The following is a 60948-nucleotide window of genomic DNA, read 5'->3' as shown; positions in this document are numbered from 1 at the left end:
TCCAAATGTTACAGTTTACTGGAACCGATTTGTAAATGACATTGACTGGAAAAAGGGTTGGATGATTCCTCACAGATACTTGATAGTAAACAAGGTGAAAGAAGTGTCGTTCAGAATAATTCACAGATATTACCCTGCTAATCATTACATGGTTAAACTAAATCCTCTATCAGTCATGTATTACTGGACAAATGAAATGCAACCATAAAAATTATCAAAAATATTTTTTATTTAATGAAAACCTCAAGGATTATAACTTTAACATGTTTCAAGACAGGTAGAAACCCCACATACCAAAATACTTTTTTAAGGTGAATTAACAGTGGGCTGATCTTCCATAAGGATGCTGATAGTGGCACACCTTGAGCTTCCTCCTCTCTCTGCTGCCAGGTTGAAACACCATATTTTCTGCTTTAAGATATCATGTGGCAGCACGGGAGATATGACTCTCTCACAGCATCTGTAATCACACAAGGAGATTTTCAAACAAAATTTCATGAACTCCTATTGCAACCAACAGTTTTTACAAAATGATACACGCTGACCACCACATATTGATTTTTTTTACTAGGCCTATTTATTGCAGAGAGTCGTAACGCGGCACATCCTCTCTCTGTCTCTCTCACTCACTCCTCTCTCACATGAACACCGCTGCACAAATGAGTCCAGCACAACGTGTTCAATGACAGAGACCCACATTAAAAAAGTTATAAGCATGTAAGGAGCCTAGCTAAGGTTAAAACAGTGTAAAGAATTGAAACAGGTGGAAATGCATTAGGTGCGTTTGACTTCATGCAGCGCTGCGCAAAGCTGACTTAACGTGATACATCCTGGACATAAGACGGGGGGTAAGACGGTGGAAACCGTCTGGCTCTGTCCACATGTAATAAAACCCACTTCACTGTACTTCTAAAGATCACTAATCAGCACTTTATATGTTATTCACAGTAGTTTATTCTAAACAAAAAACAATTTATAAGAAGTGGTTATGTAATTAACTATATATTGGTCACGACCTGGAACCAGCAGAGACATCAGGAAAGCACTTCAGCTTTTGTACACATTAAACAAACAAGGTATTTTCTGGAGATTAAGACAGTGTTCAGACCGAAAACAGTGTTCAAAACACTTGGTGGAGGCATGTCCTCATGTGCCGATTAGACCATGAAATATCACCCAGGAAGGCTGGTTGGAGTGAAAGATCAATGCGTTTTAAGGCTTGTTAGATGTCAAAACACTGTATAACTGTTTATAATATTATGAGAAACTATTTAACAACTCTGGAAAGTAATGCGCCAAAAATGATTTTATTTTGCATGACAACAAAAATTATAATTTAACGGTCAAGTTTCAGAGTCTACCAGAAATGTGTATTAGTAGTAGTAATGTGTGTCTTGGCAATTCAGTGCTTTGCCAGATGCTGTGTTGTGTTGTCAATTTGTTAGCCAACAGACCCTGCAATGTTTTCTGAAACCCCCTGCGTTGACTTCTAATCCTGGTTGTGTTTATTTAAAGTAGTGCTAATGCCAGTTTGAACACTTCCTAAGAGTGCTGTGTGACTTCAGATTGTTTTAAATATATATTACAATTACTTACACAGGAGCAACATCTCCAATGCCATCTGGTATAGAGTGTTGCATAGTGATCCCTTTCCAATTTATCCCCTTCCCAACATCATCATGGAACATGTGGGCAAGGATGTACCACGTGGAACGTTTTCTATTGTGGCCCCTCTGGCTTCCAGGAAGAAAATCTGAAATTAAAATTAAAAAAGTACAAAAAATATGAATTTTTTTTAAATCATGTAACCAGGTGTCAATACTGTGTTAATTAGATTTTTTTTTTTATTCACAAGACCTTGGTAACCAATTTTTAAATCAGCCTAAACCTAGCCAAAAGAAATATGTATGTATTCATGTATGTATATAGTCTAACAACTTCAACAGAATGAGACATCCTCTACTAAAACCATCAGCTGATCCACAGTTTCAGTAGAAAATAAAATACTAACAAAATATATATAATACAGTGTTTCCCACACATAGGCCCAGGTAGATTAACAGCCGTCCAAGTAAATTTGGTGACCCATTTTAAAATCGTTTTTGATAGCAGCGCAGATTCGCTCCGCACATCCTCTCACTCGGTCGCTCTCTCTCTCTCCCCCTCGCTCTCTCAAACACGGACAACAGACCCGTCTGTGAATTGAATGGTTGGCATCACAAACAACGCTGCACAAATCTGTCCAACACAACGCTGTCAGTGTCGGAGACCCATCTTTAAAACAGTTATTAGCAAGCATGTAAGGAGCCCAGCTAATAAGGAGAGCTAATTTAACTTTGGAAAACAGCTGTCGAAGTTAGCGCGCTATAACTGGTAGTCAACAGGTGCGTTTGAGATAACTGGCTGACTTTCGCCGACTTCATAGATAGGGGAATAAAAACTGCAGCGTCATGTCAGACACAATCTACCTCTGGTAGACTGCGTGAGCAGGACTTGCTCCTACAAGGTCTAGTGATGTTTTGCAAAGCAGGTGTTGTGCTGAATTCTGCCTGCCTGCCGTGAATTGCATTCACCTCGCGGGAGTTAACGCTCATTTATACTGAGAAAAGAGGTGGATGCAAATCTCGGCAGGTAAAGTTAGCCTACAACATCAGTGTTGCCGAATTATGCATTCACTTATTAAGGTCCTTTTCAGACACTTTGCTGTTCACATTGTTTTAACGTGGTTAACGCCACGTTTTTGCTGAATTTCAAGAAATGGCAACCTACTTTTAGGAAGTGTAATAATATGTTAACGAGTCTTAAATTTCATAAAATATATGCTGATCAATTATCACTATTGATGAACCCCACAAAGAATAGTAGAGAAAGAGAAAAAATAGAGAAAGCCTCATTCTGTTGGAGTTGTTGGAGCTACATTAACACTCAGTCCACTGAGTTGGTCAACTTAAATCATTGAATAAACGTTTGTTAGCAACAACTGATCTGCCTTGATTTTTCTCATTTAAAACAGCGACATGGTCGGCTAAAAGGGGGATGGCGCTATCTGAATGTTTTGTAACGTTACACTGAGCCAGAGATGTTTAGAGCTCATAAGGACATTGACTGTGCTATCATGGCTTTCAAAACTCAAAAGTCGCTCAGTGCATGAAACAGTTTTTCACACTGTCACACTAAAGAATTATGCTCACTCACGCATGCACTTAAAATGCTTAAATTTTAGAGCTCTGTGGTTATTTCCTTTCTTACATCAAAGAAAAAAATGTTCATTTATTAAAATCAATAAAAAAGTGGACCATTGTCAGTATTTGACAAAATACCAATTTAGTCAGCTAAATCAAGTATTACTTACTTTACACCGGCGGCAGGAAAGGGTGAGAAGCAGGCAGTCCCCAAATCAGACTTGTGATGGACACCCGTTTCGAATGTATGCTGCAGCAAAGCACAGTATAAAGCAAACAAGTTAGATGCCACACGGAATTAAATTTAAGACCAATTTTACATTAACCAAAGTTGAAGAAAAGAAAAATGCCAAATGAGAAAAAAAACATTAACTGACATCAAAGCTGCTAACATTACTTTGTGTTTAGGGATTTTTGCCTAAATATTGATTTAATAATCTGAAATCTTGCAGATGCACAGTGTATCTTTCAATGTGAGTAAATATCCCGCGGATGACATTTCCGATTTAAAACACTGAAGTTAAGGTTAACTGTTAACTTAACCTGCCTGAGAAATAATCACATTTCAAGTTTTCTTCAGTAATAGTCATCAGGCAATAGTTGTCTGTACAACCACCTTTCCATTGCAAACTGTAAGGTTAAACTGCTAAGTTAATAACATTGGCTTTTTCGGCATACTTTTTAATGGCATTAATTTAACAAAATATTATCAAATATCAGCTAAAAACGGACTCAAAAGAGTAACGTTAATGGTTAAATTATACTAGAAGCTGCTATCTAAATTAGGCTATCAGATTATCTTAGCTTGTAACTAGAGGGGTGAATTATACTTAAAATGTCTTAAAATTACTGACCACTGCAGTTAACTGATGTTAAAATCACTCCTCTCACAAACAGAAACATCTCATCCAAATTGGGCTTTGTTAACTTTTAGTTAGCTAGCTAGCTTAACATTAATGCTAAGGTGCTGTAACAGAGCTAACTTAGCTTGCCATAATCGGATATTGTCTGAATTAAAACGACAATCAAAGCAACACTATCTATGACCGGTGAAGTTATTAATTTTACCGGCTAGGCAAGTGTACAAAAAAATCAGGTTTTGACAGCACAGTTTAACGTTACTTACCGTGTCCTCCGAGAGAGCTGCCGATTCCCACTGCAAGCGCTCTGCTGTTTGTGAGAATAACGGTCAGCGACCGTTAAGAATTTTTGAAACAGGCGCGTTCGATGTGCGATAGGGGAGAGCGTACGGCGAATGTGCCGGCTTGAAGGCGGATCCGCCCCACAGTCCTCTGCTATCTGGGCTGTTATATGTTTGTATATTGTTATATATATTTTGGTAAGTCACTTGTAATTTATATCCCTTTTTTGCAATAAAGTTGACTTATTTAAAAAAAAATAATAATTCCGTGCAGGCTTTGGTCGGCTTCACTGTTTCAACTGTGGCTTACTCTTGGGCCGAAGTCGTAACGTATCCCTCGAAATCTAGTATAATTGCAAGAAAGATGTATAGAGATATATCCAAGCAATTATTGTTCTAACAATCTCCCCATATTGCTGTACCGAAATGAGACCTTATTTTGTTTTCTATAGCCTTTTTTACTAACTGGTACCCCCATTATCCTTTCTGTTTCTTCATTTATTTTCATTTATTTCCTGTGTTTGTAAGACTGGTTTTTGATTTGTACCAAATGATCTAATTTTTGTTCCCCATACGAGAGTGTTGTATGTTAATGTGTCATAACAATAATAATAAAATAATAATAATAATAATAATAATAATAATACAAAAAACCGTATCCCTCGTTTAAAAATGGCGGATATGTTTATCGCGAGATCTGGCAACTGATGTATACTATACTTTTAAGTCTCGCGTTGCCAGTAGTCATGTCTAATAGGGCTACAGCTGCCATCTAGCGGTTGACAATAGTAATTGCATTTTGTTTTAAATTAAAATGAAAGTTAATTCAGGGAACGTTACAGCGAAAATAAAGAGAGTTTAAATGTTTCAAACGTTTACTTGCATTTGATGATATGATATCACGCACCTCAACAGCTGCGTGGGTGAAAACTACATGTAACCAATTTGGTCTGAAACAGGACTATAGCCAAGCCGTTGATTTTAGACCACTGATTGCCTCTATTTCGCCGGATGGGCTAAAAGCAGACTACACGTTGCCTGTCCAAATAAGAGCTAAATCATGGCTACAGATAGACCATGTCAATTTAATGACACTTAATATCTTGTAGAAATTATTGACATAGCAAAAATAATGGGATATCAACCATCTCTCGTGCTACCAGGGCAAAACCCCACTTTTAATCATTTTTGACCATTTTGACTAAAAGTGGGCTAGAAATAGCCGATCTGTTTACGAGCTAAATCGTGTTTACGCACAGGCTGCGCGTAAAACGTGAAAGAAATGAAACAAAAAAAAACTTGTAATCACTGTAGACCTTGCTTACATGATGGAATATCATACACCTTGCAAGTTATTTTGACAAAAACGCCATGTAACCACATGTAAAGTTATTGTGGCCAGAAGTGGGTTACTCATAGCCGGACTAAATCAGATTTATACCCACATAGCAGTGACATTTGGCCCAGATTTGGCTTAAAGCTGGCACTGCTGGCACTGAGTCGGCACTGGCATAAGGCATATGAACCGAACATGGCCCAGGTGTGGCAGACAATGGCACCGCCTTTAAGGCGGCAAACAAGATATGGGCCAGTTGTTGAGCGTTGTATTTGGCCCAGATGTCAAATTAGAAATGTGGGCCACAGATGTATGACCGGTCTTGTCCCACAGTTTAATTTCAGATATTTTTGAGTAAGGTGCTAATAATTATTTAAAAGCATACTTCCATGACTTGTATTTGTAAACAAACAAATTTTAAAAAATTAGGCCCATGATGAGTGTTTTTTTTCTTTTTTAAAATACAAAATCTAGACACCTCCTCCACTATTTTTGTACCTTGCCAGTAAAAAAACCGTTTTAAGATTTATTTATTTTTTGTTAGGAATTAATTCAAATAATGTCATGATCCTGTAGGGATTTAGCTCCATTCAAGCCGTCTTGAAATGGTGATCTTCTGAAAAGGAAAAACTAATGGGAATTTTAATTCTGAAACAAGGCCCTGGAAATAGTAGGCGTTAACGTTCTGATGTCAATCAATTGAATTTATCAACGTATCCACTCAGTGTAGGCTGCACCAGGGCCGTGGACAGGGACGTCACTGGAACGAGCCAACGGTCGAGACTACCAAGAAAAAAGAGAGAGTGCTGACTCACTGCACTCACGGTCACGGACTAGTTTGGGGAATAGCAAGTTGCCCAGAGCACTGTGGCTACAAGCCAGCAAAGAAGTGGTGAGTGAGAAACAATAATTTCATGTTTATGAAAACGTTACTGTTTTAGTTATTACATTTGCTGTTAGCTCACAAAGCTAACATTCGGGAGAGGTCGGGAGTCTAGCTTGAATGTTACTGTAAGGATGGGGCTAGGCTAGGTATAAGCTAACGTTAGCTAGCTAGCTAATCGTCATAGGCTATTAAAAAGATGTTATTTCCGAGTAAGCTTGTGAAAAGTGCTATTTTTGGTTAACCTATTTTGCAATTAAATTTAGATAACATTAGAGAATGGTATTCTTTCAAGCTAAGTGATATGCCTTGATATAGATTAGCTAACGTTAACTTAATGTAGTTTTGAAAAGTAACGGCAGGATTTTTGAATTTAGCGGCATTTGGAGATGCGCGTGCAACCATCACGCCATGGCCGTGCAGCTCTCCTTTAAATTTCAAACACGCAGAAAAAATATTTTACGTATTACAAGATTATCTATATCAATGCAGTGTCACTAATCTTGAAATAATTTTGAAATAATTAGTTCAGCTCGAGTAGTTCATATGTCACCTGCTCTGCTGCGTGTGTAAGGTTGACTGACGTTAATACACACAGACATGAAGCCCCATCAATGGCCCATCCTCAACCTGGGGAAACACTGCTTGCTGTCTTTTAATACTAACGTTATTGGATTACTATTTCTTATTTGGGCTATTTGGGATTTTGGCTTAATGCATTATTATTTAAAAAAGAAAAAAGAATTCAATTTTAAAAGTTCAATAAATGCAGGATGTTCCCGAAGGCAGTAATTGTTTTAAATAATTGTGATCTCAATATTTACCAGATTAATTGTGATTATGACTTTTGCAATAATCGAACACCCTAATGTAATCTATATTTAATTGCAGAATAGCTTAGCTCTTGTCATTGATATTTCATTCTCATTTTAAGCTAAATAAATATATAACATAAAAAAAATTGTAATTTGGTATATTCTTCTTTGTCTGTTTCAGGTTGAAGGACAAAAGTTTGAGGAAAGTCACGGTATGGAAAAGGCGTGGATGTACAATGATAGGGGCAATGCACGAAGAAGGGCATTAAAGACAGTCAGTAAACTGATTGAAAATGAGCTGGATAGGGGAGGGATGGTGGATGCCAATTTAGAGTTAGGTGATTGTGTTGATGATTCAGAAGAATCTGAGATGCTATTTAGTGATGAAGAAAGTGATCAGTGTCTTCATGTTGAGGAAAAGGAAGTATATGAAGAGACTGTAGCTTCTGTTGAGGATCTGCCTGATCTTGGAGAACAGTGCAGTCATAGTGATGGTGATTTGCGGAGCTCTCTGGCAGATTGGGCAGTTGAATTTGGTATTTCTCTAATAGCTCTGTCAGCGCTTCTCAGCATTCTCAAAATCTACCATCCCTCTCTGCCAAAGGATGGACGAACACTGCTGAAAACAAAAACATGCTACAACATTAACAGTGTAGCTGGTGGTGTGTTCCACTATTGTGGAATTCTGAATTCTATCAGGAAAATTCTAGATAAAGTGTGGTCTACAGTGCCAGACGGACATGCTTTTAAACTGCAGTTGAATTTTGATGGTCTGCCGCTTTGCAAGAGTACTAGTACACAGTTTTGGCCAATTCTTGGTATGTTGCAAAGATACACCAAGAAACCAATGTTGATCGGACCGCTTGTGGAGTATCTTCATAATCTGGTTCAAGAGTTGAAAATGTTGAAAAGTGGGTTTCTGTTCAAGCAGAAAACCTTCTTTGTGAATGTTGTTTCTGTTGTGTGCGATACCCCAGCCCGAGCCTTCATAAGAGGTGTGAAGTCACACACTGGATACCATGGGTGTGACAAGTGTCACCAAACGGGTGTCCGCAAATCTAATCGAATGACATTTCCTGAGGTCAATGCAAGGCGCAGAACGGATGACAGTTTTAGGCAAGCAGTAGATGAGGAACATCACATCCATCACTCACCTCTTGCAGATGTTGGCATTGACATGGTGGCTTGTTTCCCATACGATTATATGCACCTGGTTTGTCTGGGTGTAATGAGGCGTCTCTTAGATTTGTGGATCAGCACCACTGGTCCTTTGCGCTGTCGCATTTCATCTAGTCTAGCTTCCATGGTTACGGATAGACTTCTTGCTCTGAAAAATTACATTCCCAGTGAGTTTGCTCGAAGGCCACGGGCACTGGCTGAACGATGTAGGTGGAAAGCCACAGAATTCCGCCAATTCTTGTTATACACTGCTCCGGTTGTGCTGAGGGGTGTTTTAAAACCTCAGATCTATGACAACTTCATGCTTTTGTCAGTAGGTGTGTATATTTTGGCAAGTCCAAAATATTGTATGGAGATGAACGACCTTGCTCACACTCTGCTGGTTTCATTTTTTGAACACTTTGGACAGCTTTATGGTGAAGAGTTTTGGGTTTACAATATTCATGGTCTGTTGCATCTCAGTGAAGATGTCAAAATACATGGCAATTTAGATCTTATATCAGCATTTCCCTATGAAAATTTCTTAGGAAAACTTAAAAAATTGGTTCGGGGGCCATGCAATCCTTTGACTCAGGTGTTACGCAGATTATCAGAAATGGAAAATGGCAGCTACAGTCCAGATGTTAAAGAGGCAACTCAAAAACTGGATAAAGAGCATATGGGCGGGCCAGTGCCAGAGTGCTTCTCACAACATGTTCGTCAATTTAAAGTATTGGCTATTGATGATATAGTTGTGAAGCCCAATGAGAGAGATTCTTGTATCAAAGTCGATAACAAGTTTGTTTTAGTCCGAAACATTGTTGAGGATAAAGGAATTGTGTACCTTGTGGGTAATGAATATAAACAGGTGGAACATTTCTTTAAATATCCAATTGACTCAAAAGAGTTGGAAATTTATGTGGTTTCCAACCTCTCCACCAATATCAAGTGTTTTATGATTGAAAAGAAGCTACAGAAGTATGTAAGATTACCATTTCGAAACAGATTTGTTGTTGTTCCACTCTTGCATTGAAACTAGTAACCCTGAAGTTGCTCTTGTATTTTAGTTGGCTATGGAATTTATGTAGTCATGGTTGCTTATTTTCAGATGTTTCATATTGTTGTCTTTGACAACACAAATGAGGTTGAAGTTGTGCCTTCAGTCTGGATAGAAAATGGAGAGTGTATGTGGCCTCCAAATAAAATTGATGTGGCAAAAGCTGTAAAATCTCAAGAATGTCCTGGAGATGGATGGATGCCCCATAAGGCCAGAATTATCTTCACATCACGTAAGTTAAGTGTTATCACCTCTACCTTTTAAATTGATCTAATGATAGATCATAATATCACTTAAATTTACTTTTTTTCCCTGTATTTTGTTTTTCTAGATGACTACAATGAAGCAAGGCTTAAACTACCTCAGGCTGTCGATCACACTGACCTTGGAAGTGACGGAGGGGACTTGCCAATTAAATTTAAAAGAAAAAGAATGTATGTTTTTTGTTTTTTTATAAATCTGCAGCAGTGTTTCCCGTACGTTCATTTATTTGTGGCGGCCAGCCACAATATCAACGCTGACTGCCACACATTGATTTTAGATTATTTTTTACTAAGCCTATTTAAAATCGTATTTGATTGCAGAGCGCCGTAGCGCATTAATGCAGCACTTTCTCTCACTCGTCCCTCTCTCTCTCTCACTCACCTGTATCTCTCTCTCTCCCTCTCTCCCTCATGGAACACAGCTGCACAAATTATTATTATTATTAGCAAGCATGTAAGGAGCCTAGCTAATAAGGAGAGCTAAGTTAATGTTATAAGCAGCTGGATTTTCGAGACTAGCACGCTGTATATAGCTGGTAGTCAATATGCATGCACTCGCGCACACATACTGTTTCTTAAAATTATTAAATGTGTTTTTAGACGCAAGAATATTCTTTTCCCTGGGGAAGACGATGACGAGATGGAAAGCACCCTGAAAGTCACATTGCCCAATGCTCCAAAGATCCCTAGGCAGTACAAAACTCCTACATTAAAGCCAGGGAAGCAAGGCCAGAACCTCCAGCCAAGTGGCAACAGCAGTCCTGACTTCCCGCCAAGTGGCAACAGCAGTCCTGACTTCCCGCCAAGTGGCAACAGCAGTCCTGACTTCCCACCAAGTGGCAACAGCAGTCCTGACTTCCCACCAAGTGGCAACAGCAGTCCTGAGCCAAGCCCAAGTCAGCACTCCTGTACTTCCAAGTTTCCTTCAAGCTGTCACACCAACACTGAGAACCGGACGCCGAGGCACGCCAGCACCGAGAGCCGCCGGACGCCGAGGCACGCCAGCACCGAGAGCCGCCGGACGCCGAGGCACGCCAGCACCGAGAGCCGCCGGACGCCGAGGCACGCCAGCACCGAGAGCCGCCGGACGCCGAGGCACGCCAGCACCGAGAGCCGCCGGTCGCCGAGGCACACCGAACGATCTATACTCCCATCAAGGCACCCCGAGGCACACCAGACCAGGGAGCAGACATCCAGTCTGCAAACTTGTGAGTATTCAATGATGTTTGTTACATTGTATGAATTCTTTATTTGGCTAAATGGTTTCTTCAGATAATGAGGAAAATAAGACTTCCAACATTAAGTATACACAGATGACTAACAGAGGTCAGATAAGACTATCAGTTCGGTGGCTTAACTAGTTTTATACTGTTTCTAATCTATCTTTCTTGCTTGTTTTCTTCTTAGCCCTTCTGCGTAGTATATTAACAAAACAGGAAATGATGATGGACCAACTGCGCATCATCTTTAAGACCCTACAGGGTATGAAAGCGACTGATGAGGCAGAGATAGGCCTGGATCGAAATTTGTTGCCCGTCAAAGACGTCAGTTCTCTTCAGAACCTGGAGGAACAACTGCAGAGTATTCCTGACCTCCAGAAACAGTTGGTATGTTGGCATATCAAATACAGTGACATATTTCCTACTTAGCTGGCTAGCTTTTATTTTCCTTAAATTCTCTCATGAAAACCTGACCAGGTACCCGCAGGGATTTAAAAGTAATAAAAAGCATTTAATTTTTTATGATCAAAACACTATATACAAAAACAAAAAAGGAAATACTATTTAAATATCAGGGATGTGATTTTTCTGGATTAATCCGGAATTCCTGATTTTCCGACCTGAAAATATGACCCGCATGAATCATGCAGATCTGTAATAAAAACAATTTAAACAGGAGCTCACTGAGTGAAATGGAAAGGATTTGAGGACATCTACAGGCTGACATGTGTAAAGTTTTCTTCCTGTACAGTGTGTACCACAGTCGCTCTCGCGCATCAGTAGTACGTAACGTGTTGGGCAGTAATACTGCAATATTACTTTTCCGGGTAAAGAGTAATGTAAGGGATTACTACTTCCAAAACAGTTATATTATTACAGTTACTAATCCAAATAACACTGCGCTACTGAACGCACCATCCCTGTCGTGAATGTGCGACCGCGCTGCAGCTCAGTGGCACCGGCCCTTCTGCATTTCAAGTCAGCTGTTAGCCAAGAAGCTAAAGGAAAAGTGGAGAACAGGCAGAGAGAGGTATTTTCGACCGCTGTAAATAACTTTATTGCAATTATTGTGTGACAGTCTAAGATGCAAAGAACATTGCCGTCCGTTGTAAACCTTGTGCGACCAGCAAAAAGTTTTTGACCGCGAACAATTCTGCATTTATACTTAAGCTAATTGAAGCATCAGCTAAAGCAACACAGCAACGTGAAACTCAGAAAGAAACTCCGGCCGCTGCCAGTGATGCTTGGACTCATGCGGTGAGAGTGGCGTTAATCACCCAGTAAAAGAGAGTAGCTAATATTACTTTTTTAAGGAGTATATGCTAAGTAACTAGTAAGTAGCTGTATTATTTCTGAACAACACTAAGTTGACAGTAAGATCGGATAAATTGGGTATGTTTTGATTATTGCTTGTTATAGGCTATCTAATGTTTACTTTGACTTTGTTGTCGATTGATCAATCACCTAGACTATATAGCCTACACTTTGCTGTATGAATGGTAGCTTTTTAAGTCCTTATGTTTTGGCAAGTTTTAAATAAATTTTTTGTGAATGGTTGCGACAAGGTTTGTAAGGCCTTTTCAGACGGCTTTGATCCGCGTGGTCGCTCTGCACTCAGGCAAACAAGCACTCCACGAGGTAACCATGGCAACGGCTTCTGTGTAGCTGGCACGAATCCCGTGAAACTGTCGCGGCTCGTCTCGCGCCCGCCAGAGTTGAAATGTCAAACTTTTCCCTAAAGTTTATCAACAGAGACTGATCAGCTGTTTGATCTGAGTTTCCTGAATAATATTACTGTTTCTTTAACAATTAGGCCACCAGGTCTTAAACAGGCAACAACCTTTGCTGCTGTCTCTTATTCATTAAAAATAATCTATCAACTACTGAACTAATCTTAAAGTTTAGTGTGATCGTGGAGTGTGCACAAATGTATATTAAAATTTAAGTACCTGGTAAAATCCATACTGATTTTCCATTATATCCTTCATACTTTTGCCAGTATGGCTGTTAAATTGGCATTAAATTTCATTCTAAGTGGTATTACAAAGGTCTTTAAAAGTCTTAAATTTAATTCGGACAATCTTGGGGGTACCCTGCTTAAGCACAGTGTAACATGTTTTTCATGTGGGTTTATATATTTTAAAACTAACTTTAAAGGACAAAACCAGCCTTAAATTTTTTTTTTCCGGCAACTGCCATAATCATAAATGTATGCTACAAGTGTTTGTTGCAAAACTGTACTTTTTTTATGTTGAAACAACATTCTTCCTTGTTGCCTGAAACTTAAAGGTTGCCATGATAAGTAAATCCATCAAAACTAAGCAGCTAGCTACAGGAACACCACTTACTTATGCTATACATTCTATCCATTCCTTAAAATACGTAAATATGAAACCATTGCTGGGGGGAAAAAACTAATTAAGAAATATGATTTCAGGTGAACACGCTGGCTCTCAAAGGGGGGACTGACATTCGTGAGTGTGTTTGGAGGATTATGCACGCAATGATTACAAACTCCTTGGCGAAGAATATCAACATGAGAGGAATAAATGGAAAGATTGGCTTTCAGCGCCTACAGATAAGAGATGTTGTGATTGGTAAGTTGGCCTTCATACCAACATTGGCATGTATATGTTTAAGAACCATTAACAGTTATATAACTTGATAGTTCAGGGTCTTAAGAAGGAAGGAAGGAAAGCAGGGATGGACAAGATGAGGAAATGTGAAGGAAAGTAGAGGAAAGGAAGCAGGTGAGAAAAGTGAAGGAGCTGAAAGGAGAAGACAGGAAGAGAGATGAGGGTAGGGGTGGACAGGAGAAGGGTCATTAGAGGACAGTAGAGGAAGAGAAGACGGGTGAGGTGATGAGCAGAGGAGAGGAAATACCGTGATTTATCTTTTATTGGAATAGATACAATAGGACTTATTTAGAGATAATTGATTCGGGCAGGGGAAATTGAGAATGGCTGGTTGCTTTAAAAGAAAAATTCCCTTAAACTGAACCAACGCCCTTTTGACAGACATTCTGGTGTGATATCTACATGCAGAGACCATAATTTTGCAGATCAGTTTAAGTAGAAAGCCATAGGCAGCCATTACTGGTTCATATTGTACTCTGTCCTTTAAAATCCTGTAGTCACAAGTTAATTGTGTGTGTTTTTTTTTTTTTTTAGCTGCTGTGAGGCGTAACCGTCTGACATCTGGGGCCACGGACCAAGAAATAGATTCCACCATCAAAAGATGGCTTCATCTGGCTCCGGATAGGGATGGTGGCAGGAGGGAGAGGATGAGGAGAAAAGAGCGTGAAGAGAGCAGGACAGCAGTAAACAATTTAATGAACTGAAACATGGCATAGACATGTGTGCAGAGTACAACGGGTTCATGTACTGAAACATAGCATGGATGTTCAGAAGTTGTTTTTTGTCAAGTGTTTCACAAGTTTACAAGTGCAAAACCGAACTGAATTTCAGCTGGAACAGCGGGAGGCCAGGACTGTGTTTGTTATCCTGGACGAAAGTTGTGTGCAGAGTACAACGGGTTCATGGACTGAAACATAGCATGGATGTTAAAAGTTGTGTGTGTTTTACAAGTGCAAAATCTAACTGAATTTCAGCTGGAACAGCAGGAGGCTGGATCCGTGTTTGCTAACCTGGACTGGGCTAAAACACTTAACCTGGTCTGGATGTTGTGGGAAATAAATACCATAATTTCTGTGCCGGAGAGATCCTCACGCCAAACTATGTTCAAAAATCTTTTATGTACAAGTGTTTTGTACAAGAATTTCCTATTTGTCTGTACATTTTTACAAATGCACTGCTGACGTGGGGGGGTTGAGGTGAGAGGAGATAAGTGGAGGAGGGGACTGGAAAAAAGAGAGGAAGAGATTGTCTGGCAAATAAAATTTACAGTTTTGAAAATGGCTTGATGTGGAAAAATCAATAAATATTTTTCATAAAACGTCTGTATTGAGGCTTTTTTTTTTTTTTGTAATCTGGGCCAAATACGGCAACTGTATAAAATTAAAGTGGCATGGTGAAGGTTTAGTTGAGGCTGACATGTGGAAACAGTGCAAAAATCAGGTATGGTCCAAAATAGGGCCAGCTATAGTCATACAGTGGGCTGAGATATGGCTATATCATGGGCCATATGTGGCCCGTGTTCTAGCTACCAGATATGGACCACTTGTGGACCGTAATTCATTGATGTATCTGGGCCGAGTCTAAGTGTGTTGTGTGGCCCGTCACTGGGCCAGACCAGTTTTGCTATGTGGGATAGTAAACCTAGACGGTGAAATGACGGCTGTTGCTTGCTGGGGAGGGAGAGGGTTGATCATATGGCGAGAGACAGAGGAGGGGTAGAGTTAACTGATGCAGAAAATATGCAGTTTACTTTTCTGCTACATTATAGTTGAGGCACACAGTTTTTCCCCACTACAAACAATGTGTTGGAAGAAGTATTCGATAGGGTAGGTAAAAGTAGCACTAACCGTGTAAAAATACTATGTTAAAAGGCCCTGCATTCAAACTCTTAAGAAAGTATTAGCATCCAAATGGTCCTCAGAATATCATATGCTTATTACATTACTGGAGTATAAGGCATTCGCCTATAAGCATCACTTTAATTTTGCATCTGGTAAAGGTGAGGACACTTTTAACAACACTGGGCTACTGGTTGGTTAAATTATAGCCTACTAATTATGATTTATTAGTTGTTTAATATTTTATTATCTAAATCTGTTAAGTAGCTAGGAACTAGGCTAGGGTATAGCCTAATATATAGAATATTAACTAAGGATTATTAGTTTTTGCACATTAACTTCCATAGAGGATGTCAACATTTTAACTGTCAATGAATACATAAGTAAAAATATGAATAAATCCTACAATAATTTAATGCACAAATGTATAGGCTACATGTTTGTAATTTATCAGCACATAGAAAATAATTGTGTTCAATTAATGTATATTAATTTCATTTTTATACATTTCTAGGCTAACTTGCAAAGGTTTTTTTTGTTGCATTTACAGTAGGGAACCGTAGTTGTTGTGAACTTGAGTAATCTTGGGATCTTGGTGTTGTGAGAATGACATAAATGTGAAGAAAAGGACCCTTCAAGCCACTGGTTCTGGTTCTTGGGGGTTTTAATAGAAACAGTTTGACTGCCCGACACATATACAAGCCATATAGTAAATGATTTGCCTTTGCCTTAAGAGTGATAATCGTCAACTGCTTAGCTCAAAAGTACAAAAGTACAAATATTTTAATTAAGAAGGGTGTTTTATTAGAGATTGTATAGGAATTCCATGAGTACCATCTCCAAACACAGTCAAGTCATTAATGTTACTCACTGAGGGCCTCTGGTTTTATCGGGTACTGGGTAAATGTATGTGATGTGTCCAGGGGATAGTGTCTTTCATTGTGTCACAACATGTACCTGGCTGTACTAGGACATGTTTGTCTTTATGATATATAGATTTAGATTGAGTGTCCTCCAGACGACCTCTTAAAGACAACATGTTCCAGTGGTAAGATAGTGCAGACCCAGAGATAGTAGCCTACCCCACAATGTGGCTGGTCGTCATAGCGACGCCACACACAACTGCCGCGACGTAATGTTCAATGCGACACACACACCAGCTGTCTCTTGATTTAAGTTAAAACATTTCAGCATTACTCAGAATGTAAAGACAGATAAGATGGAGGTGATACGAAAAAAGTACCAGATAGCAGGTACAAGTACAACTTTTACACAATGAAAAACCAAAAAAAGGCGAGTAGAGTCGAGGCGAGTCAAGCTGGTACTGTGCAGTGGAAAAGGGGCTTTACTGTCTATCTCTCCCTGTATCTAATAAAGTGTATGTGTGGGAAACACTGAATGAACCAGCCACGTCTTTCACAGTGTCAACCAGCATTGTATCTCCTTCCATGTTGTTAGAGAGTTTGTGAGTAGACGGCTGCGTGCGGACGCAGAGGGAGGGTCGGGGCTGCTCGGTGAGGGAGAGAGAGGAGCAAACACTGGCAAGACTTTGCACAAAGTGGCTTTTCTCTATAGCCTGCATGCTTTAAAATTGTGAATTTGACTTTTAAACAAAATTGGAGGAGTGATGACCCTGACCCCTGCAAGGAATAAAACCTAATCTCACTCCAAACTAAATTGACTATTAAAGTTTTTGTTTTACAGCCACAAGACATGTGAAGTGGACGCCAGCTAGTTAGCTGTCCATATGGGCTGTGTCTGTGTCTTGGCTTGATCCAGATAATCTTTGTTGGAGGATTAAAGCAATGTCCCAGAGGAAGAGGACATCCTACATGGACTGTATTCGTGTTATAAGGCTCCTACAACCTTTCAGGTAACGTGTGTTTTACTCTCCCCTAGGTGGTTTTACCACAGAGATGAATATTCCTTATATCTACAGTTCCACATCGGTCGACTGGGCTAGCTGCGAATGCTAGTAAGTGTACATTAGCCCCACTAATGTTAGTGTAAAGTTACAGTTTTGTAAACAAAGTGTTGCCAGGGGCTCTTCTCTAAACGTTTAATTGCCAAAGAAATAAATGCTGTAGCTTGTAGTCATTGACTCTTTTGTTACTGGAGTAAATAGAAAATGTATACGTTTGAACTTTGTGTGGTTTGCTTCCACAGTCAGCCAGCCCATAAGCATTACTGTATCTTGTAACTGCATTGTGATAAACATGTTAAGTGGTTGGTAATAAACTCTCTCAGGAGTGATTGTGCTTTACACAGGCTGATTAATTGAAGAGTGACAACCCTGTTATAGATGTAATCAGTGTTCTGAATTTCATAAAAGCATAGTTAATAAACCTGTCTCTGTTTTAACATCATTTATGGAACTGTACAGTGGGGAAATACATAAGTTGATTAGTTTAGTTAGTTTATTTGTCTCAGTCCAGTCATACAGTGAGGTATATTGCAAATTATATAGGAAACACAGTATAATAGTGATTAGGAACCAAAAGCAGAACACTCAGACAGAGCAAATTCAGTTTATGGTGAACAGAATTCCAAATTACAACAGAAGGCCAAGGATAGACAGAGGAAAACAAAACACAGGGAAACTCAGGAGAAAGGCAGGTAGCTTGACCAACCTGATGAGTTACAAAGACAATCAAACACTAATTAAGCAATAATAAGCGAGCGGAAACCACTACTTAAGTATACAAGAGAGGTGGAGATAATGAGGGACAGGTAAAACTAATCAGGGCAGGGTAAACTTTTACACAGGAGCAGGAAGTAAAATAGGAAACAAAGCATAAATGACACAATGACAAAACAACACAGACAACCAGAAAACAGGAAATCATCACACTCAAAACCAAAAGCATGACAATAATAGGATTTATCATTGTATTTTTTCAACAGGACACATTTCACCTGCTGAATATAATGCATTCCACGCAGAACTCTAATCACTGGACTTTATCAGAGTTACTTGGGCAGCGGAAGCTGTTAGGGCTCGGAGCTCTGCTTGCATGGCTTGTCCTCTTCCATCTCCTTGTGAACGTTTGGCTCCTCTGCGTCTTCACCAGTCTCTTGGTCGTTCTAGGTGGGTGGCTTGGGTCTCGTGCTGTACTGGATGCAAACAGCCTTCTCCACCTGGAACACTTTTTGCCTCTTGGCAAAGTTAGTCCACCTCTGTATTCACCTGAGCATGAGTGGAGGCTGAACCACGAGATCCACAGTGCTGTCCACAAAGCGGTGCGTGACTTTGTGTCCTCATGGTATCGGACTCTGCTGCCAGAGGTGGAGGGGGAGTTTGAACGTGCGGTGCGTAACTCAATGCTGGAGTCAGTGATGGAGCTGAAGGAGCGTGCACAGCGAGTGGACAGAAAAGCACTGGTTCAACGGCTGCTAGAGTTGTATGGCTGTCACCTGCAGAGCTACATGACGGCACGACAGATACAGTCAACGCAAAAGGAAGACATTAGTCTCTGGCAGCTCTACAGTGAAGTAGATGCCCCTCACCCAGCTGTGAGCAGTGCAGCCGCTGAGCTCAGCTACTCAAGAGTTCTAGTTAACCTGGTCTTACATGTGCTTGTTCCTTATCCCCAGTTGGAAACCAGGACTGGAGGTTACATGGTTACAGAACTCATCACCTGCAATGTGCTGCTGCCGCTTATAAGCAGGGTATCTGATCCTGACTGGCTCAACCAGACAGTGGTAGACGTAATCAACAGGTCCAGAGAACCACAGGAAATCAATGTGGATGAGCTCCCGGCAGCTGCACTGTACAGATGTCAGATCCAGCAGGAGTCCTGGACAACTTGCATGTCACTGTCTTCTTCTGATCCAGCCAGCCTCACCAGCAAAAGCACCTCTGACCTTGACGATCTACTGAGCAAGAGTGAGAGGGATTCCTCACAGAGCAGCATGGTTAGCCTGACGTCTGCCGGGAAACTAGAAAGTAGCCACTCAGGTTTGCTCACATCATGCAAAGTGAACTGCTGTTCCCTCACATCTGGCCGTTCCTCCCACTCATCAGAGTCCAAAATGATTTCTTTGGACTCCCTAATTCAATCAGACTCCGAAGATGACCTGACAGGAGGCTTTTGTGACTGTGCTTCTCCAAAACATTTGTGCAACGCGATCACTTTAAAGGACGATGAGGCCTTCGGCTGCTTCGGTCCTCTGAAAAATCTTGGGCCGAAGGTGGTGGTCCCCGAGGATGACCAGTGGCCAGCAGGTATAGCCCAAGACAAATCCCCAGCTTGTTCGCCAAGAAGACTTCGTCTAACCTCCTGCAATTTTGGTACCCCCAACATCCAGGCTGCGCCTGCAAACATCCAGAATGTGCAAATTTCTGGTACAGTCACTGCGAAGGAGCAGCGTGGCACAGGCACACATCCCTACACTCTCTACACTGTAAAGGTACTGCCACCTCTTACTTCCTTTTATGTTTGACTGATTTAAATATGCAATGTTAGTGATTATGACACATTACCCTCTACTTTCTGTTTTACAGTTTGAGACAGTGACTGAAGCAGAAAATGCCGGTACTCCGCAGCCTGCGTCCTGTCACACTGTCCACCGGAGATACAGCGAGTTCCTCAACTTGCAAACACGTTTAGAGGAGAAGCCTGAAGTAAAGAAAGTGATCAAGAGTAAGAAATAATCCTCTGCTTTAACTGAACATTAATCTTTTGGGTACACATCACTGTAAGTCAATGTTATGGATTTCAGATGTCAAAGGCCCCAAAAAATTGTTCCCTGACCTCCCATTCGGCAATGCGGACAGCGACAAGGTTGAAGCCCGTAAAAGCCAACTGGATACGTTCCTTAAAGTAGGTATTGGGATCAAAACTTCAGTAATGAAATGATTTCTGTAGTTCTATAATATGTTTGTTTTCTTCCAGCAATTAAGCAGCTTTCCTGAGACATCCAACAGCGAGGACATGCAGGAGTTCCTGGCTCTCAACTCAGATGTTTGCACATACTTTGGAAGAAAGCCTTTTGTCAAGTCAAGAATTGATAAGGTGAGGCAGAACATACTGTAGATCTTGTGAACACCTAGTGTGATTGTAACAAACGTAGTTTTTATGTGATCTGTAAAAATTTCGTTGATAAAATAAGAGGAGAATTAACGCAATCAAGATAAATCCCAACAAATCTTAAAGGAATACTTTGACATTTTGGGAAATACAGTTTTTCTTTTTTCTTGCTGAGAATTAGATGAGACGATTGATACCACTCTGTATGAAATATATAGTTGAAGCCACAAGTTAGCTTATCTTAATATATAGACCAGAAGCAACAAGATCAGTTCGGCCACCTCTGTCCAAACTGTCTGCAACAGAATCTGCCTACGACCACCTCTAAGGCCTGCTAATCAACACTATAGATTCAGTGGAAAGTGTGATCTATGTATTTTCTTTGGTACTTTTTCAATGAGGGGAACTGAATTATGTATTGTCTTCTATAACTTGATTGTCATTAAAGATGATGGAAAATGCTTTAGACACCTTGAAGACAGCCTTCCCTCACCCTGAGCCCCTTAGCCCAGTGGAGGACCTTGAGGGAGATGCAGATGGAAGAACAATGGACAACAAAAAGTACAGGTGAGAGCTCCATATCAGTCCAATGCTGGTGTAATTTTCTGGTCAAACCACTGGTCACGCTTCTGTCTCACAACTAATACACCCCAGGACTCATAGATTTATTTTGTTTATCTAGAATTCTTATGAATTTGTGTTTTTTTTACTTTGATGGGGCATTTCTTGTTTTTGTGTTTCTTGCATCAGGAGGCTTATGTTCCCAAGCAAAATTTCCCCATCTCTTCCCCACATTCCTGACCTACATCCTAAAGTGACATACTGCTTTAGTGAAGGCAGCGCTGTAAGTTACCATACTGCATTTACTGTACTGTATTTACCATCTCTGGTTGACAAATGTGGTTTTAATACTGGACACTAATGTTTGCTTTGCTCATTATGGCTGTTTAGGTCCTCAATGGGATGTCTCTGTCAGGCCTGGAGAGCTTTGTCACAGAGCAGGAAAGACTTTTATGTGGGCCGAACAGGAAAGAGACAAGCAGGCAGAGCTGTGAGCAACCTGGCAAAGACAGGAAGACTTCAGGGAAAACTCACGGGACAGGTTGAGATTTACACTGTCTTGTAGTTTAATCTGTAACGTCAGCATGAAACAATTGCATTCCTCGCGGCCTTGCATTAATGTGCAGTAACATAGCATCGCCACTTGGGCGCAGCACAACTCTACTGTTAGTTGGACGTTTGCTGAGGATTCCTCGTAGTAATGTTTCCACAGTTTAATTTATTGTGTGTCGGTTTTTGTTGCTGTGTACTGCAGATACAGCTGTTGCAGATGTTGCTTTGAACATCTTGTGTCTGCTGATGAAGGACCAGTGGAGTTGGCTGTGCACTGAGAACATACAGAAGACCATCAGACTGCTCTTTGGCACCTTCATTGAGAGGTAGGAGCTTCTTTGAGCTTCTGTGCTGATGTTTGTGTATTTTATTACAATGTGTAATACCATATTCATTATTATGACCATTAAGGCTTTCTATACTTAACAAGCCGCTTTCAATAAGAGCCTGGGATTTATGTTGTATGACAACTGATCAATCCATTACAATAAAGACAAAGCAGTGACACAGCGATTACATGTTTACTGTAGGTGATACTAATGTACCTATTTTGCTAGCAGGTGATATTGTGGTACTCACTTGTTTTTCCTTCATACAGCTAAACGTCCACGCTGGGTCCTCTTCCTCTTTAAGGGACGGCTTTATGAGGCACTAAGTGGTTTGTGGCACATTAAAGCTGCATGACATTCTCTCAGATTGCCTTTCAAAATATTATTTTTTCTTTGAGTGCAATGATTATGACTTACTGGGAATCTAGAATTGCTGGGTCTGTTTTTACCACATCGTCTCACAACAACTGTGCTTGTCTATTCTCTAGTGTTCTGCTGTCATTAACTGATTACACTGGCCTCCATCTTTGGAACTGACATATGCCTCTGGGAGTTTTAAGGTTCACTAAGCATTTGAGTAAATTATCTTAATGCTCTTGCAATGGCTTATAGAGATTTATAAATGCTTGTTGGTGTTGCCTTCCCTTGTGTGCATGTCTTTCATTCTCTCCTAAACAGTAAAAGCATGTTTGCATGTGGCTGATATCTAGAAGAAAAATAAGACACACATGCACAGAGGAACATTATTACAATAAACCAGTGATTCTGTCTTAGATGGTTGGATGTAGGAGTTGCTCACCTTATCAGTGCCCCCTGCTGGGTGATTTACCTACAAGTGCTGCAGGAAGCTGTATGGCCAGGTGGCACACTGCCTGCCCAACCAGGGCCAGATCGTAGTGCTGCAGAAAGACAAGAAACCAAAGAGGAATGTCTGGACTGTCTAGTGCAGCTGCTCCCAGGTACGTAGCAGCTGTTAGATTCAGGGTGTAGGTGTTTGAATGCTCGTTAAATTCTATTTTGATTTGCAAAGATCCTGAAGCCATGTTCCTTTTTTGGGTTGTTTCATTGTTTGAGCAGAGTTCATCACTGACATGCTGGGAAGTGAGAAGTACAGACTGAGCTTGGAGACTATGCTGGAATCTTTACAGGACCATCAGATAAACAAGTGAGTCAACAACCAAACTGTTGAGTAAACACACGTCTTATTGTGCTACTTTGAGACAGCTGCACTCAGGAGTCTAGAAACTGTGTCAATAATACAGAATACGAATTTCTCTGGTTATCATATCTATAATACACTAAATAAGTGGTTTTCATATTATGAGTGTGAATTGGTTATAGATAGTTCAGAGATACATTAGTTTTAGCAAATGTTATCATTTTTTCTCCCTTTCCTAGATTCAGAAACTAATAAATGTATTAGGACAAACGTTTTTTCATGTATTTGGTGTAGTCAAAATATTATGCTATCTTGGCTCAATTGTTGACTGTCTTTGGTATCAAATAACATAATCATGATCCCATAGGCATCCATGAACTGAGCAAAACTAAGCAAGTAAACTAAGATGGGGTGAGGGGTCAGGGTCTTTGTCCAAGCTTTTTACTGAGGGGAGGCCCACAGTCTCAGAATGCACTAAACCCCTGCACTAACTACAATGGGTGTAATCCAAATCTGTTTTTGAAATATACAGAGATTGGGTAATGTGCTTCATTTTGTGCATTCACTTGTTTTCTATACTGATATTTATACTGCTCATACACATATACTGAATGTATTTTTAGCTGCCAACAAAATAAAATATAATAATAATAATAATAATAATAATAATAATAATAAAAAAAATATATTTTTAGAAATTTAAAAAGTAGAGCTGTTTAACTGCAATGGTCCTGGTAAAGTTGGTCTGAAGTGTCTATGAAGAAAGCTATTGACAGAAAAGGGCCACAACAGCTCAAAGGAGATTGTGCATGCAATGAGACGAGATACAGATTAAATAAATTTAGTTAAAAAGTTATTGACAAAAATTTAAAAAGGCCTTTTAGCATGCATTTTTGAGACGGTCCCTAAATTCTCAGTTCCTGTTCGCTCTGTACAGATTACAATCATCTGGATTACTGTGACACCAGGGAAAAAAAGCATTTTATGGACATCAGAAACCACTGTGATGAGTGAATTGTGTTCATTGTACCAATATGTTAATGTTTAAGAAATGAATACATCTGCTGTATTTAATCATTTTCCATATTATCCATATAAGCACCTGTATTGATGCCAGTCTATTGTTAACCCTGTTTGTGTTGCTTATGTGTAGGCACCTGATCTACTGCATCTGCGACCTGCTGCTGGAGTTTCTGATTCCCGAGTCATGTGAGGAGGCCTTCCAGAGCTCTCTGCTGCAGAGCCTGGCCAAAGACAGTGACAGGGACACTCCTCACACATGATCAGCACATGATAACACTCACAGTAATGTTTTAGTATGAGTGTATGAGGTTTGTGACATATTCATAATAGGCCTGTACTGGAGTCACTGGTGTCCACGGGGTGATGACACAGCATGGCAGCAGTCAATATCTGAGTGGTCAGTGGTAAAAGGGAGATTGTTGTTCGCCTTTGTGCGGTCACATCAGAATCGTGTGGCTTCACCTGGCTTCAGAAATTTATAATGAACTCCCCTTCTTTGTGACTTACTGTGACATGAAGAGGAGAAATGTATTTATATTTTTGAAACATTTTAAACAAGATGTTACTGTTTAGATTAAAGCTTTATCTGGTTCAGTTTAAAGCTTCTCTCAGAAGCACCTTGAGTGTTGTTACTTTTGATTTAATGTTTGAATCGAAGGAAACTTTATATGATGACAGCTCTAAAAGCTAAGCAATTTCCTTGCTCAGAATATCTGACTGTGAATAGACATGTAAGGTCATCCCTGAACTGCACAGTTACAGTATGTTAACTTGTGTCGTGCAGTGAAACTCTAAAATTGGATTGTAATAATAAGAGTTTGTATTGGCATAAGTAGTTTTACCTGACCATCTCTGTGAACTGTTTATGAATGAAGAAATTAGTCTGACCTTAATAGTAATGGAAAGGAAGAATAGATTTGTGTGAAAAGAGTTTTAAGATTTGCCTCATATACTTTCAGTGTTAGTCTTCCCATGATCTTTTGATCCTGACCAGCCTTCTCAGAGAATCTTTTTGATGAGCCTATAGTAGTGTTAAACACCCTACTGCACGACTAATGAAACAAGTTTCCTTTTAAATTTGACATAAATGATAAATTAACAAATTCAGTAGCATCTATTAAGAGTTTACATATGGCAACAATGCTTTTAAGATTTTCTCTCGCAAAGTATGAAGCCAGTTTTTCTTGTGACAGCAGTTGCTCAAACTTTGAGGGTAGTCAGAGTAATCAGTAGCCTGAGATTATAGTCTGAAATGGCTAATACTGCTGGCATTGTCAGATGCTGTCAATTTCAAAACAATGGTTGTTAAGCATTGTGCCACAACAATGTCCAACTTGAGTGAACATCACCTGGATCAGAAAAAAGTAGAAATTACCATATAAACTCTGCTACATTACATTTCAGAAAGAAATCCAATGTAATTGCACTAAACCCTTAAGTGTCTTTATGTGTGTCCTGCACTGAGAGCTGATGATGCAAGTGCGATGCGAGTACAAACACTGATCTTTGTTGGCCAGAGAGAGACAGGGATTCTCCAATATTGAGATGTGACCTTTTATAAAAGAGAGTGTTAGACTAAAGTGTGGTAATATTTCTACTCTACTACCCCTTTATAACAAACAAGCTCAAAGAGATGTGATATAGTTAGAATCATTTCAAAGCGTTCATATTCTTATCACTTAACTCTAGTTAAAGAGACATCTGTAATTACATGTTTGAATGCAAAACACTTTCAGTTTATTGATTTTCTGGTTGTGTTTCAATTCCTGGATGTAGGATTTAATAGGCGCAATGGAGGACACATACAATAAAATACAATCTGTGTACAATTCAAGACAATGGTCCTGCAACAAATACTATCTTTGTGAATCTTTAAGATGGTACTTTGTATAGGGGGTGGACACAACAGGAATACCTGACAACAGTCCAAACAACATCTAACAATGTTGTTTTGTGATGCTAACAATGTTCACATAAGATGTCAGTGTTCAGAAGGACTTCATAGATTAGATTTTAGGTACATTAAGCACCACTTACTTCTTTTCTCATGATATCAAAGACTGATACTGGCGAACTCCCCCCTCCTGTGTCATGCTTTGTGAAACCAGAGGAGACAAAACGCTGAGGCTGCATTAATGGTTGCCTCATACCTCTCAAAGTCAAAGCAGCTGTATTTTCACCACAAATCTCTCAACAGGACTAACATCTGTGAAACGTCACAGCTAATATCTGACTACAATCTCAGTTTCATTAACTACTGACTATGGATTAATTAACTTATTTCAGTTGTATCTAGGAAATGTTTATATATTTATTCAATTAAAAATGTCTGTGTAATATGTAAAATATCTTTAATTTGTTTGTTTGTTTGTTTTTACATTTTTAAAAAATGTTCCTATCAGTCACAGCTTGTTTATGCTAATTAGCACATGTTAGCATGCTAACATCCCAAACTACGATATTTAAAGTGAAAAACATCACACCAGTTTATCATCAACTTGAGTAGGCCTATGTTAGCATGCTGATGTTAGCATTTAGCTCAAAGCACTAAGCAAATAGACTGTTTAAAGCCCCTCCAGCCAGTTTTAACTGCTGTTTTTGGTGAACGTTCTTTCTCACACAGAGAATGGGGGTGTGGTTAATATACAACACCACATGCACAAATGTGATAATGAAAATGAAAAGCACACTAAACCAAGAGGAGGAAACTAAAAAATAAAATGAAGACCCTCTGTTAGCTAACTTTCTGTAATAACTATGCTAGCTAGGCAAACTACAACTTAGTTAACTTAGCTAACTAAACTAGAAAGACAAACTGACAATCAGACACAGAGAGACATACCTACTGTAAGTTCTAAGTAAATTATGTGATAAATTGGTTAGCTAGCTCACAACGATGTTTATCGGTTTGATGCTCTGACTTAACGAGGCGTTGAATTACTATAGTCATACGTCAAACCCCGTTTTAACAACTAAGCAATTTTAGCAACTTTGAGCACAGAATTAAGATATTTGGCAAAAAATATTTGGCAAACTATGAGGGTAATCAACATTGTAAGGAAATGAGAAAAATATGAAATATCATAGAAATCAAAGAAGTCAAAATACACTGGAGGGGGGCTTTATGCACAGCCTCACAGAGCTACTAGCACAGCTGTAGCCTCTTACCAGACCACTGCAGCCCGCAGCAGATGACTCCAGCAACAACGTCAAAGGAAAACACAGCTGTAAGATTTTCATACCTCTATTTTGTCTTTACATTCAGAGTAATGTTGAAACTCTTTAATCTTAAATCAAGAGACAGCTTGTGTGTGTACTGTATATACACTGTATATATTCACTTTCCAAGCTTTAAAAAATCGTGCAGAAACTACCTGCCTTGAAATACCAATGGATGTCCTGTAATTTTTAGCTGAAGTCGTGACTGTTGTCTGTCCTCTGAATGAAGTTCACAGTGTCCCACATCACTGAATTGGAGATTAATAAACTGCTCTTGATGATGACCCGAGACATTGTACCACTGACATGATGATGATGATGATGTAGAGGACATCTGATGACTCATGCTGGCAAACAACAGATGTCCTGTAGGCCTCCGTGTGCACTATTTGCCAGCCAGAGGTGACATTTTCCTCACTGACTATAGTCACACCTTTAAATCACAGCGCTGACAGTCAAACGAAAGCAGACCAGCAGCTGCAGTATCATCCCCAAGTGAATACTGGTATGTTTTATGGGGGAGTTCCATCTTGTAAAGATGAATGTACTCATGCACATTTGTGCACACACTCCCAGATGTAGCGATTACTCAGAGCATGGGAGTATCACCAGTTGAGGTTAACAATTGTACGTATATGCTACATCTGAATTTTGAGGTATTTTTTCCATCTTGCACTTGCTATCACTGAGCGTAATTAAAAACAGGATTATACTTGAGTCTTTGCAGATCAATAGCGTTGTCATTTACAATAACGTCCAACAACAATGTTAGAATATGACTGAGTATGACACAAAAATGCACAAACATCCTGCCATGCCTAACTGCTGATTCCACTATCTGACCTTTAGATGAAGTGAAGTGATCTGGTTCCTGTTAGCGGTGTATCCTCCACTGCACAGTGCAGATGTGCAGTGAGGCCTTCAAGGAACTCTGACACCCCCGCCTCAGTGCCCTACTTCCATCTACTTAGACTGGAAAAAAACTCAGATGACCAAGTTTTCTGGAAACAACAACATATTTCAATTGCAATATGACTTTATCCAATTGCAATACTCCCTCCTGTACTCCACCCCTGTCCTATTTTATTTGACTGTTTGGCCAGTAGTTAAGGTCAAAGGGAAGAGGTATCGTGAGAGCAGATAGAGAGGTAGGCAGCTGTGAGTGGACTCATGTGTTCTGTAGTGTTATGAGATTTAAAAACTAACTCGCGATAAGCAGAGGGAGAAACATGATAGCTTCGGGTTGGGAATTGCGAAAAGGGTGATGTTGACCTCTTCCTGACCCCACCTTGAGACAACTGTCTGAGTCAAACCATCAGTCACTCTCAGTACTCGTCTACCTCTAATGCCTCTTGACCTCTTCACAAATTCCTTGAAGGTTCATCAACAGTTTATGCGAGGTCAGCATGATGTTTTAAAGCCTATTGCATTGATTATTGTTATGTCTCCACAGATTGTTGATACATTTTTAACTAAAAAAAAGTTTCTCTTTACAAACAGTACTTACGTAGTATCATTCCTCAAACTGCAGGAAACTAAAGCACCACACTATGTTAAATAGAATCAAGATTTGCCAATAGGGAACATGAGTCAACACATTAAAAATGTGTCAATTCAAATGACTTAACTACTTTTAATCTGCAAAATCACAAATATTTTTTGGACACTTGGGGACATCCAGAAATTATAGAGCAACATTATCACTCATTCAGAGTCATGTTTCTGGCCACCTGATAAATTTAAGCCTTCACCAACTCCTGAAGGAAAACCCTGTCTCTTTAGCTGCTAATGCTCCACTTTTATTCACCAGCTAGTTGCTAACTGTGTCTGTCTGTTGTTTGGTGCTGATCGGGTAAATCTTTTGCAATAATACAGCTGCCTGTTGTGGCCAAAAACAATGCTATGACAGCTAAACGATAAGCTGAAATTCATAAAGCTCCATAAAGCCTGGGGGACTGCATTTTTAGTTGAGTAGGTCTGTCATTAAAAGCGACTACTTTCACATTGTCCTTTGATAAATTGTTATTGTTGAAATATTGATTTTGCAAAACATACAAGTTTGGTGAGAGATGCTTTTGGAGCTTTTTTTATGTGATGGTGCTTTGAAAACTTGCAATTCAAAATGCTAACCTCATGCTAATTGTCAGAAGGTGATCTTTACAATCATTCATTCGTAATTCTGATGTAGTGACTTCAACATCTGTTGTCATGTGGTGTTTCCATTATTTTGTCCAATGTAACTGTGTCACCAATTTTAGAGACCTGTGAGGTGAAGACTGACCAAAAACCAAGTTGTTGTTTTTCTTCATCCCATGAAGGAAAAAATTCTCTTCTTTGTCCCTCCTTTCCATGGCAACTCAGGTCAGCAAGTACAGTGTCACCCTGGAGCTGCTAAGGAGCCAGCGTCTTGCTCAGAGGCACTCCAGCAGGTGAATGCTTGCTGCCTCAGGGAGTCCAGTTGCGACAAAACATACACATTGCAGCTCCCTACAGTTGCACCATCAGTCAAAACAGACTGAGACATTTCTTACTGAGGACAAGGGGCTCTGTTTGGTATGTGTTTCAAGGGTGGGCTATATTTGAATGTGTTTCTCTACCACAAATTACCATGTCAGGGAAATGGTGCAAGCTACTGCAAGTTTGGTAAAAATATTTGGAGATTGCCATCTGTATCTTCACTGCATTCCCTGTACTGTATAATTAGTGGCTGTCATGGGCAGATCGGTGAGCTCTGTCACCAACACGATGCACACTCCCACTGTCCAACTTATACAGCTACTTTTTTTATAACAGAACCAACTTCCAACACTGACTATGCCACAGGTTCCCAACATTTTTAGGCAAGGCTTTATAGCCAAGCAATGCCCAATTTTGACCCTTCATCATAGGTTGCACATGTCTTTTGTTTCATTGTAGTAGCATTTAGAATCCTGACAAGATACAACTCCAGTATTTAATCAGAAAAGAGCAAATATTTAGGAAAAGTCAGAAAGAATAAACATAAGTAATGTCTTTCCCCCTACTATATCTTTTTAAAAATCTTGTGACCCCTCAGATTTATATAGAAATGCTTTGAAGGATCTTGACCACTGGACTATGTAGCAGCACTTATAGTAAAAATAGTTATGTAAACATATAATTCAACTTACATGTTTAAAAAATGCACTTAAAACATGTATTGGCTTGAGATAGTCAACATGTATCCATCTCTGTTAATCATTAGTATATTTGCCGAAATGCTGAAAAACATATGTTCTTTTCGTAACGAGTAAATAATGAGCCAAATTACGTGTCAATATCAAAGCCGTTACACAAGATATCAAATGGCAATTTTGAGTGTCTCAACCAAAGTCTCAAGTTGCAAAGAGGTTTTATAGCTCCTCTTAAGAGATATTTAGTTTTTTGGATTTGTGAGGGGAAGGATTACATTTGTCAAGCTCAGAAACCAAAGATCTTAACTCTTGAGTCCAATTCTCTGAATATGGATGGAAAAATATGCTGTTTTTGTTATCGTAGTAATTCAGTGCAGAACTTCACTGAACCATATAAGGTAAAATCTGCTATTTTTGTGCACTAAAACATCTGAACAGTGTGTTCATGCCCGTCTCATATTGTTGTTTCTCATCTACCAACCTGCATCATGTGTGCCTTTATAGCTGTTGACAATACTATGCCGGCATCACAGAGAAATATCTTGCATGCAGAGATTGTGTTGCAGCTTCTAGACAGCTGCTGTGTCAGGGTGATGAAACAAAGCACGTTTGAATTCTCCTTTTCACCTGTGAATGGATAATAGGGGAGAGGGGTGCCCCTCGAAATTTACCATTATGCAACATTCTTGTAAAGTTCTTTTCCTTCCCCTCAGTAAACGTTCTCTACATGATAGTAGTTACAGGCTGTACCTCAAAGGACGTGTAAAAGATTACACCACCTGTCACCACCTGTCATTTTAATAACTAGCCTTTGTAAGCCTGGGGCAAAGGCCAGTCTTATGCTCGGAGTCTTTTCTGTTTAAACAGGTGTGACATGGTAATAAGGCTGCCACGGGGATCCTGGTTTGATTTCTATTACAACCTCTACAGGGCTCACTGCACCATCCACAGCACTGAAAAGAATAATTGTAAACAACTGTATTTAGCATAAGAGCGCTGATATAATTGTTTAAATACAAAAATCACTGTAGCCACTGTACACAATAGACTGTACTTGATTACACTTTACATATAGCTATTGTGGAGTGGAGAAGATTTTAGCACACTGGGTCATTTCTCCTGCACTATGAGGATGTGTGAGGTCATTGCACAAGGAGTGTGCAAAAGGCAGATCCTTTATCAGACCCAGGGAAGGCAGTCATATTTGACTTGCACCCAGGAATTACATCAAGCTCTCATAAGTTATCCTGTCCTCTGCACAGGCAGAGAGCAGACAGAGGTATGTGAGCAGTGTTACAGTATGTATGTGTGTAAATCAATCCATCAGGGAAAAAAGGAGTTCTCCATTGAGCCAGTTTAGTGCAACATGTAGTGCAGGATAAGATGTAATGGGTGTAAGATATGTTTGTATGTTTGATTTGATGATGAAATACCAATGTGGTTCACATACTTTTAAAAGACACTGTCTGATTGCAGAATAATACCTGCAGGACTTGTGCACTTTTGCCCCAGATTTGTTTCAAAAGGCATCTGTGCACGTCGCACTGTCATGACCCACAACTAATTCAATACATACTGTAGCTAGTCATCATTCTGGTATCGTCCAGCGTTCTGTCATTGACGGTGATCTTTCACTGTACTTACTGAGCAGACATGAAGGAACAAAGAACTTTTGTATTACAGTTCTTGTACCAAAGTAAAAATGTGGATTGCTGCAATATTAAATTGCAGCCCCAGTAGCAGAGCTGAGAGTTTCATGTAATGTCATCAGTCAACAAACAACACATTTTTCAAAACAGAAACTCTCTTTGGTTTAGTCTAAGTCTGAAAAAAATAGTAATTTGTGTCTGTATTGCTCCCCAGGTATGTCCTCAAGACTTTGTGTCCATGTTGTTAGTGAGCATTCCCCAGATGGCATTTCAGCAAGGCTTATCACCGTCAAAACTGCACCGCAGAAATGAGCTCATCGTGACAGATAGTGACAAATCAGGGACATAAACCCACAAAATGCTGCCTGTCAGTTTCATATCACTCATGTCATACAGTATCACTTTGATACAAAAGCCTTAAAAATCCTGAAAGTGACATAATTTGCTAATCAAACACTCCCCGTGTAAATTTGAGAGGTGGTTGTAAAATGTTTTCTTGTTGATTTGAATCTGAGATGACCAGATTTGTGTGGTTTACAGTGGATTTCATTAATACCATTATGCATACCAACCATTTTTAGATTGGTTCGAATTATATCTAATGATTAACTGGACCATACTAGGTATTGTGGTGCCTTTTAGGCTCATTTAAAAAGGACACTACAGATAGTCGTGTGATAGGTGATGATGCACACCTGTGAACTGTGACTCTACATTTTCATTTTACTACAGCAGCAAAAATGTCCAGTGTTTTACATTTCTTTTGATTAATCATTTATTTTACTTATATTATTTTAATGTTTTATACAGGTCTGATTGTAGTAAGAGGCATGCACAGTGGTAGTCTATCCTGGTCAGTGGAGTAACTCACTGTCGCTTACTCGTACACTGGATGACAGGTTGACACAGTAGATCTTCACCGTCTCACCCATCGGCAACATTTAGCAAAAAGGACTGGGAACCTTTTTAATCAACCTCTGTGTGGAACTCTAGCAGCCAGGTCCTGACACTTGTGTTTGTGAAGTGAACTGGGTGAAATGGGTTTGATGGCTTTATGGGGGCTTTGGGACTTCGGGGGAAATCGCTGTAATTGGATTTAGACTGTGACTGCTCTCCTAAGGTGTGAGCCGAAAGATATGGCATCCCAGCAACCAGGCTGCAAACAGTTATTAGCAGTCGTACCACCGGCTGACACAGTCTGTTTTGTTGAGACACAACATGCGATTTACAACACTATTAACACTCTATGAATGACTTCACACCAGGATAAAGATGTGCATGTTGTTTGGATTCTTTGGGAATGTGAAATGTGTTATGTGTTGCTGTGAATCTCTCAGATATCTAAATCTATCAAAACTTTCTTTTTTGTTCTTTAAACTGACATGGTTAACATCTGATGTTTTATATTCAGTGAGAAAACTAAAGTCAAACTACATTGATATTCTTTATAAAGAATAGGTACGTTAAAGAAAAACATTTCAACAGTTCAAATATCCTCCACTGATTTTGTGTTTTGTTCTTATGAGACCTTTGAGTACAGAAGAAAACATCCTTGCAACGTCAGCCACTGAGATTGCTGTAAGTGGTAAAATGATTTACGTTTTTTGTACTGATTTTGAATTCAAAACAAAAGTAAAATACTAATAGTCTGTACACTTATGGGTCTGTCTGCTCTCAGAGGCCGTAAGGGGGCTCTGGAGTGAACCAGATCAGTCTCCCTGCAGTGATGAATGGTGTGGAGAGTGTGTGACAGTGACAAAACTTTCATACTAACATTACACAATTGCAGATTGTCACACATGAAACCTGACCTCAGAGGATGCATGTTCTCTTTATGGTATCAAATGTAGGGGTAGAGTGTGAAGGGGAGAAGAGGGGGCTAGGGGGAACTGCTGCTGTAACATGCAATATATGAAAAAAAACAAAACACATGACAGCTGATGTAACACAGAATAACCAGTCTGAAGCCAATGCTGATGTAGGGCTGCAGTCACCTCATTGTCTGTCAGGGCTAAATTCTGCCATTATTCATATGATCGATACTGACGTAACATGAACTAGGTCAGCTCTGTGGGCTGCGTGCCAGCAGCAAGAAGATTTGGCTGAAAGACCCTGTGTGAAGAAAGAACAGTGAAGTCCCCCAAACTGTCCAGAAAAACTTACTTTTGTAAGTCTTATATTACAATACAAGTCTCACTTCCTGTCTGGATTCCAAGTGATTGCTTATTCATTCAGTTCACTCGCCTCCATGTTGTGACCTTGACAGTGGAAAAGTGGAAATTTGTACTTGAATATATTTGAATATGTTGTAATATCTTGTGTGATATGTAAATATGTAAACATGGTGTTATATGCTGGTCTTTTCCCCTGTGACTTCACAGTTGGTAAACAATATTCTATCACTGATTTTAACGAAACAGTTTTTCAGAAATAGGAAAATTTATGTTACCTGCACTGCTTTTCCAACACACAGTGATAAGATGTCTGCCCGCTGCCTCCTCTCCCCCCTGCCCTCCTCCCCGCTTGCCCCCTGCTTTGTACACTCTTGCATGAAGCATGTCAACAACTACATAAAACTAGTTAAACTGAAGAAGTGTTGAAGTGAAGTTGATTTTAGGACAACTGTGATTTACAAAATAACAAAGCTGGACCTCCAGAGAGAAAATTATTCAGTTATAATTTTGCTGTACATTGTAATCACATGCATCTCATGCAGGGATGATGAATGATGAAGAGAGAAATGACATCACTGTGCAGCTCTTGAGCCAGAGCTGGTTTCCCCTGCACCGCTCTCCCTCCTGTTGAGTCAAAGGGTTTGCATTAATGCTTGGCTCCACAGCAAGGGACTTTCTGCAACTTGTCTTGCTCTAGGAAGTTTGCTCCATGCCACGGATAAGAACAGTCTCAGCAGAAAGCGAAGGAATCTGTGCAAACAAGGCACAAAGTGTCAGGTTTGTGAAGCTGCTCTTCAGTCTTTTAAGTGTCTCTGACGCTTTGGCATCTTACTGTGATTGGACTATGATTGCTGAGAATGGATTTCACAAGCTCATAGCACCACAGTACACCCCCACGTTGAGACGTATTTATTTAAGTTTGTGTTCATATCATTTTTTCCCCTCTGCACGTCAAATATTTGTTTTGTTCATATGGAAACTGCAGCTGGTTTACATCCCAGCTGTGGAACTGCTTTCACATGCAATCACAGTTTAAAAGATTTTCATACAGTATCTGCTTTTGAAAATCCAACATATGAAATTTATATTCCAACACCAAACAGTTTATATTAATGGCATCTTGTTTGTGTTTTGGCCACCTGGGGACAAGTTGTGAACATAGCATTCACTTATCATCACCATTTAAGCTGATAAGGTGAAATTATATAGCAGTTGCTTATTTACACATCCAGCAGATACAGAGTAACATTATCATTCGTTTAGAGTTGTGTTTCTGGGCACTCGACTAATGTAAAATGCACTCTCCTATAGCTCTGTTTTGGTCTCCACCAACACCTGAGGAACTATGGCTTTAGCTTTAGACTTACATCTTCACCAGCTAGCTCGGTTCTTAGAGCTTTTTCACTGAAGACCACTGGAAAATGTTGATGAATTAACAGGATGTGTGGGTTGTTAAACCAAAACAATGAGCAAAGAGAAGCTAAAAATCTCTGTCGAGCTGATGTTGAACTGCAGCACTGGGTGTTAATTCTATTAATGCAATCACCTTTTAGATTATGGGATCTGGTGTTGATTGTTGTCATTTTAGTTTAGTCATAACTATACAGTACAAAGCTTATCATTGAGGAAGCTAAAGCCAAACCCCACATAACTAAACTGAAAATTTTGAATACTGTGATTAACATTCAGGCTTGTACTTTAAACTTTGCGATAACTGACGATTGCACAAAGTCTTTATTATCCTTCTATAGCTTGCCTTTCTTGTCTAGCATGTCATATTTTTATATATATATATAAATATACTACAGTATATACAGTATATATTCACTTTCTTTCAAGTCCTGGTTTGCCCTTCACTACAGAGGGAATATCTGCTTAAATTTAGCCACTAAATGCCCCAATGTGTTCATAAGCTAGTTGCTAATTTTGATTTGTGTATCTTTGCTGTTTTGTCAGTTTTTAGTATTCATTGAAAACAGCTGCCTGCAATGAACTCAAGATGCTGAAATTTTAATCTCTTCTGTACTACTTTTGTGGTCCCAAACAACACGTTTTATCAATGTTTTCCTCCGCTGTGAAGCACTACCTGTGTGCCACAGCGCCACCTATCCTCATCGAAGATGAGTCGAGTACTGCCATCCCCATGTCAGGCCTCCATTGCCGGCAGTGCTGTGTTTAATGTCAGTAAACCGGCGCTGGGTTATGTAATATCTACAGGAGTAGGCTGGTGATTTATTGTACAAGTGTTGGGAAGCTCAGAACCGGTGGAGCTCCAGTCATAAAACAGCATGCTAGGGGTTGTTCACAGATGAGCACGATCTAGATGCACATGTGGACAGGTGGAAACACATGTTAGCCTTCGTTGTCATGTAGATGGAGGCTTTCACACTCTTTCATGCATGCACACACATTTATTAGACATTACATCAAGGACATGAGTTCTCTGCATTTCATTTTCCATAATTTGTCTGGTCTGCAGAGGACAGGCAAAATGTGAGGAAAGATGTCTGTTGATGTTCAGTCACCATACGTTCACCGCACATTCAATTGAAAAGTTGAACAAATTATTGTTTAATGTTCTGGGTGATTTGGCGACACCTGTGGTTACTGGTGGAAATAAAGACACAAGTCCTAGAGCTCTATTCTTCGTGGCAGGAAACACACTTATAGATTGGCTACTTTATCAGAAAAACAACAGATAAAGACAAGCAAATTGTGCAACTTGGTTTCATTAAATACATATTATTGTCATAGCTGAATAAATGTCAAGCATAAGCAAAATCAAAAAGTGGGTTTGATATGCTGAAACTCTTCAGGATTTTAGAACATCACTTATATTATATCTACCGCTAACTGAATTTTGGCATGTCCATAAGTTAAATTATCCTTGGCTCCAGATATCACCATGCATTCAGGTCATGTGATCAACAGTGAAATAATATAATGAAGAAAATAATATCAATACCATGGACAATGACAGTGCTGTGACACAAACATGAATATGCTGACATGAACGTATAATAAAGCAAAGACTGTTGCCACTTTAACTTCTTCTACTACATAATGATGGCAGAACTGGTCCCTGATCACAAATGTCCTGTCATCTCATCTCTTTTCTAGAGTCCTGTAAAATAATCTGTGGATATATGTATTAAATTATTTCACCTTCAGCTAAAATGTAGTGGTCATGGAGACATTTGATCTCTTTTCTTTAGTCAAAAAGCCAGAGCTGGGAGACAAAAGCCTGCAGTTTAGTCAGGAAAAGTTGAAATGGTGGGAACTAAATAGAGTAAGTGCTTTCTAAGGGTGAGAAAGCGCCCTGATCTCTTCATGAAGGATGTAAAGGCCTTTGATCAGACTAGGAGAGCAGACATGCTAACTCAAGGAGGATCATGTCTTCTTGAGAAGATGAGTCTCTGTGATATTCCTGACCTTCAACTATTAACTTGATGTTTTTTGCACTTTTGTTTTGAAGCTGCGAGTTTTTTGAGAACATCCAGAGCCTATTTTATTCAGACCGTCAGATCATCCTTTATTAGAAATATAAATATTCTGGTGCAGGACTACATGCACACGTCAGGGATAACTAGACATATTTCGCTTTACTCGGTATCACTACTCCCAGTAATATTAAACATATCCAGAAATGGAAGCAAAGTGGAGACTATTGCTGGAATTTACAACTTGTATTATAGGTCCTCGAATCCTTCATAGGGATGTAAATAATCAGTTTTGCAGTAGACTCTATTTATTTTCACAGATAATTTAAGGCACAAGTTGTGTAACATCATATTTTCTCAAGTTGCACACAGGACCTTGGTGCAAAATGTTGTGCAATTGTACAAAGATGTTCTATCCCTGGATATGTCTTCATCCTGGTATCCTAAATGTTGGCATGAGAATTGTAGTTTAAAACTAAAAGGGATTTGATAGAGGCAATTTCAGGGATAAGAAGAGCGGTTTAAGATGGATATTAACAGTGGGGAAAAGCAGAGCCCTCTGGCTGGTGTAGACAGACACAAACTAAGTGAGAGCGTTCGGGTGTTAATGCTTATGTTGTCATCTCTCCTTTAGCTCTTGACAGTTGAAAGCTCTTGTATCCCTCCACTAAACCCTGTCATCTAGACCTAGACAACCTTTGTTTTATGTAATTTCTTCACTTAATACCAGTTCTTTGGGTTGACTTCTTATTTTCCAGTTGGCAGTAGTGGTTCAAAAGACGCTAATCCCTTCTGCTTTAGAAAAGAGAATATATTTCCCTCTAGTGCAAGTCCCTTTATGAATTTCTTTAGAATAAAATTACATAACCAAGAACATATCTGCTGTCTGGTTTGCTCAAAAGCATCTTAAATACCTTTTCGAATTTGAAATTGATTCATGTAATAGGTGAGCAACTATGTATTTACAAAACATCACGAAAGAGATCAAATGTCATCTAATAGCAGCAATATTGCTCGCTACCTTTACACAGTACATAAAGTCTGATACTGAACTCTGATAACTGCTCTAAATGGCTGCGGGTGCCATGTAGAATTATGTCTCTACTTAGGAAAATGCCTCAAGCAAAGTGTCTGTTTGTGATTATAGTGTAAAGGTTACCAAGACCATGTGAAACTTCAAACTGAATAATGCCAATGAACAGTTGTTAGTCGTTAGTGCCACTAAATTTAAACTGATTTTGCTTTCAAACATATTACTGGGGTCCACTCATTGCTTTCTTATCCAAGTGAACTTGGTATTTTTTGCCACCAAGAGTCTGGAAAACATACTTTGTGTATGTGGGAATGTTTTCTCAGAAGTAAGAATGACTTATTGGCAGTAACCTGAAAATAAGTAATTTTTATTATTCAAAGAAGTGTGAGTTTCTAAGTAGGAAGGGTTGCAGTCGCTGCACACGAAATACTCACAGACTCACTCAAAACACAGAATTAAACCAGATCTGAGTTACAGTCGCACTGTGTCAGTATTTCATTAGTTAAAAATATTCACATACCAAAATAAGCCACAAAGTTGGAGTCACTTGGAAAAAGTTGAATGATAATTAAGAAGAAATTAACTTACTGTGACCAAGACAAGTGCTAGCAACTTTCAAAATGATAGCTTAACGATATGTATTAAATTTTTTACAAGAATTCAAAAGTTTATTTAGAGGCTAAACATGTGCTGGACCAAGGTCTGAATGAGATAAAACTTAATATCCATTTTGTCAACTACATCCTGGTAAGAAAGCAAGCAAGCACATTTACCAGAATGTTACAGTATTAAAAGAGTGAGCCACTGTTGAAGTTAATGTCAACCTACTTGCATGGGATGCAAATTCTGAATGATGATGTTGACGGCAAATGTTTCCAAGCCCATCGTCAGGCTGACCCCCTATCATCACAAAGTGTGGACACCAACATTATTCTACTTCCTCATTCTTCTTACATTCATTTCACATTAGATTAAGTTGGCTTTAAGGAAGTACTGGGCAATACTTAATTAATAAATAATAAAAAATAAAATAAATAATTTATTCATTACATATTACTTATAAAGGTCATTACTGTACTAATTACTCAACAGCAATAATTGTTATAGTGCTTTTGTTACTTTGCAAAGGTGTCTTTAAACAATATCCACACATCATATCTTCTGTGTTTAACGTGTAGGAATCGAAATTTGAAACAAGCAGTCAGCCTACATTTCAAAGTAATGACTGACCATCAACAGATAGCATAACTGTTGCCCCAGTGCCTGCACACAGCTCTCATGAAGTCCCGTCCTCACAGTTGAAGTGGCAGGGTTCAAAGATCCTCCAACTCCAAAACCAAGTGATTCATGTATGGACTTTCTTAGTGACTAACATTAGCAAGCCAGCTAAAAAGACACAACATGCAAACAAGACAACTTTGGAGCTGGGAGAGGCTAACCGCTCACCCACACATCCAACCCCTGCACCAAGCTAACATGTACAGGACCTATTTCTCCACTGAACACAGACAGACCAAACTAATACCAACCCTCCATCAAACTAGCAGAAATACACACATACAAATGTCAAAGTAAAACCCTTGAATGTAAAATTGTAATCCTTTACATTACTTGCTTCTGAAATGAAGTAACTGCATTACTTTAACAGACTGGAAGTAAGGCATACTTGTCATTTTTCTGGGGTGCAGTTATTCAAATTGCTGCTGCCAGAACAAGGCAACTTAAAGACCAAACAACTGGCCCGGCAATTATGTTTCACCTCCGGTATTTTCTGGACAGTCTTCCTTTGCTTTCCAGGGGTGTAGTTTGGAAGGGAACCTCCAGTTGGCGGTCACCACTCAAGAGAGCAAGTGTGGTTTTCCTGCTTTGATGGCTGTTTTTCTGCCAAGCCATGGAAATGTGCTGCAGCGTTGGGGTTACTGTGATGTGATGCTGACTCCATTACATCGTGGCTATGAGTCAACCTTCAGTAACCCCGGGGTCTCAAGCACTGGGCCCCATCAAACTGTAACAACAATATGCCGATGGCTGAGTAACACAACGTATGATTGAAGAGATTAGCGCGCCACTGCAGTTATTTCCCCCTGAGAGATGGCAGTGGAAACGTTGAAGAGGTCACAGTCCGCGGATACTGGAACAAGTGAACAGCAATATGGAACATGGATGCCGTCATTGGTGTTCTTTGACTCTACACATGTCAGTATACTTTTTTTTTCAATTTTATAGTCTTTAGTGGGTAAATCATTGTATTAAGCATATCTGAATTTACAATTTTAACATCATGGGGAAAATGTTAGTGTGCCCCTGTAAAGATTAGTTGTTATACTAATTATCCCATAACATGGAGATCATTATCACTAGATTCTTCACATAAATGAATAAAAGGTAATGCTTATAATCCCACCAGTAGGTCGTAGAGCTCAAGAACACACTGTGTACAACCTGAACTAGGAGGGGGTCTCAGCGCTACATTTTATGTGGCCTAATGAGCAGCTGTCCCCTTCAAAGAGGTTGATAATAGTTATATAAACATTTTGGTCAATTGTGCCACATGCATTATGTGAGATATTCATTCATATAGTATACTATACCTTAAAGGAGTGGTGTGTGCCATAAAAGTCTCATTAATTTGACCCGTGAGTGTTTACGTCCTACTTAGTGCAGATTTCACAGGGAATATATAATATTTGCATGCAGGATTACAGTTGATGGCTGTACAGAAATTGTTTGAAACAAGGCAGACTTTGTGACATACTCCCAGAGTTGTTCTGGCACATTAATAAGCCTGTGCAGCCAGACAGGACTGCTTTATGATGAAAACCAGCAGAGTGGCTTGAGTAACACACTACAGGGTGCTGTGGTTTGATGAGTCCTCCCATCATTCATGGACAAAACGCTGACTCCTGAGACACCCAGTGCTTTGAAGTGCAGCAGTGAACTCATCCTGTCTGTGCTGTTTTTATAGCTACAGCTGCAGTTTTACAACATGGAGGGACAACGTAGGATCGGGTATATCTCTTTTTGGGCCATGTTATTGGTGTGCCTCTAGAGATGACAATGTCAGTCAACTGGTCGGTCCACCATTGTGGTCATAACATAGACTCTACATGGAACATGGAAGAAATCTCCATGAAGATACCCATAGGTTTCTGAAGAGTGATTGTGAAGCTAAGTGTGGCGGCTCCAGCCGTCGCCATCTTGGCAGTGCCTGAATCTGGCTAATCCAAAAATGGGCAAAGACATGGAGCATGAACAGAGCTAGCAGACAGTTAGCGGCTAGCCACCTGCAACAATAGAATATCTATGTTCCCAGCGTGGCATGTTCTCCAGTTCCCCCAAATGAGCAAATATTGGTACTAAACTAAGTTGCTGAGCATGGTCATTATTACCTGCTAAACATCAGCATGTTTACATGACATAACAGCATTAGCAAATAAAACATAAATTTGATTTTTTTTCTGTTAAACTTGAACTTAGGAATGTAGCATTAATAGCAGAAAAGCATGTCTTACCTACATTTACAGAGGCCTCAGTCTTGAGAGCTTATTGGATGGTTCACTGTACAGTATATCAACCTTTCTCTTCTCTTAATTACATCCCTGCTGAGTTAATACACACGCAGGCATGAGTGAAGTAGCCTAAAGTCTTCAAATGTGCTTGTAGCACCTTTTCACCTCAGTGATAAATTAATTAATTTAAATTCAGTTAGAAACTCCTGCACTGTAATAGCTTCTGTGTTTCAGCAGGTTTTCTGCTCATTCTCAAGACTTTCTGTACATTCAGAATCTGTCCCACATATCTATTCTCTGACATTTGCAGAATAATATTTTGAGACAAAAGTCGTAATACTACGAGAAATAAAATCGTTATCTGATGGGAATTAAATCATAATATTTTACCAAAATCTACTTTCCCCTCTGCTGTGCATTAGCTTTCGTTACTGCTCTGCTGATATGATAGTAGGTTTACCCCTTTAGACCATTTGACAGTAACAGAGCCTGTCTGGGACTGTACTTGATGAGACAACCTCTTCATCAGAGGTAGAAAACCAGAAACTGAAAACACTTGTGATCAGACAGAAATATCACCACAAATCCACACAAATGTTAATTTCAGCACCTCTGATAAAGTTATAGAATAGAGAGAATTAAGCATCCTGGAGCAGAGAGACAGTCAGACACAGTAAAATGTCTCAGAGCAAGAGAGACAGCAGGTGTCTGTGTTGCGGTCAGGTGTGTCATGTTATTCTCTCACTACTTTACAGCGACTGTTAACCATTTGTGTAGCAAGTACATTGATTAGAAGCTGACTGACAGCATTTATATTTAAATGTTTTGATTACAATTTTACTAGGGACCTTTCAGTTGTCGTGAGCCCTGAAGCTGTGTGCAATGCTCTCTCTCTGTCTCTCTCTTTCGCTCTCCTCTTGTGCTAAATGCAGGTACGCCGAGTAACGGTGGGGGGGTCACATTACGTGAGCTTCAAACAAAATGTAGCAATATTATTGCAAGTAGCCTCTGTTCTTCCAAGCCCTGTGAGACAGGCTGCATCATGAGGATTATTGCATATTAATATGGAAAATATTTTTGTTGCTGTTGTTGAGTTACATTTGGGGCTACAGTCAAAACATGGCAACAACGATGATATAGGTGAATATACTGCATTACATTACACTAGTCTCCATAATTTTGTTTCCTTTTACATAAATAAAGACATTTCCTTAATAAATGGGTGCAGAAAAATTAATCATATAATTAATAATATAGGAAATTAAGTGTTTAAAGCCCAAATTTAGCCCTATCACCCCACCCCATTAATATTATTAGTGTTATTTATTATAAGTAGAAATGATAAAAAAAATCTAGAAATGTATTTATATGGTCTATGATATTTAATAATTAAAATGTAGATCAATGATTTATAGGTAAAGTAGGTATGAGGTTAATTTTGACAAATGGCACAACAAGATAGCAACATGAAAGATTTCTGTGCTGGGCTAAGCCCCCAAGAGCCTGGAAACGCCCCTGCACAGTACCAGAACAGTCTGACAAGCTGTTTGTATGTTGCACTTACTATCAGGTGCTTTCAATCAGTTTCTCCCAGACTGAAATGTCCTTACATGGTGCTCTGCTGAGTCCAAGGATTACTACTGCTCTATATCTTTTCTTCCAAAATAGCTAAATAAAAAATGTTTTCATCACCAGTCTCTCTCAATTTATGGGGAACTGGCTTACTTGATAAAAACTTAATGGGCAGATCCTAACAACATCCACAACATGTTAGACTACAACATTATTCTCTCAATGTCCCACACTTAATGAAACTCTATCCAAGTGGAGACTTTATAAGACTGGCATCAGGATATGTGGTTTACTTTTCCCATAAACAAATAAATACAAATCTCTTCTAAGACAAAACTGTTACATTTTAAAATGATGGAGATTTATAGGTTCCAGCTCCTTAAGTGCACAGCTGTCTAACAGGTTTCAGAGTGGCAGAGTAAACCACATAAACATTATAATCACTACTAGTAGGCCTGAAATAAAAGTAAATTGATGATTAAACAAACAATGATACAAGCATTAAATACACAAAAATGTTCAGATTAAATGGCTATAAAGTTGCATCTTTGAAATGTTTTGTTGCAGTCTATTAGCAGATCTTTGCTGCTGCCTTTATATTCCTCACCTCAGTGGGGCAATAAACATTATAGAGAAACATTTGGATTTGGGGACTGACTCGATCACACCATGCAGTAAAAACCCTTGAGTGTACACTAGAGGTTACAGATGTGGCCAAAAGGATAACATCATCAGCAAACAGAATGGATGCAAACAGATGTTTCCAAAGCAGAAAATGGGCCTCATGCATGAACATTTTCGCATTCTTATCCTGAAGGTACCGTGAGTTATTCTGCGAGGCTTTATACATGTGTTTCCAGTCTCATTCACAAAACTCTCAACTGCAGAAAGTAGTTGTAAATTGCTCTTTTCAGCCTAATTTGTCAGATTTCATCGTTTGCCCCTAATATTGCTATATAAGGCTATCTGATCTGCTCTGTTTGTGGGAAAGTTTCATTAACAAAAAATGTTATCAAACTTTAAAAACAAGACAAGACTCACATCACATAGCTTCTAGTTCTGCTTTTGGAAATCGGCAGTTTAGCAGTGTCAGTGGTGGTGTTAGGGGATCCAAAACAATTTGAAAATATTAATAGTACAGCTGCCAATGACATGTCAACACAGCTACACTGCACTGTGACAGACAAAAAGTGAGAAAGATTTCTTTCCAAAGCAAAGTGGTCCATGGCTAATTTGAATAGCAGTCAAGGGGATGCAAATCTCTAGAAGATTATAGGCTACAGTTGGGGATGTTACACTGTTGGTCTTACAACTACTAATTTGTATAAGTTCTAGTGCTGACCATTCATGACCATTCATACAAAAATTCTCCTAATTCACTTGTACGGGCCACTGAATATGTATACAAGTAGTTCTTCCATTTGGCTCATTGTTCAGTCCTATGCTTCATGCTGTCCAGCAATATTACAGGGTCATTCTGGTATTTTTCAACCTGGGCTGTGAACCGGCTGCAGTGGCTACAACGTATTCCTTGGGCAAATTGTGTCATTGTGTCACATTAAGTGCTCCTGGTACACAAGGTGCCTGACAACATCATGGAAAGGATGCTTAAGCCTCAAACATACTTCGGAGTGGACGCATACACAGACAGCTGCGGACACCACGGATGCGGACTACTTCTGTTTATAATACTTTCTGGAGTAATCTTGGCAGACTCGTTCCACACATGTGCAGTAGATCGGTTGGTGCCCTGTCCTGCCGGTCATAAAAAAACGTCCGCACAGACTACACGCGTACCCTCTTTGATGACGATTTTTTTGTCATGCGGACCCTAGCGGACCCTCTATACTTTCCGCGTCCGCAAGTGCGCGAAAAGTATTATCCTTGCTTTATAAATGACTCTGAGTGACACTCCTTGTTTTTTACAGAAACAAAAGTTTAATTTGCTCTGAAATCCCATGAGAGGTCAGTTGTTGCAGAAAACGCCAGTGGAAAAGTAAGTCAAGAGTTGGAGAGCGGAGTATGTTATGTTAAAATAACTTTCGGAAATGTTCCTCTATGTAACTCCAACTTTGATTTATTCTGGATTTTTTGTCATTTTGACCCCAAAATATGCTAAAATAGGGTCACAGTTTAAAAATACCAAAATCACCCTTTAAAGTCATCTGAAATCACATTTTCCCCTTATACTAAAAAAGCAAACATTCGTTACTTCTTATAGCCTGAGGGAAGAAGATGCACTGTAGTCTGGTCAGAAATCAGAATCAAAAATCAGAACTACTTAATTGATCCCTGAGGGGAAATTCTTTTGTCAGAGTTGCACACTTATCAAGACATAAGGAATAGAAATAATAATAGAATGTAGGTAAAGCAATATATAAATATAAGAGTATAAATATAAAATAGTAGATATGTACAATATTTACATTATTAAAGAATTGTTATGGTGAACATTACTCATGAATAAAGAGCAGCAGAATAGCAGCAGAGAATAGTGCACATTCATTATTAAACAGATAATATTGCACCAAAACAGGTAATAAGGTCCAGTTTCATAACTAACTAAGGGCCTGTGTGTCAGATACTTAGAGGGAGGAGTTATAGAGTTTGACGGCCACAGGCAGGACTGACTTCCTGTGGCACTCTGTGGTGCATTTGGGGGGGATGAGTCTTATTGGTGATGCACTTATCCTTGTGAATGTTGATGGTGTCTCGTTCGACAAGTTAAGGTGCAGAACAAGATGTGTGTTCATGTTTGTAAGTTAAAATTGAAAGAGACTCGCTTATATGGTTGTTGTTGAAAGTCTGTGGCTCTTGTATTGAAAGGCTGTTGTCTGCCTCAGTGTGACTGTCTGCTCTACCTGTGATAGAACGCTGGAGTTACTGTGTTATGCAAGATGTGAATGGCTGTATCAACATAAGGTCTTTATCTACACAGACAGATACCTACCAGGGTCCAGCCGAATTAATGCAAACATGCAAGAAAATATAAATACTTTTTCTTGATATTCAGCAGTACGTCTTTCCTTTTATAACCAAGATTTGGACACCTTCAGCTAGACTAATGAGGAGTTTGTTGACTTTTAGGCCTAGTCCACACGGACGAGAGGATTTTTATAACCAGAGTTTTTCCTCCTTCGTTTAAAAAAAATCTCTGTCTACATGAAAACGCAAAAAAAACCCCGCTATCAAGCGCTGTCAAGAGCATGCAAAACCACCGGGCGGCAATATGACCCTAACCATAAAGCCATGTTGGCCAATCGGAGCCTGATAAAATTGTAAACAAAGCTGGCAGTGGCGCACATCTGACATCAAACACAAGCAAATAATGACACGCACTCTGATGTCACACACAACACAAACACTGCAAGTGGCGTTTCTTAAAATCCTCACCCTGGCAGGGAGCAGTATCTAGCTGCAGTACCAGAGGCTGCAGTTTCAGGACCGAAATCCTAGGACTGGAACTGCAGTTGTAGGACCCTTGTTTACTTTGATACTGCCAGCTAGCTGTCTGGCTCGCTAGATAGCTATGTATTTTTTTTGTTTGTTTTAGCAATTCTTGACAGACCCCCGAAGCCATTTACCCTTACCATCATTGGGTGTGTGCCTAAACCTATTGTTATTGATTGTTGACCGGTTAACCCTACAGCTACGCTCTTCGGCCGCACAGCCGACATGCTGGCAGAAAGGGTTAGCCGCCTCCTTCGTGTTGCAGTGCATTACCCCCACAAATCCAATGCGCTGTCGCAAAAGAACTACGGTCCTAGAACTGCAGTCCCAGGATTGCAGGGGGCCTGAAACTGCAGCCTCTGGTACTGCAGCTAGATAATATTGCTGGCAGGGGTTTTCTTCAAAAATGTTCAGTTTCAGTCACCTGAAACTGCGTTTCCATGTGGACGACTGGCCAAACCGTGTAGAAAAAGTCACAGTTTTGAAAATACCTGAGTTTGTGTAGACAGGGTCTTATTGTAGTTTTATTTTACCTATAGGTATTTCCTCACAGAAACGTATTGTGGGTATTTTTTGTACTTCTCTCTTCCTCTTCTTATTCTGCCTAATCTCAAATATCTCACATCAAACGTTGGATCATGTGAGCGCTGTTTTAATGTACATTTGAGAGCTCACACTCTGTTTACTCTCCTTTTCATGAGCATATAGGCAGGTACGTCAGGGATGTTGAGGTTTTGAAGTAAAGTAAGAGGTCCTGTGTTTTTTCAGTCTCATGTAATCCCCACATAAAGCTCTGTCAACACCTGTGAGAGTGTTCACTTCCCTCCTGCAGCTGAGTGAGGCTTCTTACTCGTCTTTTCTCACAGCACATGCAGGAGTAAAGGGATATAGGTCAGGGCACACCACTGCAGGTGTATTTTCCATTTCCAAAGTTATATCTGTCAGCGGATCCACTGTGGCTGAACAGACATGAACTGTTTTCATTTACATGACTGTTAAAGGAAATTTAAATTATGCCATAAACTGGCCTACATGTTGATGTGGCATAATGGGAGCTTAGTTTTCCAAGTGTGTAGGGCCTTACAGTCAACTTGTTGGCTTTTACTTCTTCCGGGCTGTAAGTGATCAATTAGTACCAGAGTTTGGTGACAGATTTTGCACACTTGACTTGGTTACCAAGGTAATTCTTGCAAATAGCATGCAGGGTGGTGGCTGTGTTTGGGACGAAAACTGGCAGCCGTCTGTAACTCCTTTCAGATGAAACTGGGATCTCTAAATGCTCTTGGGTATGACTAACTCTAAAACTCTAAACAGACTTGTTAGCCTAACACATTAAGGCAACAAACAACCCATAATGCAACACTCCCAGATGTCACCAAATACTTTGGTGGATAAATATTAATTACCTGTTAGAAACGATGACCTGCAAAAATAAGATCCAAGTTGTAAAAAAAACAACTTTTGACTTTTAGAAACATACTTGAAAAGCACTAGACCAGAGGTGGACCTTCCCAGGGGGGAGGCTCAGTGATAAAAATATGACATTACATATTAAATTAATAATCGAAAGGGGATATAAAAAAAGCCTATATTATGTATTTGGTGTTATCTGTGCTTTCAAACAGCACTTTTGGGCTATGTTGGCTGAATTCTATCTATGTGATCATAACATAATCATGATCCCTTAGGTATCCAGGACTTGAGCAAAACTAACCAAGTAAACTAAGGAAGGGGGGTGTTTTTCTAAGCTTTGTCTGAGGGCAGGCCACAGTCTCAGACTTGAACGCCTGCACTCGATTGTTTGTGTTACTGACTGATAATGACGGGGATAAATTAAAATTTGCTTAATTTTTGTCTTTAAAAAACTCCAATAATAGTTATGATAAGAATCCCCCACTGCTTTCCAATGAATAATAATATTCAGATTGTTCCAAAATCACCATGGAAGCCTGCTCAGCATGTCCATCGCTGTCTGACAAAGTTTTTTAAGGTGTTTTTTTTGTCATTAGGATTAACAGTACCAGTAGTTAGCAGAGAAGTGGCTCATTGTATCACCACAGTAAAATCCCACTGGGTCACCAGCAGAGCATCACCTGAGGGGCTTCCTGACACAGGTAGTAAAACTGACACAGACATTTGTGGGGTCGCCCTTTATAGAGCAGGAAGCAGTGCACAGGCCAAGGGTTCAGTCCTTCCAGAACATACTTCAACTTCAAACCGGACAACACATACTAGACCACATAATTTTGTAATGCTTGCAGTAAAACCATCTGTAGCCTTTTGTATGGCTGCCAAAAACAAATGAAGCCAAACTTTAAAAGAGCATCAGCCATCATCTCTTATTTCACGCTAACGCTTGTGGTCTTTCTGTATTGTATCCAAGCAGGTTTCAGCGTGCTGTAAATAACCACATTTTGGCATTTGGTTATGACCACTGGCTCATACAATATAAAGAGTTAATGACAATTTATTTGATTTACATAAACCATTATCTTAAATCCTGTGATGTCACCTAAATGTGCTCATTTGTTGGTGTGAATATAAGTACATTCTCCTGTTAAAATACAAATAATAATAGTAATAATACAAATACATTTTAGGATGCACTTTTGGTGCTGCATACGTGAATATGCTCCCGTATAAAATTCTGGGGTAACCCTATTTTTGGATAAGTAGTGTTAAAAAATCACAGTGGAGGTACATTTCAGGTTTTGTGTCTGTGTGTGTGTGTGTGTGTACACCTGCTGGGAAACACAGTTATGTGTTCTCCCATGCAGTAAAGCTTAAGTTCTACATTTTTGAGGGCTATGTGTTTGTGTGTGTGTGTGTGAAGTACCAACAGTACATTTGCATTATAGCTTCATAAAAATTATGATTTCCATTAAGAGGATTAATTGTACTCTATCTATTGTATCGCTCTGTAATTCTGAATCATCATCCCTCCTTTTGGATGTCTTCCCAAGTGGAGGTTGTTTTGCAAGCCAGCTTTTATATTTTATTCATACGACATGTCTGGACCCATGTTTCTCATTTTGCTCTGATGGTGTAGATGAAACACAAATTGCAAGCTGTGCTGAGCTCACAGGCGCCAAGGTTTGGCAAGGCAGTGCTTTATAATACTGGCAGCGTTCAAGCCTTTTGGTTCTAATTAAAGCCACTCTCCTCTCTACAAGACGGACACTACATCGATTTATGTCAAAGCTTCTTTGGAGGTAGTAAATCATTCAGGCCAAAATATCTTTATCTGTTTTTTACGCGCACAGGATATTGATGTGCGGTAGTACGACTGGTCACATTGGAATAAGTGAAAGACACTGACATTCTTTTGGGGTAACCATGGATGTTTATAGGAAAAGGAGCCTGTGTCTTACCATACTTGCAACCTATGATGGACGTATGAGTAAGTGTTTGTATCAGCACATTGTGTCATTTGTCTCACTGAACAACCATGTTGTGACCCCATGACACTCGCAGTGTGTGCTTCTTTACAACCTCCTCTTCCTCTGTCAACACATTCCCCATCTCTCCTGTGTGAGTATGACTAAAGCCTATAAAGCTTTTAAATGGCAGTTGTTTTTTTTCCAAGCAAATAACATCAGGTGTTTCTACTTAATGCGACCACATACGCTCCATGTCGGTGGTCTCCAGTCCTAATAGGCCCTTTCCTTTTAGAAGTGGATGGCATTCATCTTGAATCAACATCTTTTTGCTCTTCCAAAATCTTGGGATTATGTCATCTGTTAATGATGCCAAAAAAAATCAATACGCTTCAGATAATAATTCTATATCTTTGTTCCACACCAGTCAGAACCAGATGTGGCGTGATGTCTGGGACACACTGCGGCATTTCTTTCAAACACAGTGTGGAAAGTTATGATATTTTAATTAATCTTCTTTATCTTTATCCTATCATACATTGTCTCCTTGTCTCAAAACAAGACTAGAGTAAGAGCATTGAATCATGCATTTGTGCAATCATGACTTTAGCAAGCCATGTTTTATGATCTTTTTTTCACACTGTTTTTTTGAAATTGCTTCTTAATACCAGACCTGGTTTCTCAGAACCGGAAAAGAACTCATGACACAATCTTACTACGAGAAATCAAGGAAAAATATACCCGCAGGCAAGTCACAAAACATGTTTTCAAGTCAAAACTAATGAAATTAGGGAGGATATAACTGAAATGAAGATAAGATCTTGCATCTAGGCATAAAGTATAAAGTATAATTGATATATGTTGTCTCCAACATCAATAGAAACAGGAGAAGAATTCTTATTGTTTGAAAAGTACAGTGTGTTGAATGTTGCGCGCAATTAAATATGCATCAGCTTTCCATATAAAGCATGAAGTTGCTTATACATATCTTTAATGCAACCTTTTTATTTTCTTTGTACATGTTTTACTCTTGATCATCATTCATAATCCCTCATATCAGCTAATATGCAGAGAAGGTAGAAGATTCATGGTCCTCACAGTGCTGTTGCTGGAAATGCTCTCCAGTATTATAAGTTTAACAGCTAAAATGTAGAAAATTGTGTTTTTACAGCTCAAAATGAGACAACAAAGACAAATCTATGGTCATATATTGAATTGCTTTAATCTATAAGGATATTTTGATCTACGTTTTATTGACACACTGTGAAACCGACTTCATGGACTCATGAACTGATGAGGGTAACTAAAAGTAAGATAGAGATGAGTCACATAAAGATACATAAAGATCTCAGGAAGCCATTAAGAATACTTGGCAGTCATCCCCTCAGTCATTTGACCTGACTTAACTCCACACTGAGTCTGAAAAATAACTTCAGGTATTTCTGAATTTCATGTCCAAGCACCGTTTTATTTCCAAAGCTTAAGGACACTTTATTGTTCTAGAGCTCAAGGAGAGCTTTAGTGCACTCTGTTGGCTCAGATGTGTTTTCCATGATGCCATTATTCTCCATACAATCAGGCTCCTCCTTGAAAGATTTCATTAGGGTAGGGACAGTCCGTCCTGTTTGAACTACATGAGGCTCCGCATCCTCTGACAGAATTCACTGAACTAAACTGTTTAACTACACTGATTGCAGCTGTTGTTGATCTGTCTGCATAAGAAGTTGTTTGTGCAGTCTCATTAGATTGTGTAGAAGCTCGGTATCATTTCTCTGTAGAGTTATATGGGAATTGGCCAAAACATCTTAAACAGTCTCTGTGGCAAGGGCGTAGGGTTGTTTTCAACACTGGAGAGTACACATATCCTCCATCAAAAAAGTTTGAATGTTGAATGACTTTTAATTTCCAGCATTCTGGTGAATAGTGACAACTGAAAATGTATAAATATAATGGCATATACCTAATGCAAAATGGCTCAAAGGCATTCTGTGTTGCTTTCAGATTTGTTTCTCCTGTAGATCAACTTTTCTCTTTTAATATCATCCCTGCTGAGTCAACACACATGTATGCATGATTCATTTACATACTTAGCTGACGCTTTTTCAAAGCGACTTACAATTGCTATATGTATATATCAGAGTTTGCACACCTCTGGAGCAACTGGGGGTTAAGTGTCTTGCTCAGGGACACATCCTCTCATAGAGGTTTTGAACCCGGGTCTCTCACACCAAAGGCATGTGTCTTATCCACTGCGCCATCACCACCCCGATCCTGATTCAGTATTCCCACATCTTTTGTATCTTTTGTTTGGGGAAGTAATAATAATAATAATAATAATAATCCTTATTTGTAGAGCACTTTTCAAAAACAAGTTACAAAGTGCTTTAACAAGTGTAAAGAATAATACCAAAAAAAAAAGATAAGAGCATGAAAATTTAATATAAAATTAGTAAAATACAATAAAATAAAAGGGATAAAATAAGGTCAAATAAGATCGGGAAAAGCTCTCCTATAAAAGTATGTTTTAAGAAGGGACTTAAAAGAGTTCACTGACTCAGCCGACCTGATTTCCTCGGGCAGGCTGTTCCAGAGCCTCGGGGCCCTGACTGCAAACGCTCTGTCCCCTTTAGTTTTCAGTCGAGACTCTGGAACAGACAACAGACCTCTGCCCGAGGATCTCAAGGTACGTGCTGGTGCGTATGGGACTAAAAGGTCAGAAATATAACAAGGCGAGAGGCCATGAAGAGCTTTAAAAGTGATCAATAGAATTTTAAAGTCAATTCTAAAACATACTGGGAGCCAGTGTAATGAAGCTAAAATAGGAGTAATGTGGTCATATTTCTTTGTTCTGGTTAAAAGCCTGGCAGCTGAGTTCTGGACAGTCTGGAGTCGATCAATAGATTTTTGGGTTAAACAGGTGAAAAGGCTGTTGCAATAATCCAGGCGTGATGAGATGAAGGCGTGTAAAACGGTCTCGGTGTCCTTAAAAGTTAACATAGATCGAATTTTTGCTATATTTCTAAGTTGAACAAGCTTTGTGGTGTGCTGCTCGAAATTTAAATTACTATCAAACCAAACACCAAGGTTCTTTGCCACAGGCTTAATGTGATTTACTAGGGAACCAGCAGATGGCAGTATTTGATTTGCCATCTGCTGGGACCCGATGACCAGGATTTCTGTTTTGTCTGAGTTCAGCTGGAGGAAATTATTTGACATCCATTTTTTAACTTCACAAAGGCAGTTGTTAAGTGAACTCAGCATTCCAGGGTCTGTGGATCTGACGGGCAAGTATATTTGCGTGTCATCAGCATAAATATGAAAAGAAATGCCATGTTTATGGATAATATGTCCAAGGGGAAGCAGATACAAGAAAACAAAATGGGTCCTAAGACCGACCCCTGAGGCACACCATATTTAACTGGACAGAATGAAGAGACATAGTTGTTTACAGACACGCAAAACTTCCTATTTGACAGGTAGGATGAAAACCATTCTAGAGCAGTACCAGAGATCCCCACCCAGTGCCTCAGTCTGTCTAACATGATGTTGTGATCAATGGTGTCAAAAGCAGCGCTAAGGTCCAGGAGTACCAGGACTGAGCACATACCTTCATCAGCAGACATTAAAAGGTCATTGGTGACTTTAAGCAGGGCAGTCTCAGTGCTGTGGTACTTCCTAAAACCAGACTGAAACTTTTCAAATATTTTGTTATTTTCCAGCACAGTGAGCAGCTGTTTGGACACAATTCTTTCTAGAATCTTTGCAATAAAAGGCAGTTTTGAAATTGGTCTAAAATTATGTGGGAGGGAGGGATCTAAACCAGGTTTCTTTAAAAGTGGGTTCACGCAAGCCGTTTTAAAATAATCAGGGACACAACCAGTAGATAGGGAGCTGTTGAAAACAGAGATCAAATGGGGCCCAACAGAATCTATTACTTTTAGTAAAAATTTTGTAGGTATTATATCAAGTGGGCCGGAGGACACTCTCATTTGTGATACTGTTTTTAAAAGCTCAGACAAGTCGATGGGATAAAACTGGTTAAAACTCTGTTGTTGCTGGTGAGGGACCTCTGAGTAAGAGGCCACGGGGGTAATAGAGGCTCTGATTGACACCACCTTATTGGTAAAATAAGATAAAAACAATTCACAGTCATCATTACTTTGAGCTGAGGCACAAGGAGGGGTTGGGTTTACCAGCTGATCCACAGTCTTAAACAGAAACCTGGGATTGTGTTTATGTGTAGTAATGAGTTCAGAAAAATAGTGTGTTCTCGCATCCTTAACCATTTTATTGTAGTTAATTAATAAATACTTCATACTTCAGGCATTCCCTTTTTACGCTGCGAATGCTGTCATTTATCCAGGGTTGTTTACTAGCTTTAGACATAGGCCTAACCTTTAGAGGAGCAGTAATATTTAGTGACGACAAGCAGATATGATTGAAGTGATCGACCAGATTGTTGGTGTTGGAATCAGACAGGTGTTGGCTTTGGCTCTGAAAGACTGCGCAAAACTTTGAAACACTTTGTTCATTAAAGATGCGACAACACACGGAGCTTGGTGAGGCGGCATGAGTAACAGACGAATCGCAGCTAAAAACAATACATCTGTGGTCAGATATGGTCATGTCCACTAATTCCACAGAGGAAATGCTGACACCCAGGGTAAAAACCAAGTCCAGTGTATGACCACGGTTATGTGTTTGCCCTTTGACATGTTGTTTGAAGTTAAAAGAAGTGGCCATATTTAAAAAGTCAGTTGCATTAACATTGTTGGGGTCATCAACATGAATATTAAAATCGCCACAAAGAACAATTCTGTCATAATTTAAAACCAGAGTAGATAAAAATTCAGGAAGTTCTGATAAAAATCCTCCAGGCGGTTTTGGGGGGCGATAAATTATAACAAATATGATAGGTTGCAGCCCTCCAACTTTAAGAGTGAGAACTTCAAAGGAGCTAAATTCATCACAGCGTACTTGATGACATTTAAAATTTTTCCTATACACGCTCACTAGCCCACCACCACGACCACTGACCCTCGGTTGACTAAAGCAATCATATTGAGGCGGACACAGTTCAGCTAGCTGGCTATAGTCATTCATTTGCAACCAGGATTCAGTTAAAAACATAAAATCTAGATTTGCAGACAAGATAAAATCATTTAAGATAAAAGTCTTACTTGAAAGTGATCTCACATTGAAGAGAGCCATTTTAAATGAGTTTGTTCTGGGTGCTGGAGTTGGTGCAGTTGTCCTAATCCTTAAGAGATTACTAATATTTCTGTGTGGGATGTGCACATTTCGGTTTACTGGTCTATGCGTGATGATGACAGGAATAGAAGTCTGTGGAACAGCGCTGGGAGCAGACGGCTTTACATGCCAGCAGGTGGAGACAGTTGTTTGTGGCAGTGAGCCAGAGATGTGTTCAGTGAGCGGTGGTGTGTCCAGGTGTGCTGCATGAATGATGAGTCATTCACGTAAGTCATGTGTGGACCGCACCACATGCTGTATGTGCGCAGCTAACATTTCTGAGCCCCGTTTGTTTGGGTGAAGTCCGTCTGTCTTAAAAAGAGACATTCTTTGCCAGAAAATATTAAAATTATCCACATAAAACACACGGTGAGCCCTGCAGGCGGACTGGAGCCAGTCGTGGAGGCCAAGGAGTCTACTGAAGCGGCCAGCAGCGCGACCGACTGTGGGAATGGGACCAGAGATAAAAACGGACTTTCCGCACTGCTTTAAAAAGTTAAGAAGACGGTTAAAATCTAATTTTGTCAGCTCAGACTGCCGAAGAGCTGTGTCATTTGTTCCGACATGGACTATCACTCTTGTGATGGAGGACGGGAGCGACGGCATCAGGTCCTGGAGTTTTTTTAAAATGTCAGCTGTGGTGGCACCGGGGAAGCAGCGAGTGGTAGCGTTAAAGAAACGGAGGTTTCTGGTTATGGAGTCACCAATTATTAGTGTGGTTGGGGAGAAAAGAGGACGAGGAGATGCCTGTTGTGTGGTTCCAGAGCAGGACTGAGCAGAATTTGCTTCAACACTGCGTGCGGACTGAGGATGGAGTGTGTGAGCTGCCGAGTGTTGAGTAGCAGTAACAGACCTGAGAGAAGGGCTACCCGACGGTGCAGGGTAGAGACGACCTCCGGAGCGTCTGAGCACAGCATCCTTCAGGATCCTACGTCGGGAAGCGGACGTTTTTGACCGGGATGACGGCCGCCGATCAGGTCCGGCGGCAGACCGGCGGCCCAGTGCAGGAGATGTAGCCGGTGGCGGAGATGCAACAGTGTCGGCAGGCACTGTGCGCCGAAAGAGATCCGTATCAGGGAGACTCGAAGCCGCAGGTGCATTAGCTGGATGGACCTTAGTGTCGTTAGACAAGGCTGCATAGCGGTTGGAGAGGCCGATGTGCGGAGGAGAGGCAGCCCCATCCGAGCCTCTCTTGCAGCCACGGACCACCACTTCAGCCCAGGTTGACTGATGCTTCGGAGTCGAGCAGGATGAAAGCCTGGGAAGACTAGAGGGGTCCCAAAACACGGTGTCCTGGATGTTAGCGGTTGTGCTAAGAGAAACAATCTGTTTGGCTTGTACTGAAGCTACATCCATAAAGCCAGTCAGCAGGGAATCTTTCTCTTTGAGTTCCTCTGAAAGTCGTCGGATGTCTTCCATAAGGTCAGCAATCTTTTTGTTCGCTTTCTTAAGGAGTGAGCAGTCCTCAAGGGGCAGAGTTATCTCGGCTAGCATAGTCACCGGAGCTTTGTTGCGATCAGTAGCGTTGATCGCGTTTTTACGGTCATCTAGCTTAAAATCCATGTCGGATGACTAAAATCCTTAACCCACGTAAAACTTAAATAAAGTTAAGTTAAATAAAAGGATATAAAACATGTAACGAAAAAAGTGGATTAAAACTGGATAAGAGTCCGGTTCAAGACGGAGCTTCCGACAGGTGGCTACAGACGCCAACGCATGCGCAGAGTGCAGATTACGTCAGCAATTACGTCAGAGATCTTGTGACAAGATGTTTAAAGTAACCACTTTAAATGTGCATGTATTCACATCAATGATAAATGAACCACCTAGTCTTTAATAGCTCATGTGTTTCAGCTTTCTGCACATTCAAAATCTATCCCACATAGTGTATCTGGGTTCTCTGACATTTCGAGAATAAGGGGGTTATACTTTGGGGGAAAAAGTCGTAATATTGTGAGAAAAAAGTCTAAAAGTAATAGAGTAATAGAATTTTATGAGAGACAAAGTACCCTTTTGGGACTGTACTGGATGAGTTAAGTGCGCTGCACTTCATTGGAGGTGAGAAACCAAAACCAACAGAAAACACATCCGGTCAGGCAGAAATCTCAACACAAATCCACACAAATGTGTATTTAAGCACCTCCGATAAAGTTCAGCACACAACCGTTTCAGTTGGTGGAAGCCTCCTGGAGCAGTGGGACAGTCCCAAACAGAGCAAAAGTGTGTCTAAAGGAGGGGGATGTAGAGACAACAGGGACACAGAGCTACCAGTTAGAGGAAAGACACCACACTGAAGTCCAAACTTCTGCCTACAAAACTGTAGACTGCCAGGAAATAATAACTGACTCATATCTGACTCAAAGAACCTATTCTATTATGACTTTATTCTTGTATATTTTTTCGTCATAAGATTTTCACTTAATCTCAAAAATCTCAGGTTACTATCATTTTAACAGTGGCCTTAATACATCCTTATAGGTGACGGACTACAGTTCAGCCTTTTGTAACTATTCTCTCGCTAATTTGCTCTGACTGTTAACCGTTTGTTTACCAAATATTTTGACTAGTCTCTGATGGACATGTGCCTACCATCCATACTTCATTCTACGGCCAGAATGTCACTCCGTTAAAATGTTGCACTGTAATTGCCCTTGCTTATTTCTGTCAGCGTTGGTGATTGAGCCAAATCTTACTTGTGTACATCATTTTAACTTTGTTTACATGACTCCAACTCTTCCAGCTTCCTTATCTGTACTGTAACTCGGCTCTCTCATTTAACGTTGGAGCCACTGACCTTGAGACATGCAGTCTGTTGCTTGTCTAAGTGTTAATGTTTACCCTAAACTCAACTGTATTTAAACAAAGACTTCCAAAAACTATAAAATCCAGCAATCACATCCAGCAGGAAATATATTTTAAAAATGACCATAAAATTCTAAATCTGCTTTTCTTTGAAAATAACAATTAAACCACCCTCATCCATGATCATAATGTGGTTTGGATGCAGGAAAACATTTAAACATTTCCAATCAAATATCACTTGGTGTGGTTTAGACATTAAACATTAAAATGCCACAATGTCCTTTCTTTTTATACAATGGCAAATATACGGTGGCCCTGAGAGCTCAAAGTCCTGCAACTTCTGACAACATTATGCAAGTAGACAAGACGCAAGCAAATAAAGAAAGCCTCTTTACCAATTTGACAACACAGCATTCAGAAAACACGCTGCAAATGTAGAAATGTGCTCCAAAAACAGAAACACAAACTATTCTGGCAGAACTCATTTTCTTGATACCCTTCGCCAAATTGAATAATTTCTCAAAATGTTCCCTGTAGTGGATCAATATAAGCAAGATATACAACAACCACAACAACAAAGACAGTATTTTCTGATCTGAACATCATACATGTATTTAAATATTTTGTGCCTCACTGCTCATTTCACAGCCTTTATGCTAACGTATATTTTCCTTCCTCTTTGTAACGCCTGGCAGCTATCTTTCATATTGTAAAACCCGCTCTCTGGTTTAACCGTTACTCTGGGATATATCAAAGCTGAGATTCTTGGATGAGCTCCACATCCATTATTTTCTACATGCTCAGCAGATTGTACTGTTTGGAAGGAGTGTATGTGTGTTATGAACCATTAAACCAGGGAATAACTGCACACCGCACAGAGAAAGATTTTAAACTGCTAACAATAACTCATAGCCCCAGCTGAACATACATGCACTTTGCCTTTCTCGGTGACGGCTAAACTAACACTGTGAAGGAGTTCTTTGCTGACTACAAAAATGACTCACTGAGGCAAATACACCTATAGTTCCAATCCACAATTCTTTGGATCCCCTCCGCCTGTGAGGAACCAACCAGAAGACTATTACACTCGACTCTGAATGATTGCTGATGACAGAGATGACTTCAGGCCTCCTTTGCATCTGACATTACCATGTCTTTTTATTTCGTCTCAAGATGTGGTTTCACTTCAGAGGGATAATCCATTTCTGAGAAAGAGGTCTGTTCAATAAAGCTGCTCCCATTACAGCTATGGCTAATGTCACCACCATTCAGAGATGTGGGAGTTAAGATCAATGGGAAGGAGTTAGTTCAGTTACCATCTGAGCTCTGCATTGTGTACGCGCTTGGAAGGATGACAGTGGGAGGATGATGTCTTCTTCAAAGGATGAAGAGCACCATCTGTCAGCTTACTGTGGGCTCTTTTTTCCTAATGTAGTTACACGTACCGATTATTGGAAATATGATTGAATCCAGTATTATTACACGTGTCTGTGATCCTCCTAGTGATTATGGCTTTTTTTTTATCCATCTTCACTCCATCTTGTGTGGATTTACTCCCACATTTTCAAACTATTAATATTAATTGTTGGCAGAAAAATAATTATGTCCTGACTGAGTGCACCATTGTGGGATACAGCTAAAAACACAGTACAAACTATTTACATCCATGTAGATTGATGGTATTAATTAGTGTTTTTTAAGGTTATAAGCTTTGCTGTAAATTATTTGTAGGTACAAGCTTGAGGTGGTCCGCCTTGAAGCAAAAAACTAAACACAACCTGCAACATTTATAGATTCCCAGGTGAGGAAACTTAGTCTTTCAAATGAACTCATTGTAATTTACTTTTTAAAAGCCCTGCTGGGCTACATTTAGCAATCCCCTGCTGTTAACAGTCATTTCCATATGTATATTAAAGTTACTGCCCTCATACTTGCAGACTTACAAGACATAATTCCAGAGACGCATAGATATCATCTCACTAAAAAGCCTTTGATATTTGCCTATAATATGCCACAAGTTTGGACCCCGTTATTGAGCCCTATTCTGCCATTGTAACGCAGTGGCAGCTTTTACTTTTTTTTTTACCTCCTTCCCTTGAAACACATTAGAATATGTGATCTGATATCATGAGCCGATT

At 39.7% G+C, this 60948-nt stretch overlaps 2 protein-coding genes and 1 long non-coding RNA gene across 7 annotated transcripts; 2 read left to right on the top strand and 1 right to left on the bottom strand.

Annotated features, from left to right (window-relative positions):
• Nucleotides 1-211: 211 nt before the first annotated feature.
• On the bottom strand, nt 212-3433 carry LOC119895846. Its single transcript, XR_005443113.1, has 3 exons — nt 3353-3433; nt 1597-1753; nt 212-460 (listed from the first exon to the last, which is right to left on the bottom strand). It is a non-coding gene; the product is annotated as an uncharacterized LOC119895846 (long non-coding RNA).
• A 2965-nt stretch (nt 3434-6398) lies between these two features.
• Nucleotides 6399-14612, top strand: LOC119895975 (vacuolar protein sorting-associated protein VTA1 homolog). Of its 2 annotated transcripts, XM_038709419.1 has the most exons (8): nt 6399-6551; nt 7539-7569; nt 9624-9804; nt 9904-10006; nt 10436-11043; nt 11243-11442; nt 13493-13652; nt 14226-14612. In XM_038709419.1, exons 3-8 carry the CDS (start codon nt 9624-9626, stop codon nt 14393-14395), a joined length of 1422 nt encoding a protein of 473 aa, XP_038565347.1. In that variant the 5' UTR covers nt 6399-6551; nt 7539-7569; the 3' UTR covers nt 14396-14612. The 2 variants fall into 2 exon arrangements, with proteins under 2 accessions (XP_038565347.1, XP_038565346.1); XM_038709418.1 differs by lacking the exons at nt 6399-6551; nt 7539-7569 and having other exon boundaries at nt 9588-9804.
• A 2436-nt stretch (nt 14613-17048) lies between these two features.
• snx19a (sorting nexin 19a) lies at nt 17049-26529 on the top strand. 4 transcript variants are annotated; one of them, XR_005443145.1, is made up of 11 exons: nt 17049-17402; nt 18434-19939; nt 20034-20172; nt 20252-20352; nt 20425-20544; nt 21008-21126; nt 21310-21403; nt 21511-21661; nt 21875-21998; nt 22271-22330; nt 22490-22873. XR_005443145.1 is itself a non-coding variant. In XM_038709435.1 (11 exons), exons 1-11 carry the CDS (start codon nt 18395-18397, stop codon nt 24441-24443), a joined length of 2796 nt encoding a protein of 931 aa, XP_038565363.1. In that variant the 5' UTR covers nt 18257-18394; the 3' UTR covers nt 24444-26529. The 4 variants fall into 4 exon arrangements, 1 of the variants encoding a protein (XP_038565363.1); XM_038709435.1 differs by lacking the exons at nt 17049-17402; nt 22271-22330 and adding exons at nt 23079-23166; nt 24314-26529 and having other exon boundaries at nt 18257-19939; nt 22776-22960; XR_005443143.1 differs by lacking the exon at nt 17049-17402 and having other exon boundaries at nt 18254-19939.
• The last annotated feature ends 34419 nt before the right edge of the window (nt 26530-60948 follow it).

This window comes from Micropterus salmoides, unplaced genomic scaffold (assembly GCF_014851395.1).
Source record: "Micropterus salmoides isolate LMB-PRFRI ecotype aquatic unplaced genomic scaffold, ASM1485139v1 Ms_hic_scaffold_9, whole genome shotgun sequence".
NCBI lineage: Eukaryota > Metazoa > Chordata > Actinopteri > Centrarchiformes > Centrarchidae > Micropterus > Micropterus salmoides.
This window is presented reverse-complemented; position numbering and strand designations above follow the sequence as displayed.

Excerpts from the sequence above, each read along its gene's own strand:
- LOC119895975 (XM_038709418.1), top strand. The coding sequence starts at position 9,606 with ATGGTTGCTTATTTTCAGATGTTTCATATTGTTGTCTTTGACAACACA. Across the intron at positions 9,805-9,903 it reads CAGAATTATCTTCACATCAC|ATGACTACAATGAAGCAAGG; the intron begins GTAAGTTAAGTG and ends TTGTTTTTCTAG. Across the intron at positions 10,007-10,435 it reads AAATTTAAAAGAAAAAGAAT|ACGCAAGAATATTCTTTTCC; the intron begins GTATGTTTTTTG and ends ATGTGTTTTTAG.
- snx19a (XM_038709435.1), top strand. The coding sequence starts at position 18,395 with ATGACAATAATAGGATTTATCATTGTATTTTTTCAACAGGACACATTT. Across the intron at positions 20,545-21,007 it reads TCAAGTCAAGAATTGATAAG|ATGATGGAAAATGCTTTAGA; the intron begins GTGAGGCAGAAC and ends TTGTCATTAAAG. Across the intron at positions 23,167-24,313 it reads CAGGACCATCAGATAAACAA|GCACCTGATCTACTGCATCT; the intron begins GTGAGTCAACAA and ends GCTTATGTGTAG.